This window comes from Lynx rufus, unplaced genomic scaffold (assembly GCF_022079265.1).
Source record: "Lynx rufus isolate CCGP_SWC_20201006 ecotype Redwood Valley unplaced genomic scaffold, mLynRuf1.p SCAF_3, whole genome shotgun sequence".
In the NCBI taxonomy this organism is placed as follows: domain Eukaryota; kingdom Metazoa; phylum Chordata; class Mammalia; order Carnivora; family Felidae; genus Lynx; species Lynx rufus.
Genome location: NW_025814845.1, coordinates 188,602,443 through 188,673,670, shown reverse-complemented (window position 1 = coordinate 188,673,670; position 71,228 = coordinate 188,602,443). Strand labels below are relative to the sequence as shown.

At 49.2% G+C, this 71,228-nt stretch overlaps 1 protein-coding gene across 2 annotated transcripts; it reads right to left on the bottom strand.

The window, feature by feature from the left end:
* Nucleotides 1-28,080: 28,080 nt before the first annotated feature.
* DCTD (dCMP deaminase) lies at nucleotides 28,081-54,973 on the bottom strand. Of its 2 annotated transcripts, XM_047091716.1 has the most exons (7): nucleotides 54,905-54,973; nucleotides 53,307-53,421; nucleotides 52,777-52,912; nucleotides 32,228-32,344; nucleotides 30,856-30,952; nucleotides 29,449-29,523; nucleotides 28,081-28,750 (listed from the first exon to the last, which is right to left on the bottom strand). In XM_047091716.1, exons 2-7 carry the CDS (start codon nucleotides 53,412-53,414, stop codon nucleotides 28,537-28,539), a joined length of 747 nt encoding a protein of 248 aa, XP_046947672.1. In that variant the 5' UTR covers nucleotides 53,415-53,421; nucleotides 54,905-54,973; the 3' UTR covers nucleotides 28,081-28,536. The 2 variants fall into 2 exon arrangements, with proteins under 2 accessions (XP_046947672.1, XP_046947673.1); XM_047091717.1 differs by having other exon boundaries at nucleotides 28,658-29,523.
* Between the last annotated feature and the right edge of the window lie 16,255 nt (nucleotides 54,974-71,228).

Here is a 71,228-nt window from a genome sequence, read left to right as displayed (position 1 = left end):
CCAAGTTGGGGAAAGAAAAGCAAACGCAAGAACAAAAGCGCCAGGCTGCAGCTGCCTGGGCCGATAGGCAGGTGGCCGGCCACAGGCTCTCGGTGGTGGCCGAGCTGCACCTGGTAAGTATGAGGCAGGACCTGGGAAGGCGGTGAGAACGTGCGGCTCCCGTCGCCCAAGAGGCAGAAACCCAGGGCGCCCTGACGCCCTCAGTCGGAACTCCTCTGGGACAGACCGCATTTGATCGGACTCTGCCTCTCCCCCTCTCTGCACTGGGGACAATTCTACCTTGCACTCCTGCATCTTTAAAGGCTTCGTTAATTGACGGTGATTTAAACGCCTTGAAATCAAACCCAGCTCGAATAAATAAGCACCTCTCACTTAGGGAGGTCACGGGTCCGGCCCTCCAGCTCGGACGTGGGGATCGTAATTCAAGACTTGCCACTAATTTTAGCACGTGGCCTCGGTATTGCCGCTTCCCTCCGGTGCAGGCCGCTGACTGTGCCTCATGAGTCCCCGCCCTCTGTCTGGCGGGGCCCGATCCTGGCACCCCACGTCGCTGTTCGCTCTCGGATCCCTTGCCCACGCTGGTTCCCCCACCCGCGGTGCGCCCTTCCCCGCTCTCGTACCCCCATCTCCTCCTCTCTTCTGGTCTGCTCATCCTGCGCTTCGGGTCTCAGCATGGACACTATCTCCCTGGGAAGCCGCCCCTGGCCCCCACCCCGCACACCCTGCCTCCAGCCTGACTGAGCTCCTCTGCCCCGGGCTCCCTGTCCTTCCCACAGGAAGGGCTCCTCTCGTGGGCTCTACAGGCAGGGCAGAAACCGTCCCTCGGTTTCTCCCAACCGCCACAACAGTGCTGGCACACAGTGGGTTCGCCACGATCTCTCGAGAAGCGCAAAGCATCGTGATCACTTTGTGTAAAGACGTTGATCAACGCAGGACTGAGCCCTTCCCTTACTTTATGAGTCTTCAAGGAAACCAAAGCCCGCCAAGTCTTTCAGTGGCCATCGACTGCTTGAAGGGAGTCCATTTCCAGGTTCTTCCGAAACTTCCGAAACTTGATGGGCCCCAGACTGTGCTCACCTTAGGTGGGGTTTCCCCCACTGCTTCCCCTCAACAATTGTCCTTTCTGTGAACAAAAGTAAGGCCTTCCTCTCACTTCTTCTGGGTTGCTCTGGAGTGTAAACACCTCTACTCTAGGGCACCAAAAGAGAGGACAATTGTAGAATGCACTGTTCCCGAGGATACCCTGAGGGCATGGCAAGGACAGCTGTAGACATGAAGGGAGCAGCTCTCCCCGGGTGAGGACACCTGACCCTCCCCCTCCCCCCCGCCCCCACACAGCCTCACCCTTCCACCCACAATCCTTCTCCACCTACCGTCTCTACTCTTCACCTCTCTCTCCGTCTGAGCCCTGGCCGTGTCAGGATTCAAATTCAGAATTGAGATGGTCATCAACAATAATAATAATAGGGGCGCCTGCGTGGCTCAGTCGGTTAAGCATCTGACTTCCGCTCACGGCAGGTTCTCAGGGTTCCGGAGTTCGAGCCCCGCCTCGGGCTCTGTGCTGACAGCTCGGAGCCTGGAACCTGCTTCGGATTCCGTGTCTCCCTCTCTCTCTGCCCCTCTCAAAAATAAATAAACATTAAGAAAATTAAAACAAATTTTTTTTTAAGGAAAGGTGTTCAAAAGACTGAGGAAAGATTTCTGAGGCTGCACGGAGAATGAACAAGAGAAATGAAAGTAATCGGGAACAGTAATACTCAGTTTTTTCCCTAAAAATTCTTGAGTGGAAAAGAGCTGGGCTTTCCCATTGCTGAGAGGAGGTCTGTGAATTCAGGGGGACCCCACAACCCAGGTAGGAAAATAATTACATCTTCATTGTCACTAACCTCCAGCTGAAACATAGCATTTCCTTTCCCCACTTGCTGTGGTTCGTTCCCCACCCCCCCCAGATATCATATGGTCATATTCCATTGCGAGTTGCTACGCATATCTTGAAACATTATTTATCCTTATCACAACTTCAAAATTATGGTATTAAACCTGTGTGAGATCTTATCTAACTCATTCATTTAAAAAAAAAACAGTATTTACTCTATCACAAATGAGTTTTTAAAAAAATTTTGATAACTGTATAACCGTATAATGGGTTTCCCCCGCAATCCTGTGTATTTTATTTTATGCATTTAAAAATATTATTCTGAGGGCACCTGGGTGGCTCGGTCGGTTAAGCGCCAGACTCTTGAGGTCGGTTCAGGTCATGATCTCATGATTCGTCAGATCGAGCCCTGCGTCGGGGCTGACGGTGAAAAGCCTGCTTGCAATTCTCTCCCTCTCTTTCTGCCCCTCCACTGCTCGTGCGTGCCTTCTCTCTCTCTCAAAATTAAATAAATAAATAGATAAAAATAAATTTTTAAAATGAAAGTATATATAATTCTGAGAAAGGGTCCACAGACTGCCGGAGGGGTGCCTTGGCCCCTCCAAAATGTTTAAGAACCCCTGCTTTAAAACCACACCAAAAAAAACGTTTTGAAATGTTTACGGTGACAGCAGGCCGCAGTGGCTCAGGGGGAAAAAAAAAAAGCACCCACACTGGAGAAGTGGCGTGAGGGCAGGCTGAGGACCGTAGACACCCCAAGAGACCTGCTGGTCACACTCTGGGTCTCAGCGAATGAGAAGCCTTTCCTACATTGAGCAAATGGACCAGCTCAAACCTGGTGACTAAGCACACAGCGCTCTAGGTTCTTCTAACATGGACTCAAGTCCTAGAAAAGTCGCTGGAGTCAACTGATCTCATTGTCCCTGGTTTCCCACAAAAATCTTGAGTTCCGCAGGGCGTTTCATCCCAGCAAGGACCGTAGGGTGGCAACAGTTGAGGTTGAATTCCGTTCCACAGCCTCCCTCCAGTTTTTGCTGGGTTCCGTGTCTGAGGTCACCACAGAAGATAGATACCAACCTTCCCCCTAGCTCGCACCAGAAGATAAGCCATGGGTATGAGTTCCGAAAGCCAGAATGCCTGAGGCGGAGGAAATGGATTAAAACAATTCAGTGCAGGGCACCTGGGTGGCCCAGTCAGAAGAACGTGCGACTCTTGATCTAGGGGTGTGAGTTTGAGTCCCACGTTGGGTGTACAGATTACTAAAAAATAAGTAGGTAAACTTTGAAAAATAATAATTCAGGAGCGTCTGGATGGCTGAGTCAGTTAAGCGGCCGGCTCTCGATCTCAGCTCCGCTCGTGATCTCACAGTTCGTGGGTTCGAGCCCCACGTCAGGCTCTGCACTGATGGCACGGAGCCTGCTTGGGCTTCTGTCTCTCCTTCTCTCTGCCCTTCCCCTGCTTGTGTGCTCTCTCTCTTTCTCTCTCTCCTTCTCTAAATAAATAAATAAACTTAAAATATTTCTCTCTGACTGAGTTTTTAAAACTCGATAAAAAATCAATAAATAAGAATTCAGGGCAGCCAGGAGCATGGACTAACCACCTGTTAGAACATAGGAATTTTATTCCCACCGTTCCCCATCCAGAGGAAACAAGGAAACTCATTTTTCCTGGACAAGGGGGACAAGGGGAAGCCATTGTGGGGAGGGTTGGAAAGACAATGAACTTGGAGCTGCGTTTGACTTGGGGCTGGGGAGAGCTAATAAACATCCCATGTCCCCAGTCTCCTCATCTATAAAATAATGCTGATGGGAAGGCCCATCAGTCTTGTGCTCTTTCCTTCTTTCATAATACAGTAGAGGAATTCTTCCCCAAGAAAGACAGCAAGAAGTGTTTCCTCCAGAGAAAAGACTACAAAACGAATAAAATCGTGTGCTTTTTGGAACAAAGCCGGTCTTTCTTCTCTTCGCCAAACTTGAACTTCCCGATCGGTGCTGCGTGCCTCCCTCGTCTGGCAGAAATCTTTCAGGTTTCCTTGTCTACAATCCGTCAGAGTCTGGCGACCACCTGAAGACTTCTGAAACCACAGAGCAGAAAATCTTAGAGGCTCCTGGGTGGCTCAGTCGGTTGAGCATCAGACTTCGGCTCAAGTTCATGAGTTCAAGCCCCACATCAGCCTTGCTGCCCTCGGTCTGTCAGAGCAGAGCCCGCTTTGGACCCTCTGTCCCCCTCTCTCTGCCCCTCCCCTGTCTGCTCTCTCCCTCTCAAAAAAATAAATGAAACTTAAAAAAGAAAATCTCCCTCTTTTCTTAAAATGTTTATTTATTTTTGAGACAGAGAGAGACAGAGCATGAGCAGGGGAGGGGCAGAGAGAGAGGGAGACACAGAATCTGAAACGGGCTCCAGGCTCTGCTCTGAGCTATCAGCATAGAGCCCGACGCGGGGCTTGAACCCACGAACTGTGAGATCATGAGCCGAGCTGAAGTTGGACTTTTAACCGACTGAGCCGCCCAAGCCCCCCCCCCCCCCCGCAAAAAGAAAATCTCTTAAACAATCTCGACTTAAGCAGGGTTCCCCCCTGAGCTTCAGAAACCAGGGCGGGCAGGCTGTCCGGGAGGGAGGCCGAGGCTCAGGGCTCCAAGCGTGCCTGAGAGTGGAGGGCTTACGGGTCCCTGATTTGTGGACCGGGGCGAGCAGGGTTCCCCCCCAGACTGAAGCACCACAGTTTTGCCAGGTTTTGATCTCTGCTGGCAAACAATGTTATGTTTCTAATAGGTCATTACGGATTCCGTCTTCTGCCTTTCCGTTCAAAGTACAAATTCCCGGTCAAATACTTGAAAAGCCTCCTGCTTCCTTTTCTTTGTTTATTTCTCCCTTTCCATTCAAATGACAATAATTTTCACACCTCCCGGTGACAGCTCACATCGCAGAGCACTTTATGCTTTTCAGAATGGTTTTGCGTCCAGAGCCTCTGACGGGCGTCTGACCTGCCCGCGGCTCAACTGTCCCTAACCCGGTTACACACTTCTGCGAGCCAACGTTTGGTTTCATCATGGCCTCCTTGTGTGGTTAATTCCCTAGGTTTCCCTCTTTTTGCAAAAATAAGAGCTTCAGTGAGAAGGAGTCACCTACCGTGCAACCCGCCTATTTAAAGTGTGCAATTCAGTATGGCTATTCACAGAGAGGTGCAAACCTCACCACCATCAGTTTTGGAACATTTTCATCACGGTCTCATTACTCCAAAAAGAGCTCCCCGCCCATTAGCGGTCGCTCTCCCATTTCCTCCCCACCTAACCCCCCGCACCCCGCACCCCCACCCCCGGCACCCGCTGATCCAATTCTGTCTGTAGATTTGTCTATTTTTGGACGTTCCTATCAACGGACTCGTCCAATATGTGGTCTTCTGTAACTGGCTTCTCTCACTCAGCATAGTGTTTTCAAGGTTTATGCATACCATAGCATGGATCAATACTTAATTTCTTTTTACTGCCGAACGGTACTATATGGAGAGGCCACATTTTATTTATCCATTCGTCAGTTGACGGGCACCGGGTTGTTTCCACTTTGGGGCTATTACGTATGATGCTTCTGTGAACCTACGGACCCGAATTTTTGCGTGAATATATGTTTTTGTCTCTCTGGGGTACTTACCTAGAAGTCGAATTACTGGATTATTTCCAGTGTGTTTAAGAATCATGCTATTCTAGGGGCGCCTGGGTGGCGCAGTCGGTTAAGCGTCTGACTTCAGCCAGGTCACGATCTCGCGGTCCGTGAGTTCGAGCCCCGCGTCGGGCCCTGGGCTGATGGCTCAGAGCCTGGAGCCTGTTTCAGATTCTGTGTCTCCCTCTCTCTCTGCCCCTCCCCCGTTCATGCTCTGTCTCTCTCTGTCCCAAAAATAAATAAAACGTTGAAAAAAAAATTAAAAAAAAAAAAAAGAATCATGCTATTCTTGGGGCTCCTGGGTGGCTCAGTCGGTTAAGCGTCTGACTTCACTCGGGTCGGGAACTCTCGGTCCGTGAGTTCGAGCCTCGCGTCAGGCTCTGTGCTGAGAGCTCAGAGCCTGGACCCTGCTTCGGATTCTGTGTCTCTTTCTCTCTCTGCCCTTCCCCACCCCCGCCTCAAGAGTAAATAAACTTTAAAAAAAAAAAAATTAAAAAAAAAAAAAAGAGCCATGCTCATTTCATTCTTCTCAGCCCTTTATGAAACAAGTATCCAGAGGTGTTTATGAGGTTGTTAATTAGCAGTAGTAAGAAACAAACCCCAGCGTTTCAACGGTGTTAACGTTCTCAACCTTTCCTTCTCACTCACGTAACACTCCCGTTCGTCAGCCAGCCTTCCCGTGTCCCGGGCTCCTTGTATCATGTGGCTCAAACATCCCCTCTGCTTCGAGCTAAAGAAAAGGGGTGGGGGGAGTGGAGAAGACACACCTTCTGCAACGACGCTGCTCCATAGTACCTAGCCGCACCCCGATTCAAGCGGGGCCGGGAGAAATGTCTGAAGGTGGGCAGATCCTTCTCCAAAGCAGCTCTGTAGCGTGACAGAGGGATCAGCTGACAGAATGCCAAATGGAGGTTCAGTAAAGGCTGTTAGTTGGCAGCCAAAGGGCACAGGGCAAAAGATTTTGAGCCAGGATCTCAACGAGGTCAAGAAGGAGCATTTCTCTCTCTCTCTCTCTCTCTCTCTCTCCTCTCCTCTCTGTCTTTCTCGCTCTCTTCCCAGCTGATCATCTTCTTAGGAGAGTTATCACTGTGTTCAATGAGACACTGAAACACGAGCAGGAGTTGGTAAGCATAGGAAGCAGAGTTCTGGTTGGTTCTGTCTCGCTGCCACAAAGGCACCCCCATACGGAGAGGCCGGCATGGATGCTTACGTGCTGGGCATTTCTTCAAATGGTCTGCTGCTGGGAACGCCATAGACCCCTCTCTCTTCTGGTAGGCTCTCCGTGAAGGGGGCCCTCTGCCTCTGGCCACAGGATAGACCGCTGGCCCAAAGTAGACCAGATTAACCTTGCTCCGTGGAACTGGAAACTTAATGGGACAGAAGAGCAGAGACACCCTGAGGGTGGGATCCCGAGGAGGTGCTGTCCATTCCTCTCTTCCTCGCGGATTCCTCAGTGGTGCTGGGATCCCAGCGTTTCCGGAGCCTCGTGCCTCAGCTCTGGCTCTGAGGTTGGCTCCATAGCCTTACGATAAGCCTTGCTAAGTAGATCAGAGTTGTTTCTTGTCCCAGGCACACAGAACCCCAACCGATACTCTAGCCGGGGCAGAAACCTGAGGATCGTCTTAACATCCTTTCAACCTTCTGCCTTCCAGTCCTTTTGATTCCACGTCCTACGCAGTGCTCAGATCTGTCCCCTTGCGCCTATAACCTCCGTGGCTACCGTTGACGTTCTTACCACTGTTTGCCTGAACTTCACAAGACCCCTTAACTACTGCCTTCCTGTCCCGTGGTAACTTTTCTAACATGCAAGTAAGGGCCTAAAAAAATTACAATGCCACCATCAGTGCCGTGAAATTTTGCACTCAAAAATTCCTAGTGGGGTTGTGATTTCTGTAACCTTTTTGAAAGGCCATCTGGCCATTTAAAAAAAATAATACCTGCTTTGATCCAACACTCACTTGTAAGAATCTTTTTCCTAAGGAAACAATCAGAGATGTATATAGATTTATGCAGGACAGTGTCCTGTGAATCATTCATCCATCCATTTATTCAACAAATATTTCATGCCCCCTATATGCCAGGCACGACTATTATTACTTTTAATAACAAATTGTTGGGGAAATAGGGGCGCCTGGGTGGCTCAGTCGGTTAAGCGCACGACTTCGGCTCAGGTCATGATCTCCCAGTTTGTGGGTTCGATCCCCGCGTGGGGCTCTGTGCTGACAGCTCGGAGCCTGGAGCCTGCTTCGGATTCCGTGTCTCTCCCTCTCTCTCTGTCCCTCCTCCGCTCTCACTGTGTCTCTCTCTCAGAAATAAATAAACATTAAAAAAAAAAATCAAGAGGTTAACCATGGTTGTCTCTAGGAAATGAGATTATGGGTGATTTTTATTTTTTTGTCCGTGTTTCTATGTGTCTCCAATTATTAACAATAAACAGGGAAGATTACTTCAAAAATTACTTAAAAAGCAATAAGCAAATACGATCGTGCTCTCATTCCATATAAAACCAATCACCGTTTCTTCCCTTGAGGGATAAATGCTGCAGAATTCGCTCCTCCAACATCTCCAAGCCCCCCACCTGTCCCATTTCAGCACACCCGCCATTGCAGAGCACATTTGACACCTCAGCCCCCCCCCCCCGCCCCCCGCCCCACAGTGGTCCCTCTCTTCCTGCACCGCCTCTGCGTCTTTGATCATTCAACAAACACTCAGTCCTCGGAGCTAGAAACACAATGGTGAAGACAGTAGACAAAGTCCCGTCCTCGTGGAGTTCATCTCCCAGTGGAAGCAGACGGGACCGGTTCTTTCTGGAGGCTCCAGGCGGGAGCCCATTTCCTTGCCTTTTTCAGCCTCCAGTGGTGACTGACGGCCTCTCGTATTCCAGTGGCTTCCGCCATTTCCAAAGTCAGCTTGGAAGCACCTTCTCTTCTCTTCGAACATCTGTGGATCTGCATTCGTCTTGCAAGGGCTTTTCTGAGCGCATCAGGCACACCCAGGTAATCCGGGATCATCCCCCCATCTCAAGATCCTTAACTTAACGCCTTCCGCAAAGTCTGTTTTGCCAGAGGAGCTCACGTGTGCGCGGCTTCCAAGCATTGGAACGTGGACATCTGGGGGGACCAGCCTATCGCGTGTGGTATGTCGTGTGTGTTGAATCCTGCGGAAAACAAAAAAATAAAAGAGGCTGAAAGTGCTGTGGACAGGGGTAGTGAGTTTGATCTTTATGGCGGGAGGGGGGTTCTGGGACACTGATAAGGTCCTGTAGGAGGGCAGACCCTCCACTCTTGCGATTCCTGTGGTTGTCCTGGCAAAAAGCATTCATTTTCCAAGAACGGGTTCAAGTATCCCCTCCTCTGGAAACACTCCCTCCATCTACCACCGACCTTGTGGGTTAGTGTGGCCACGGGTGCTTCCGTATATCCCACTCTCATATCGCCTGGCGTCCTGGGTGATAATTTTTGTGTACAAATGGGCTTTCCCTAATGGTTTATGGGCTTCTTTAGGGCAGGGTCAATGTACCGTGCACCCCCCTCCCTCCATTCAGCACGATGCCCGGCACAGACATCCAGTGAACTGTCAGGAAGCAGGTGAAGAAATGAGAGAGAACCGGGCTTAGGATCGAACGGGAACCCCAATTCCCCCTCTCCAACTGAGCGATCACATGACAATGGGCGGGTTGTGACACTTCCCCGAGGCTCCCTTCTCGTCTCTGAATGAGATGGTAATAGAGACACCTGCTTTCTAGGATTAATCCGTCGATCCCACGAGGCCAAAGTATGTGAAACTTGTAGCGACTGGCTCGAGGGAGTTCCACTGAATGACACAGAGCTGTGCTGTAATAGCGGAGGCGAAGAGCAGTTAATAGAAAAGTAAGTTGTGAAAACTTGTGACCAGTCCCTTGAACTTCAGCTGAGGATCCAAGCTGAGCTCAGGCAGATACTTCCCGCTCTGGCTCAGGCCTCTAGCCTGTTACCTGCGGGGACCTTGTCTCATGCTGTATCTCCCACGGGGCCTAGGACATATTTGCTTAGCTCAACAAGAGTGTCCTGAGTGCCTCCTGTGTGCCAGGAACTGTGATAGATGCCAAGGGTACACAACTGACCGGAGAAACCCATTTCCTGGCCTCACAAACAGGACACACACTCCATGGAATAGAAGAGCCGGCCTCCGAGGCCGATTGGACTCACGGGGCCGTGTCCCGATGTCATTTGCTAATGCACAATTAGAACAGAAGTTCTAATGCATCGTAAGGCATTTTATGACATCCGTACAGCCCTGTGAAAGAACATGCTCACAACCGGGAGAATGAACAGCGAGCCAGGAACAGAGCAGCGCGGGCTCTCGGGAAATTTCCATCTTCTCCTCACTTAGCGCCGTGAACCAGCATGCTGGGTGTTCCCTGAGGCCACAACGGATTCTGAGAGAATCCGTGCTTCCCCGCGCAGCTCTCTCTCGGCTCTGACGTGGATGCTGACAGAAGCCAAGTTTCTCTGCCCTTCCGACAAGGTAGGGAGCTCCAGGGTGCCTCCTGCCTCCCTCCCTTGGCAAAGGTAGAGCGAGCCCTCTCTGGCTGCCTGTGCGTGGGTGCTGTCCTCCTGGGTAGTCGTGTTCCAAGATCGTTGTGTCACTGGCCCTCCTGCCCCAGGAGGCCGATGAAAGACCACTGGCAAAGCACCTTGCAGGTCACTGCAGAGGGGACCCCAGCGGCTCTCCAGTCCCGGCACTGGTCAAGCGGCCGTGGCAGTGAAGGAGGGTGCGGGGACACACTGACAAAGCCACGCACTAGGACATCCCTGGTCTTGCCCAGAACGCGCTGGGGATACCTTTCCAGCTGCCCGACGCACCTGAGCTCCGATCTGTGTCTAACCCGCTGCCCTCTGGCCTCCCGTGTGATGCGTCTTCTTTGCTTGCAATCGGCGTCTTTTCTGAGATACTGCTTAGATTTGCTTTCCCGCCTGTGTATATTGGACACTGGCCAGAGTTCAAGAACGATAGGAAAGGGCAAATGGCCACGGGGTCCGTGAGGACCAGTGTGGCTTATTTCAAAATTTAAATTTGGTTTCAAGTCATAAAAGGACTATAAAACCTTACACTAAATAAGGAAAACTATCCCGTTCGGGGGCCTTATTCCTGCCCCGTTCTGCTTGGCTTCTCTCTCTCATTACGCTTGTATAATACAGTATGGTTTCTATTGAGTCTTTCCTTCCTGTTTTTATACTTATTCTTGCTTCACTGACTTTATTATCGGCAGAATTTTGCAGCATTTTTTTTTAACACAGCCATAAATACTATTCAATTCAACAAATGCATACAAATGGTTTCCATTAGAATTTTAATCTACTCTCAAAATGAAAGAAAAGCTTAATATAAATCTTTTTAAATTACCAGAACATAAATTCAGACAGGGACGGCTCCACCTAGACTACACACAAGGGGTCACATCCTGCTGTCCTCGCTCATAAATTAATTGAGGTCTCTCGCCGCCGTAAACGAACAGCGCATCCCGGAAAAGATCATATCTGTCGAGATTGCAGATTGGTTTCCCTCAGACTTTGTAAAAGTCACAGCTTACAATACCTTCATTATGCCGATGAGAATGGCTGTCTCCCCAACTGGAAAGAAATAGGTGTTTTGTTCTGTTGGACCAAGATTTACAGAAAGCAATTTTCCTCCATGCAGGAGATACGACAAACCCACTGGAAAAAAAAAAAAAATGTCATTTCACAACTTCTTCCATTTCAGCACCTTTTTTACTGCTCGGTGTAGATCCTCTCCCCCGTGCCAACGGGCGGCAGTGACATTTAATGGCTAAGTGAGGGGGCCGCCGGTGAGGGGAGGCCCCTTTCTGAGGGGCGAAGCCGCAGAGTCAGGGTTCCCTCCTCTCTCCCCACCCACGGGCTGTCTGGACGTGTCCCAAGCATCCCCCGGCCCCAGGGAGTGGAAAACCCGAGCGCCTCGAGCCCTCGGACCAACTTGACCGTGAGAACCCACGCGAAGTCTTGACAGGCTTTTGCAGACGGCCAAGTTGGCTCAGTTTTCCTGCGGTTTGCACCCACCCCTCCGTCCTCGGCTCTCTCTCAGGAGGACACCTGAAGGGCAGAGATTGGCCTTGGGCTTTTTTTCCATTTCCTCGTGTCATGACCTAACGCTGTTCTAGCAGAACTTGTGCATATTAAATTGCCTTTTAGCCGCCGGGAAGGGGGTGGCTTGATCTGTGGAGAAAAAGGCCCCTCATGTAAATGGATGACGGCTGACACCACCCCACGGAGGAGAGAGGGCCAGATCGGCTTGGAGCCCCGGGGGTCAGCACCCCCCTGGGAAACGTCACTCTTTACCGCCACTTGGCCCTCCTGGAGTCAAGAGCCGCTGTCCTGGGCTTCTCGCCCCCAGCAGCCCCGCCCCAGGCCTGTCACTGCCTTGTCCTCCCGGCCGTGGCTGGCGACAGGGCTGAGGAGGTCTGAGGGGGAAGCGTCGGGAAATGTTTTGGGTTCCGAGAGCTTCTCTGCGGTTCGGGTACCGGAGAGAAAGCAAAGGCAAGTTCCCCATCTGTCTCCTGCGGCGGACGAGCGCCTGGACCTCGGGCAAAATCAGGCTGCAAATGAGGTTCCCACGGCCACTCAGCCGCTCCGGGCCGGGAGGGGGGCCACGAGAAAGCCTAGTGGGGCGCCGTCTCTGTGGGCTGGCGAGGTGTTTTGCAAATCTTTCCACGAATGATGATCTCTATCCGCATAAAGTAGCATAATAGCCTCTTCGCTTTACCGAGCGGGGCTGGCTGTTCAAGTGCTTATTTCTTGATTCTTCGCCCATTTGCTTTCCATTAGCAGTAATTTCAAGCCCGCAAAACTCCAATTACTAAGTGATAATAGAAATGCGGTTCTGCCTCGAATTCTCTAGAGCATGGGGTCCAGAGCCGACCCGGGTTCCGTGCACAGCCACATTGCAATTATATTTATGCCACGAGAGCAGGACATCTGGCCAAGCCCTGGGTGGAAGGCCCAGGGGGAACGCTCACAGCAGGTGTCTGCGCGGCAGGGTCCTAAGGAAGCTGGGTGAGACGGGAAAGGTGCCCCTGACACGGTCCAGGGCACTCAGGCAGGGCCGTGGCATCTGGGGGAACCGAGGCATAGAGCAGGATGCTGAATGTGTGCTTCTCGGAATTCTCGACTCGGGGGCCAGGATGCTGGGGAGGGAGCGATTATAGAGACAGACAGAGCAGGGCGGGGGGTGGGGTGGGTAAAGTCAAGGGGGCAGTTCGGAACCTCACCCAAACTCAGGAGACAATTCACCATCCCTGTCACCCCCTGGTGACCACACGTGGCAGGTGGGGGGGGGGGCAGCTGGTTTTAGTTTTGTTCTTTGTTGTGTTAAAACACCCGTAACATGAACTTAACCATCCTAATCATTTCTAAGTATACAATTCAGTAGTACATTCACATCAGTGAACCCAATCTGTAGCACTCTCTCATCTTGTGAGACCGAAACTGTGTCCACTTAACAACTCCTCTTTCTCCCCCGTCCGCCCCGTCCGCTTTCTGCCTGTGTGAATTTTAACGACTCCAGATACTTTGTCTAAGGGCCATGATACAGTATTTGTCTCTTAGGGACTGGCTCACTTCGCTTAGCAAAATACGTCCGCATTGTAACACGTATCAGGATTTCCTTCCTTTTTAGGGCTGAATAATATTCCATTGTGTATCTCTTCTACATTTTGTTTATTCGTTGATGGACTCTGGGGTCGCTTCCGTTTCTCGACTATTGGGACTCGCGCACGGGTCTCCTTTATGGAGGATACGTCAGTCATCATAACGGCACACGGGGGGTCCGTCGACCTGACCCACCTGGCTCCTCCTGAAAAAGTCTGGCCACTCTCTTCCCCTAAGGTTTCCCGCCCTCGACACCAAGTTCCCTACGTCCCGATCAGTGCTGTCTGGCCTCTTTCTTTCCGAGGCTCCCATCCCTCCAAATGTCTCCATTTCCCCGTTTCTGGCCTTCGTGAATAACTATCGGTTTTTTTCCCCCCATTTCCTCCTCAGCCTTAAAACCTACTCACCATTCTTAGCTTGTTTCACTTCCAAGCCCTTCTGCTGAACTTCACCAAGCCCTGGCCTTTCCTCTTCCAAATTTTTCTTCAAGTGTTCTCAACTGCAAAATCTCGTCCTAAACACACTAGAAAGGTAGCCTTAGGTATACGTACAGGCAAACAGACGATAGAATTTCTGGTGATCCGTATTTATTTTGATGAGTTTCGGTTTTTTGGCTCAGACACATGTATACCCGTCCCCCTTGGAGGACTCCTAATTCACGACTGCCATCCTGCAAAACCGTGAAGGCTTTGTCACCTGCGCCAAGTTCGTCCCAACGGTGTGTCCTCCCTCACACTGAAAAGTAGCAAAAAAAACCAAAAAACCCCAAAACGATGAAGTGCGTGGGGTCTCTTTCCGGCCCCTTTGAGCTTTTCTGAGATGCTTCTCACTCAGATTGCTCATTGTGGCACCAGCCGCTTTTTTTTTTCTCTCCAGATATTTAAAAAAAAAAAAAAAAATGAACAGACGCTCTTCTGGGGGGCAGTTTTAGGTTTACAAAAAGTATAGAAAGTTCCCATATTAGCCCCTCAATTCTCTACCCCACACCCCCCAGAGATTCTCCCGTTATTAACATCTTGGGTTAGGGTGGCACATTTGTTATAAGTGATGATACAATATTGATACATTATTATGAATGGAAGCCTATAGTTCGGGCTTCACTCTGTGTTGTACATTCCGTGGGTTTCGATACATACATATATATATATATATATGTATATATATATGTATATATATGTGTGTGTATATATACGTATATATATATATATATGTATATATATATGTATATATATGTGTGTGTATATATACGTATATATATGTGTATATATATGTGTATATATATATACGTATATATATGTGTATATATATGTGTATATATATATATACGTATATATATGTGTATATATATACGTATATATACATGACGACACGTATCCCACATTATCACACGAAATAGTTTTGCTGCCCTAAAAATCCCGTTTTCCCTCTATTCATCCCTTCCCTCCCCTTGAGCCCCTGGCACCAGCCATATTTAAAATCACTTTGGACCAATTTTCATGAGACTTGCTACTGATCGTCTCTGGTGCGTCTGGCCTCGTGCGTCCTTGCTCAAATCCAAAGGAAGGGAGGGAGCGCTGATAGGAAGGAGTGAACTTCATTTCTGCCAGGGTTCCTGCCCGAGAGGCCATACACCAGGAGATTGGAGCAGAAAGCTGACTTACAAATCCTTTCTTCTGTGTCACTGCGTAAAAATTGTTAATTGAGAGAGAGAGGGAGAAAGGGAGAGAGAGAGAGAGAGAGAGAAAGGCGGTATGTATTCTTCTGACACACCATCCAAAACAGTGTAATGACATAAATGTTCGTGAAGTGGAAAATGGTCGTATGTAATTTCTTAGACGATCAGATTTTTTTCCGCCTCCATACGGTTCTCAGTTGTGACGCCTTCCTGGGCCTGGGTCCTGAGTCCGAGCCCTTCTGGTTTGCTTCCCCTGACACGCTGGCAGGTTTCTCTACCCTGCGGTCTTAGGACCAGTCCCAGCTCTGGGCCCCGACAAGTTCGGGTCACACCCTGCCCGTTCCCAGTCCCGGCACTCCCAGGCACACTGCCTGATGACCCAGCCCCTGAGGTGGCCCTGCCTTGCTCCGGCAGATCCCCTCTCCAGGTCCTGCCCCAGGGGCTGGGTCCCCATCAGCTGCTGACGAACCTGCCCCCACTGCCCATTCAGACGTCCCACTCCCGGACACCCTCACTGGCTCCTCTCGGCCTCCAGCCATCCTCACTCCGGGCTCGTCCCCTCGAGCGCCCACTCCCTCTTGGACCATCGATGGCTCTCCTTCCCACCTATCATCACTGGACCCAGTTCCTGGAAGTCCACACCCAGCACTCGATTCCGAGTCTGGGGCTGGCCCTGTCTCCAAAGCTGCAGCTGGCCTGTCCCCCCAGCTGCCCCGCTCCAGGAAAGGATGTGAGGCCAGGGTCCAGAACCTCAGTCTGCCTCTGCTGTAACCGGCCTGACCACCATCAGCCCTAGGACAACGTGGCGAGGGTGGCGTCATAAATGCCACTCTGGGAAGCACGTTGCGAATGAGAGACAGAATCCATTTACATCACCCCTCCCTCTGCAACGTCTGTCCTCCGACCTTAGAGGCGGGAAAGAGACCTGCCTGAATTACAGAGAGCATTTCTGACCAAACTTCCAGAGAGAAGCTCATCTGCTCACTCGGTCAGTCATTTCATACCTATTTTTTTTCAGAACTGCTCCCCACCCAGGCCCTGCTCTAGGCACTGGGGAGTCAACAGATAATAAGACAGACGTGGCCTCTGCTGTCTTGGGGGGGGGCAAGTAGAAAACAACACAAAAAGCGGACGAAAGAAGGACGATGGAAGGAAGTCAGGTGCTGTAGAAGCTGGGGGATGGGGCTGCTGGGAGGGCAGGTGGTCAGGGGAGGCCTCTCTGAGGAGTAAGGCCTCAGCGAGTGCGCACATGGGACTTTCTGGGGCGGGGGCGGGGCAGCTCCAGTCCAGGAAGGAGAAATAAATAGCCAGTGCGGCAGCCTTGCCTCGGACCGGGCGTTCAAGAGACGAAACAGACGCCAGCAAGGCCAGAGCATGGAGAAGACGAGGGCGGGCAGAAGGCCGGAGACCCAGCCACGGTGGAAAGCCAGCGAGCGTGGGTGCCCTCCTGCCCTCGTGGGGCCGCGGACCCGGCTTCACCCCGGGTCACTTAGCCCGCGATCGCAGCCAGGCCTCAGCGTTGGGCAGCCTGTGTCCTCACCCCGGGGCTGCGTCTCCAGCTGCGGGAGCCTGGCTGGGCCCTTCCCTGCGCGCCCCTTCTCCACAAAGAGGGAGCGCCGGCCCACAGAGTGTGAACGCTCCGCTTCTCCGATGACAACGGTGCCCCGCTGCTCGCCCACCACGGCGGACTGGCGGGAGCATCAGGACTCCGAGGGTCAAGGCGCCAGGCGGGCCTGGGATCCTCCGCGCGCAAACCCGGCGCCGCTCCTGGGAGAGTGGGAACCTGCCAGGCGCAGCCCAGGGCCGCTAACAGCTCACTTGGCCGCCGAGCGATGTCACCGCCGCGTCCAAGGGAGGACAGGCGGGAGGAGAGAGCAAACAGGCAGGAAGCCCACTCCCAGACAATGAGCGTCTTCAGCGTCCTGACGGAGCAGGACTCTAAATTGAAACATCAAGCCGGGTCGGCGGACTGATTGCACTAAAAGCAAGCTGGCAAAGCGTCAGACCAGCAGGTAACGCGGCGGCCCGCGCGGCGGTTCCAGCTGACTTCCTAACGGGGCCAGAGCGCCCCGAGCTTCGGATGCACGAGTGCACCGGCCGGGCCACCGGGCCGAAGCAGCTCATCCTCGTCTCAATGAAACGGGGCTTCCGAGGCGGCACGCTGCCCTCCCCGGAGGGTCCTGGGACTGACTGTTCTCATCTGCCCTGGCCTTGAGACCCACATCCAGGCTGCAAACCTCGGGAGCCTGGGGCTCACGCCCAGGCCTCTGCACCCGCCTGGCCTGGGCACTCTGCACCCCCCCCCCACCTCCCTCCCACACCCCGGCAGACAGGCCTTAGCCCGGGAGGCATGCTCCACACTGAGTCCTTTCTGCAGCCACACGCCCATCACTGGGGAAGAATGTGCCCCGTGCTTTGAAATCAGGGTGCTGGTGCCCTTTGAGAACCCCGTCTCGGGGTGCCTGGGGACACACGTGTCACAGTGCCGCTGGGTACTTCTTTCCTCTATTGCACAAGCTGGAAGTGCGTTTCCAGGGAGGACAGACGCTCATACTGGGCAGCGAAGGGCCGGATTTGTGTGCGTGTGTCTTTTCATCAGGCACGTTTCATAAGGCAGCCTGCACCTTCCTCCCAAAGGCCCTGGGTGTGATGTGGGGCCGGCCTGCCTCGGGGCAGCACCCCAGACACGTGCTGAAGGGAGGTGAGCCGAACCGGCGACGTGGTGGTCGGTGTCCCTCCGTGAAATCTGGGGGCTAAGGGAGGGCTGCACTGTGTCCCCTCCCCAAACCCCTGCTTCCCTCTCCGAAGCCAGGGCTACGGCGGGGTGGGCACTGGATCAGCTCCCTGCTCCCCTCCATTCCTGACTCCTCCACAGCACGAAGGAATCAAGGTCACAAAACATGCGGAGAACAGGCTCACAGTATGGAGTTGCTTCTAAGCAATACTCTTCTGATTCATTTCATTAAGAAATTAAATAGTTGGTCCATTTGAACTCTCATTAATAGATATTAAATGCTGCTCGTTATAAAAATGCTAATAAATCATTAGGTTTTTTAAAAATTAACCACCAAATGGCTAACAAATTAAATTTGAATAATTAAGTCTGATATTCCTAGAGAGGGATCACAGGGGGTGGTACATTAGAGAACCTGTTTTTTTATTTTGTTTGGATTTAAACAAAAGGAGCCCGTGCTGACTGCTGGCTCGGGCCTCCCCGGCCCCCTTCCAGAAGGCCAGGAGCATCTGCGAGGCAGCTGCCTGGGCGGAGGCTGCCGTTTGGAGGGTGGCCGGGCTACCTGGGCTGCGGGGCCGCGTCCGTGACCTTGGCCTCATTAGTCCTCGCTCTAAGCAGCCGCGCTAATCAGCGCCGACATGTGTTGTTCAAGTGCTGATGGCTCTGTTGCTTATCGCCTCTTCTCCGCCTGCCGCGGGTAATTAAAAGCTCTAATTCTACCACAAGGATGGCCAATCAGCCTCGTCTGGAGTTAGAAGAACTATGGTCCCCACTCCAGGAAAAAGAAGCAGGAAAGAGGAAGGGCCCAGTACGGGGACAGTTTTCCTTAGAACTCAGAGCAGCCTTTCCAGCAGCCCGCCTGGGTGGCTGATAGACTAGAGCCGAACACGGCTTCCTCTTGAAATACAAGGCTGCCGCCTGATTCAATTCACTGTCTTTTATTAACATTTGGACACAGGGGCATTAAATAAGAAGAGAGTCGGTGATGTTCTAATTTGCAAACCATTACGGACGGCTTCATGTGTTCAACTGCAGCATACCATGCGAGCCTGGTATCTATCAAGGTTGGGTCTGTTTTTTCTTCTCTTAAAGTGAAGATATTAATCAGACCTTGCATGCTCGCTGTAGTACGAGAGGAGATAAAATTCCAGGGGAGGGGGAAATGATCGAGTCTTTAATACAAAAAACCTCAGGCGAGGTCACCCAGGCCGAGAAATGCATAGAGAGAAAGGGGCAAAGCCAACAGTGGACAGACATCCAAGTGTCCGTCAGGCTGCTGCCACACTGTCATCAGAGCGGTTGGGTCTCAAAGCACGGTCCTGCAGTCTTTTCCGGGGTTTCGCATTGTCAAAACTATTTTCTTGTCTTTTTTTAAAAAAAAATGTTTTAGTGCTCATTTATTTTTGAGAGAGAGAGAGAGAGAAACAAAGTGTGAGAGTCGGAGGAGCAGAGAGAGAGGGAGACACAGAATCCGAAGCAGGCTCCAGGCTCCGAGCTGTCAGCACAGAGCCCGATGTGGGGCTCGAACGCACGAACTGCGAGATCATGACTTCAGCCGAAGTCAGACACAACTGACTGAGCCACCCAGGCGCCCCAAAACTATTTTCGTTACGTTACTGAGATTTGCCCTTTTCACTGTGTTGCTATTTGCACGGATGAGACAGAAGCAGTGGTGGGTAAAGTGCTGGTGAATGCGTCAAGGCAACGGCACCAACTTGGGCAAGTACCGTGACACTACACGCTGGGGGAAGGAAAGAAGAAAGAAAGGAGAGAAAAGGCCCGTTTCGCTTAAGAATGTCCTTGATGAAGCCCGGGAAAGGTATGACTTGTACTAAATCTTTGCCCTTGAGTCTCTCCATCCCTCCCCGCATACCCAAGAGCCTCGATCGTCTCCAGGAAAAGTGCTCATTCGGTTGCTAGGTTGCTTGAGTTGCAAGCCAACCCAGCCTCTCGGCTCACGGAACACGTTTACTGGAAAGACAGACGGACAGACTGTGGTTAATCAGCTGTGGGTATATGGCAAACGTTTTCTTGAAAATGAACGAAGTAAGCCTATCGCTTCAAGGAAAATGAAATGACAAAACTCCAGCTTTCGAGATAAAATTAAATTAGAGTTTTGGAGAACTTGATATCTGGCCCTGAGCTTGATAGTTTCCCAATACTTAAAAGACTTTTCTAATGAGATCAGCTGTGATATTTGTAAAGAAGTGATTTGGGGATACTGTAGAATGAAATGAGTCAACACACGGAAGATCTCTCTAAGTGAACCAGCATTTTCCAAATGACCAATGTTAATGTCATGGATGGGTAAAACATCAATTCGATGTACTAGACAGACCAATGGATTTTAATGTAAGGTACTAGGAAATGTTCACTGATATCATTTCAGATTTTACGTAGCAAGTCATTTTTTTCTTAATGTTGCTTTATTTTTGAGAGAGAGAGACAGACAGACAGAATGTGAGTGGGGGAAGGGAAGAGAGAGGAAGACACAGAATCCGAAGCAGGCTCCAGGTTCTAAGCTGTCAGCACAGAGCCCAAGGCGGGGCTTGAACCCATGAATTGTGAGATCATGACCTGAGCTGAAGTCGGACACTTAACCGACTGAGCCACCCAGGCGCCCCCACATAGCAACTCATCTTAAAGAAAGTACCATTTATCAAGTTGCGATGTGAAGACTATACTTTCGGGGATCATTTCTATAGTTCGTTATCAAGTTGTGTTTTACAATTTTCTGAAAAGGCTAGTAAAATGCTCCTCCCTTTTCCAGCCACGTATCTGCATGTAGCGGGATTTTCCTCACATACTACAACTAAAATATTGCCACGGACAGCAAGCACTCACAGAAACGAGAATCTGTTTTCTATTAAAACTCATTTAAAAAAGGCAATGGAAGCCAACGCTACTCTTTTCACTAAGTAGCTTTTATTGTTCTGGAAAATAGGTATTTCTCATAGAAGTGTGTTAACATGTAAAGGGTTTATTATTGTTATTTGAAATGAATGAAAACATTTTTAAAATTTGTTTTAATCTCTAACATGGTACATATCAGTAGCTATAACCCACATAAACAAAAGTGTTTTAGGGTCAATTATCTTTTTTAAGGAGGAATGTGTTAATTTTCTTCCCTTCCGATGAGAACTCTTCGGATTTAGTCTCTTAGCAACTTTCCTGTATATCATACAGCAGCACTCCCTAGTCACCGCGCTGCCCATTAGAGCCCTCCTACTTCTTTATCTTGCTCAATAATTTTTAAGAGTGAAGAGGGACCCTGAGACCATAAAGTTTGAAAACTGCTGCTTCTAAGGAATCTAGTGGAAGGCAACAGGAGAAAGGGGCTCTCTTAAAATAAGCAGTGCCACTGCGGGAATGTTCCAGATCAAAGGAGCTAATGAGACACCACCACTAAATGCAACTCCAACCCCTAGATTGCATCCTGTACTTTCATACCGTAAAGAAAATTATGAAGTCAACTAACGAAAGTGGAGTAGGAATGGTAAAGTATCGTTAACAGTGTTAAATGTACTGAAGTCAATAAATATGCTGTGGTTATAGATGAAGATATCCCTGTCCTCGGGAAAGACACACAGCATTTAGGGGATGGTATAACTTACCCTCAAACGGGGTGTGTGTGTGTGTGTGTGTGTGCGCGCGCGCGCACACACACATGTACATGTGCTCGTGTGTATTTCATTTTTATAGTTCTGCCCCAGCTGAGAAATGAAGATATTTTTTACACAGTTTGAAAGCCGGCTCAAAGGTCCACAAAATTCCCAGGGAGCAGATATCCCCGCCCAACTCAACAAACATTTTAACCCCCGATACGTGAAAACCAGCTGCGTAAATTGCGTAATTAGGCAACTTCCCAAGCAAGGCGTACGACGTGGCCCACGTCGTTACCGACAGCCACCGCTAACGCCCGTCCCCCTCTCGGCCTCCACTGCAGACCCTGGGACGCAAGTGCCCGCAAGGGGGCAGCCTCCCTTGCAGCCCAGGGCCGTCACGTGATGCGCGTGTGACCAACGAGGACAGAAGCGCATGCGTGCTGAGGCTGCTTCTGGGAAAGCTGCTTTCCGGGTGGAAGGAACGCGCCCGCCCCACCTCCCGTCCCCTCGTTCTTGTGCTTAGTGAGGACCCTCGGCGCTTGATCACACAAACCGGAGGACGCAATGCCAGAGATAACCAAGTGAAAAGAAGAAGCCCACATCTCTGCTGACCCGCTCTACCAAACGCGTGCCTTGTATTTCCTGCTCCTTGCGGGAACCGTGTGCTAGGTGTGGAAGCCACTGAGAGTCAGGTGTCTGTTAGGTACAGCCGCGTAGACTCCTGATGCCTGCCTGTTCGCTAGAAAACGGGGAAGAGACCGGGGAATACAAAGGGAAGGGCCGTATACGCCATGCACGACTGTCTAGAGGAAGCAGCCCCGGAACGAAACGCCCAAGAAAAACGTGGACCAAGTGGCATTTTTAACAATACCAGAGACGTAACAGTTTTCATGCGCGAAAGTTAAAATCCAGAACCCCTGCTCAACAGTAAGCATTCTCTGGTGATTTAAGACCTGGAAAGGTCAAGACAGCCCCTAATCAGATGGGTTTAAATGGAAACAACATCTGTGGGTGTTCTGACAAGAGTGTATATTATTGCCAGATTCCTAATTCAAAACCGTATGTAAGAATGCTTCATCTGAAACACTGAAGTTAAAAATACACATTTAAATAGCAATCTCCCTTCTCTCTCAAAAGATAAATGTGCCCATTAACCCTGCATGCTAACAGGAAGATTTCTTACATTCTCTTTGACCATTTTTTTCCCCAAGACACTCAAGAGGAAGTCAGTACAGAAAAAATAATTTAGAAAGTGGGCTCCTGAGCAGCGACTTCACTGAATTAAAGTGCAATCAGGTTCATAACTTTTAAACAGAGATATTAAACATGGGGCCCCTGGGCGGCTCAGTTGGTTCAGTGTCCGACTTGGGCTCAGGCCATGATCTCCCAGTTCACAAGTCTGAGCCCTGGGTCCTGCTGTGTGCTGACAGCTCGGAGCCTGGAGTCTGCTTCGGATTCTGTGTCTCCTCTCTCTGCCCCTCCACCTCTTGCGCTCTGCCTCTCTCTCTCAAAAAATAAACATTAAAAAATAAATAAATAGTAAACGTGTACATCATAGCCCTCTGTGTAAGGTACCTACCGAGCAAACACGTGCGTGGGTTGGGAGGCAATGGGCACAAACGTACACAAGGCACAACACCTGCTCTTGTGGAGTTAATCATCTAGTTAGAGCAGGAAGAGAGCAACATGAAAAGTGAAATGAAGTGTTTCAATAACAGTTCTAGACAGTAGAAGAGATGTCATAAAACCGTGCACGATTCATTGCCAAAAAGATTGTTGCTGACAGTAACTGCTATAGGATTTCGGAGAAGAAAAAGGTCATTTTGAGCCGAGAAAGGCCTGGGGAGACTTTAGAGCAGGCAGGATCTCAGCTCAATCTGAAAGATGTATAGGAGTCTGTGGGTGGGCAAAGGAAGTGTCTTATTAAGAGCCTCTCAGAGAGGCTGTTTTTAAATCTCTCTCTCTCTCTCTCTCTCTCTCTCTCTGAGCTCCTTCAGGATGTTTGGGTGACTAGTGTAGGAAGGGAGGCGCCCAGGGACTCAGGCGGGTGATGCCAAGTTGTAAAGAAACATTAACACGTTCAAAAGAAAACGCGGCCGAAGGCTGGAAACAACCCAAGCGTCCACCAACAAATGAATGGAGAAACAAAACATGGCGCACAATGGAATAGTATTCAGCCCTCAAAAGGAAGGAAGTTTTGACACATGTTACAAAGACAGATAAACCTTGAAGGCGTTATTGGCTGAGTGAAAGGAGCCAGTCACAAAGAGAATTCCGTACGATTCCACTTACGTGGCATACCTAAGTAATCGGATTCACAGAGACACCAAGCAGAAGGGGGGGTGGCCAGGGGCTGAGAGGAAAGGGGAAGGGAGACTTCGTTATTTAATGGGGACAGAACTTCAGTGCTGCAAGCTGGAAGGAATTCTGGGGATGGATCCTCGTAATGGTTGCACGATACGAATGTACTTAATACCACTGAACGATACGCTTTAAAATGGCGAAGATGGTAAATCTTGTGTGCATTACACCACATTAAAACATGTATTTAAAAGTGGAGAGAGGGGCGCCTGGGTGGCTCAGTCGGTTGAGCGTCCGACTTCGGCTCGGGTCACGATCTCGCGGTCCGTGAGTTCGAGCCCCGCGTCGGTCTCTGGGCTGACGGCTCAGAGCCTGGAGCCTGTTTCAGATTCTGTGTCTCCCTCTCTCTCTCTCTGACCCTCCCCCGTTCATGCTCTGTCTCTCTCTGTCTCAAAAATAAATAAACATTAAAATAAATAAATAAAAAGTAAAAGTGGAGAGAGAGTTGGGGTGCCTGGGTGACTCAGTCGGTTGAGCGTCCGACTCTTGATTTGGGCTCGGGTCACGATCCCAGGGTCGTGGGATCGAGCCCTGCATCAGGCTCCACACTCAGCGTGGCGCCTGTTTAGGATTTTCTCTCTCTCCGGGGTGCCTGAGTGGCTCCGTCAGTTGGGCATCAGACTTCCGCTCAGCTCACGATCTCACGGTCCGTGAGTTCGAGCCCCGCGTCGGGCTCTGTGCTGACAGCTCAGAGACTGGAGCCTGCTTCGAATTGTGTCTCCTTCTATCTCTGCTCCTCCCCTGCTCATGCTCTCTCTCCCTCTCAAAAATAAAGACTAAAAAAAAATTTTTTTAAGATTATCTCTCCCTCTGCCCCTCCCCTTCTCCTGCACACGCGTGAGCACATGCTCTCTCTCGCTCTCTCTCTAATACATACATACATACAAACAGAGAGAGAGTAGCAGCAGGTGAGTGTTAGTAGGTCCTGGGGATCAAGGAGAATGGGGCTGGAGGGAAGAGATTTGGAGGCCAAGGGCAATAAGGGCTGTGACAGCCCTGGGCCCCACCCACTAATTCCACTACTGGGTGGGGAGCAGGTGGTAGAGAGAACCCCTCTCCCGATTTTCTTTGGAAACACGGAACTCAATTTAATTAAGGACCTTGAAAATCTTTTTAAAGCTTTGACCTTGGAGAGGGGGTAAGAGCCAGACACCTGCAAGCATTCACTTCTGCCCCCTGCCCGTTCCCCACTGGCCTTACTCACAGGATGTGGACCCTAAAAGTAGACAACTCGACCCCAGAGAACGTGCAGGTCACAGGCACGTTGACAGCATTTTTGGTTGTTTGTTTTAAATACTCACTTACTTAAGTAACCTCTACCTCCAGCATGGGACTGGAACTCACGACCCCGAGGTCAAGAGTCACACACTCTTCCCATTGAGCCCGCCAGGTGCCCACCACCCCCCCCTTTTCTCTTAGTATTTGGGTAGCGTTTTATCCGGCTTAGCAAAGAGGTCGGCAGAGCCAACCCATCGGGACGGCGCCATCCACATTGTCGCACCCGTTCAGGCGCTGGCCCGCCAGCCCCTGAGGGGCTCCTCAGGGAGGGCAAAGCTCTGTGCTTGAGAGCCACCGCGTGACAAACCCGGCTGGCGGAAAGTTGGGCCGACGCTGGGTCCCTGCATCTCCTTGTCGCTCCATCCCATCCAATAACCTACTGAAAAAGTTTTAGAGTGTGAAAGAGATGGGCTGGAATAAACTTTGCAAGTACCAACACGGTGTTCTCCATACAGTGATTATTAGCGGTCCCGTTGGATCCACCAATCTGTTGAGTTCAACGACAGGGAAAGGTTGAATGTGAAGGTAGGCCACCATTTTACACGAAAAAATAAAAACATTTTTGTTCTCTTCAGATTGTCTGTCCCGTGACGGGGTGTAGAAAACGTCCACTCTGAGGCTCATTATTGGATGCATTTCGGTGTGGAAGTTACCATCTGGTAACAGAGTCAGTGGAAATTAAGGACACAGCGGTAAGAAAACTTGTTAAGGAGATAAATTCTTTAAATCACTGCTTAGGAATTTACTCCTATATCAACTTGGAAAAAAATTTTTTTGAAAGGGAACGCACGTGCGCGGGTAAGGGGAAGAGACAGAGAGAGCGTCTTAAGCAGTCTCCATGCTTAGCACCGAGCCTAACTCGGGATTCGATCTTGTGACCCTGAGATCATGACCTCAGCCAAAATCATGAGTCGGACGATTAACCTACTGAACCACCCAGGTGCTCCAACTTTTAAATTTTTTTAAATTGTTTAAAAACATTTATTTATTTTTGAGAGATAAAGAGAGCGCAAGCAGGGGAGGGGCAGAGAGAGAGGAAGACACAGAACTGGAAGTCGGCTCCAGGCTCTGAGCTGTCAGCACAGAGCCTGACGTGGGGTTTGAACCCACGGACTGGAGCTCATGACCTGAGTGGAAGTCGAAGGCTTAACGGACTGAGCCACCCAGGCGTCCTCCAACTTTTAATTTCTAATCAAAATAGTCTTTAGTGGATCAGAGTGTAGAACTACTTTATTATTCAAAATACAAATGAGCATTTCTTCTAGAGGAGGAGCCACTTTGGTAAGTCAGAAAGTAAACAATGAATCCTAGTACCAGGAAAAAAAAAAAACAAAAAACGTTGGCCAAGTTGGGCTTCATCAAGCGAGCAATTCTATTCTTGTACTACCCAGCCATCTAGGCCATCTCTAACTGTAAATAGGAGTCACCAGAGAATCCACCTGATGGCAGGTGGGTTAGAACTCTCTAATTTCTTAGAGATGCATATACTCTCACGGCGAAATGGCTTTGGATCCCTCCAGCAGTTATAAGGGAAAACTAGGGCTAGCTTTAGGTCTTTTCAGAATTCTTGGGCACCCCTCAATGGGTAGGAACGTGTTAAGCTTTTTCCTCTGAATGTGATCCTGGATCCCAAAAGTCCTGGGCTCAGGGTTATTCTGCCCTGCCTCCGCCAACCATCAGGGGGCGCCAGCCATCAGGGGGCGCTGGGCCCTTGAGCTCGGCTCTGCCCACTGAGTCTTCGGCAAGGCTTCCTGGCTAAGGACTTGCTAAAACTGCTCATTTTTTCAGTGGCCTTACGTTAAAAAACAAAAACAACCGAATCAGGACTATTAAAGCTTCTTACCAGTGTTGCAAATAGACCTGCCTTCTCTGCATCCTTGGGCCCTCCTGCAACAACCTATCCTTCGACCGAAATATTTTTGACCCTCAGGTGGATGAGGACATCGGCAGATCAGAAATTATGCCCGGCACACCGGAAGTTTAGATCACTGGTGGTAGAAGCCTACGTTTTTATTCAAGCTCCTCTCAGTTTTCCTTTATACGCTTGTTCCTCATTTGCAATTTAGGAAAAGATGGCTAATACATTATATCACTTTCGTTGCTGGGTCTTGTTGGGCTTCGGAAGTCTTTAAGGACAGACTCGTTAAAAAAAAAAAAAAAAGAAGAAAAGCATAAAATGTGTCAGGGAAATGGAGTTCCTATAATTTCACTCACAAATTTTGCCTTTTAAATGTAGTTCTCCTGCCGACAGTTCAGCGAAAGATGGTTTCCTTATTGTCATTTATTAGCCGTGACAGGTAGCAACACTGCTCTCAGATATAGTCTCCCTTTGCCACAATTATCTAGTAATGCCCGCAAGGCAGAAGACTGCTCAACCCTCCTTCCTTCTGGAATGCTTTTCCCAAAGGCAACAGTTCAAAGCAAACCTCTATTAACTGGAACACCGACATCTGCAGAATTCTCTGGACAGGAAGATCCCACTACTCCTATAGTGATACCAGACACGAAGTCATACTTGCACTCCAGTCGTCAGGAAATCAAGGTCAGCAACCAGTCTATATGTGAAGCCTTACATACCCACACGGAGAGGATCACCACCACATAAACCACCCAACCACACTGGATAGACGTACTTCCTTCTCAGCAAGGATCTTTCCTTGTTAAACCCGTCCCAACAGGGGAAAAAAAATTTTTCCCCTGCTAAAATTCAATGTAACCAATGGGGACAAGATACAGTATCGAAACGAAATAAATTAGATGCAGTACTGGCTTATTAGTCTGCAGACATATTTACGGATGTGACATAAAAATTACACTCTTTGCTAACAGGGCTCACAACTCATAATGTACAGCCACCTACAAATCTAATATATTTTCTACCTTTAAGTATCTTCACTGATTTCTTTCTTCTACATACCTTTTGTTTTGTGCATTTTGGAGCCGAAGGCAAGTGGTTTGGGAGAGATAAGAGAAAAAAATGGAGGAGAGAAAAGAAGAGAGATTTAGAGAATAAGGTGAAGAAGACAGCAGGAGAAGGAGAGTGGGAAACAGAGGTGTCATGGGAGGGGGAAGCCTGGGGCCCATCGGATGGCCTGCGTGAGACGAGGGCACAGAGAGAGGTAAGTGAGCCTTTCTTAACACCTTCAACTTGGTCCATAAGGAAGGGTGTGTTTCACAGACAACACAGAAATGACAGAAACGGAGAGCTAAGGACACGATTACACTATAAAAACGAACATACTTCAGTGTGGTGGATTTTAATAAGATTTTAATAATATTGGTAAGGAGCCAAGTTACAAAGACGTCCTGGAATACAGAGTACAAAACCTCAGAGACAAAACAAAAACTCATGAGAACACAAGAGCGCTTGAAAACGGTAATAATCTCCAGGATAAAGAACCCATTTTTCTCAACAAAGCTACCAAGTGTGTTTAATAAAATCTAAAGCAGAGTAAAGACAAGGGGCACAGCCACGCCCCCAAGGCCAGCCACGCCCCCAAGGCCAGCCGCGCCCCCAAGGCCAGCCGCGCCCCCAAGGCCAGCCGCGCCCCCGAGTCTGGGAAGACACTGGGGAGGTGTGCTGCTGGAGGCGTGGCGGCCAGGAGCCAGGAGCACAGAGGAGCTCCCGTTACCAGCAGATCTGGACTATAAACCGACTGGAGGCAGGCTGGATTTCCTCCCATCTCACTTACAGGGTGGGAATTCATTTATTCCCCGGTTGGAGAGCAGCCTTGGCCATGAACCGTGTTGGCACGTGGGGGCGCAGCGACTCTTCCCACACGATGAAGGAAGCTGGTGCCCGCACCACCTCGGTCCCCGCAACCCTGATGCCCCAGCAGGCGCGGTCTCGGGGGCGAAGAGGGGAGACAGGCGGTCTCCTCCAGGAACAACTCGTTATTCAGAGAAGCTAATGTCAGAGCGCTGCGTGATGAACACACTGAAATTAAGAAACAAGAACAGGGGTCCCCACCCCCCCAAGAAGAATGTGCCATTACACTGCGGGCTGCAGGACAGCAGAAGCGGAGGAAGTGTCCCCCGCTCAGGTGTGCTCAGCATTTCTCAGGACAGATGTGCTATCCTGCCTAGGGTTTTTGGGTGGGTGGAGGGGGTTTCAACTCCCTGAAGCAAATCTTCCGCATTAGCTACCGTCATGTGGGTCCTATTTTTGTCTTTTTTTTTTTTTTTTTTCCCAAGGGCACTACATGTTCTGCTTCATTGGGGCCAGATGTTCAAGTCAGTGTGTCTGATCATCCTACCAGGAACACGACAACAATTATTTATTTGTCCTTCCAGCACCTGTAGCGGCGAGGACCAGCTGTGAAATGCAGGGGAGCCACCCGCGTCCTAAGCAAACCAGGACACGGAGCGGGAGGCCACTCCTGCCCTGTGCGACAGGCCATCTACATCTTTACTTTAAACCCTAAGTCAATAGTTGAAACAGATGCAGATTCCACGTGACAAGAGAGACAGGAAGATTTGAGGCTTTATATACTTTAGATGTCTACTTTTGCTGTACTGACCATTAAAAAGTTATGTGTAACTTCAAGATGAAAGGCATTAGCAGCTTCTTAGGAGAGGATAATCCCAATCTTTTGGAGATTTAATGAGATGTAACTCACTGAAGCTTCTGGCTCGGTCTGCTGTTAATTGAATCAAAGTCAATGACAATCTTGCTGCACTTTGGTGTGAATTTCCTAAACATAAGAAACAAAATATATAGAGATATTATCCAGTGAGTAGTTTAAAGCAATTTGTTTACTTTGGCTTAACCTACATTTTCTGTGGGGAGGAAAAAATTTCCCGGGATTTCACTTGATATCTTATCTCTATAGGAGCCAATTATAGTGCACCATACTGAGAGGGACACGAACCAGAAAAGACTAAGACAAAAAAAGGAATACATGGGGTGGCTCGGTCTGTGTGTTCTCCAGCCAGCGGAGTTCATGAATTATCAGGGAGTCAAAGGATTTCTAACAAGTTAGCTGCACAACATGACACCCGATTACTAGTTTTCCCACCAGATTTATCTTCCTTCCTAGGAAATTTCTGCAGCCAAGCTGGAATCGCTCAAAAGCAAAAAAAAACAAAACAAAACAAAAAAAAAGAGCAAATTTTCCTTTGCCTCTTGTACACAGCAAAAAACCCAGCCAGCTTTAGTGTGGAGTAATTTTTAAAGTCACATTTTAAAAATGCAGAAGTAAAATAAACCCGCTATATATTTTTACTCATTGATGTACCTTCTTAAAACAAACAGTTAACAGGACAGTATTTGCGGACTGGCTGTATTCTTTTAAAAACCAGTAAACAGTGAATATCTAATTATCATTATTATGCAAACAATCTGCATGTAAAGCCTCATAAGGCAAAGCAATTCAAGAGATCCGTCACATCTAACCTCTATCCCTGGTGATGAACAGAAGTACGTTACTAATTACAGCACCCCACTGCTGACCACCAATACTGCAAAGGAATTGCTTTGAAAGCTTTCAGTCTCAAACGAAGTTTCTTACCATGAATCGAAGGTGGTAGAACTTACCTGCAAGTAAACATACCTCCCAATCTTTGCCCAGCAAAGATAAGCATAAAGGTCGAAATAACTTCAAATCTCCATTTAAAATGTTGTTGTAAAAAGCATTTTTACATGGTGTTTCAACCTAGCGGGTTACTTGCGTCCTAAATTTTCAATGCCAGAGTTGTTACATTTGCAAACTTCACAGAAGTTTAACGTTAATATGGTAAAACTTGTGAAGTTAAATTTTCTCCCTACTAGGATAATTTTAGTCCAAACCCCAGAAAGCTACTAATATTTAAGGGCAAGATCATTCCTCAGATCATCGTCAGATACTTCTGTCACTGCTCTTAAAAATCTACCCCTAAAATAACGTTGGGATCCTTGGCCCATCGCACGTAAAACGAGGCTTCCAAGTGTGGAAGTCAGGCATCACAAGTAGAAATGAAACATCAGCGAGCTCAAATGTTTCTTCAGTAGGCCTTCGACGACCTTTACCCCAAGCCCTTCTGCTTACCTGAAGGCCACCCCAGCCATATCAAACAGGAGCCTCGCGGCTGTGGTCTCATCGCTATCGTGGTACTTATCAGATATGAAAATAACTTCTTTGATACCTTTGACACCGAAAGAAGCCCCATTAGTATATGCACAAATAGATACGGCAACAGAACGCAGACATATACCGAGCCCTGTCGTGTCTATGATTAATCACCTTTTCCCAGTGTGCTTACACACGGTGTCCAGTTACTGAAATACATATCGGCCACTTTCCAATACGGCAGACGATGTTATCTTTAACCTGCCCTCCAGTCTTTATAGATTTTTTTTTTTTTTTAACACGTGCAAAGTAAAAACACGTCAGGTAGTCGAGCCTTGATCCGATTAACAAAGTTTCTTTACTGCGGGCAAATACTCTTCAGGCGAAAGACAACTTCTGTCCGCTCAGGAGGCTGATGCAGGGGAGTGGACACGTTGGCGAAAATCAGAGGCAAGTGCCATCGTGGTTCCCAGAATGGTTCTGCAGACCAATTCCAGCCAGCTCCATGGACAGCAGATTTGTTTTCTTTTCCTGTCCCGCAGGGCAGGGCTAACTGGAGGGCACCTGATACACCACCCTGCTCCTCCTCCAGCCCCTGAAGGGACCCTGGGTACACGCTGGCGGAGGAAAACTCCACGACGTTCTTTAACAGGGGCCGGCCTCTGAGTCTGATATCACCAGACCTCTTCTCCTCAGAGACCCCCGGGCTCATGATGAACGGCCCCTTTAAACCACACATCTGGCTAACATGATAAGTCTTTAAATCTCAAGCTGAGAGCTTTATGGAGATAAAGTGTGGCTGAATCTTAGATGTGACAGTATGAAAAAGGTGAACTATTCAGAATACAATGGTGTAGATTTATGGTAACTGTAGCGTAAGGAAAACTTAAAGTAGTACCGTTCGAGTCTTATGACATTTATATGCGAAGATACGTTTAGGTCCTAAAACATCTACCATATATTAATACAAATTAAAATTGCATATGCAGCCTCCCAGCTGACCTTGCTTCTGACAGAAGTTCATTCCTCTCCCTCCCCCTAATCTATGCACAATATGTCAGAGAACGGTAAATTGACGGTAATTATATGCAACGCCGGTGTGGTTTTTTAGCAGCTTGCAGTTCAGGTTGCAAACTAAATTAAAAACATGCTAAGAATCGCAGAGGATACAATTAGTCTTAGAATACCTGGCACCGTTCAAAACCAAAACACAGGAAATACCTTGCAAAGTTGATAGTGCAATTAATTTCGGTCCAAACAATAACAAGTTAAGACCAAGCACTTTTGCAATGAGCCGCCGATGAGCGGGCAGCGACGCTAATGTGACAAATGGAACCCGCCCAGCTCCTACCTGCCTGGATGATGAGCTTAGCACATTCATTACAGGGAAACAAGGCAACGTACATAGTACAGCCTTTCACGTCGGCCGAGTTTTTGTTCATGATGGCATTCAGCTCGGCGTGGCACACTGCGGGTTCGAAAGAGAAAGAAAAGAAAAACAGCATAACTCACGAGGAACGTACCGACGCTGCCGAAGCATTCCACGCGCCCCTCTGAAGAAGACACATGGAACAGACTCGATTTTTAAAAAAGTGATTAGAAACGGAAAGTACCGAGAATACCAAATGAGGGCCGCGTGGTCTAACAGGTTGGCTTTTAGCAGTAAAACCGTTCAGGGGGAGCTGCAGCCCTGGGTCTGTAAGCACCTGGCGCGGCCAGGAGGGGCCAAGGTCAAGTATCTCCACCCACCCTAAGCACGGCAATAGCTCATGGCTCCACAAGACCCTGGGGTATGGAACTGCGCACATAAAACGGCTCATTTGTGCGTTGCTACTCACATGCAAGGATATTCGCGGTGGCCGTTAGGAGGGCAGGGTGCGATTTTAAGAGCAAGAGAACCAGGAAGTGAAGCTGAGTATTTCTATCCCGAGGGATCCGCTTCACCCCATGGATCTCGGCCCACATACACACAAGAAAAATGCCGGCAGACAACCAGCGGCTTTTCGTTTAGAAGGAAACATTCATCCACTTAATGAAACGTCAAGTTCTTGCCACACTGGCCCGTTCCGGCAGCGATCCCCAAACAGCGATCCCCACACGGGCCTGAGTTCAAGGGTGAAGGGAGCACCGCCTCTCCTCTCCCACACCTGGAAGCCCACCCATCTTCCCCAGCCGTTGGCCAGGTGCTCCCACCTCCTAAGCTTCAAGGTGCCCTCTCCTCAGGGGAGCTCTACTCCCAGCCCTGATTCTGTTTAGAATCCCCTGCCCGCTCAGTGAGGTGGCCGCTTTGCCCTCTTCTGTCGTTATTCAAGTTTCTGGGTGCATCGCTCAAAACTGTATCATAATCTGCAAACTCGTCGGCACTCGTCTGGGGTGTGTCCTGCCTGGGATGTGGATTTCTAAGAGAATCGCCCTCATGATTCTCATGTGCAGACACGTTTCAGAAACACTGCGTTGCAGAACCCTCTGGTAACTCCAAGGGGACTTAACACACACTAAGCACACAAGCGGTAAAATAAATGTCTGTTGAACAAATTAACGACAATCTGGCCGTGGTCCAAATCCTACAAAACTGCCAGAATTATAAATGTGGGGGCCCTCCAGGGGGGCCCCCACCTTCTCCAACCCACCAACCTTCTACACTTAACACCCTCTTCTGGGAGTACTGAAGCTTTAGATGAACAGCAGCCTAAGCTCGTGGCTCTTGTCCGCATTAGCTGTGACACACTCGGTCCCCGAATCGGTATTAATATGGCTCAGCCATATTAATTATTCTGGCTCAGCCAGGATACAGCCCCTGGCCCACCTTCCGCCCCGGGACCGCCCGCTTTTCAGGTACCGGTAGAATTGCAATGCCTGCCTGTGTCCCTGTGCTGCCACGACTCTGAATGCCACGACTGAGGGGGTCTTGGTCATATGTGTGGAAATGAACAGTTGCCGGGCATTGTAAGAAATTCTAAAAAAAAAAAACAAACTGCGCTTGATCAGATCACAGCCCATTGGAGAATAATCCCCGCCGGCCACAGAGGGACCTGGGCCACCATCCCCGAGATGCCACGAGAGAGAAAAGAAAGGCTCCCAGGCTCAGTGGCTATGAGGACACTGGCCTCAGAGAGTCCCCTTTTGGCCCCCATTTCCATCCCTGGTGACCGGGTCGTTCCCAGGCTGGGATTAACAACGGCTCCCTGTAAAAAACAATTAGATGTAATTGTTTCTTTTATTTCCCCCTCGAGGGCAGAGACCAGTCTTCTAGGTTCTTTGTAACTCCCCCAGAGTCCAATGCGGTGCCATGAACGTAATGGGTGTTAAATATTTACTGAATGAATAAAGGAGGAAATGCAGATTCCAATTATTGACAGTGACATTGGGAAATGCAGGAAGTCCTCTTAAATTCAAATATCAAAACTATGCTTTCCCATCTAATAAATATTTTTTGATGGTGCTGGTATTAATATTCAGAACTACAGAGTTTCCGAGTCTGTTAGGAAACACTATTCTAGTGCTTTCGTTTGAATCCCTAAAAATGGTCACAGTGACTCCAACTGTCTTCCTCTAATTCATCTGAGGCAGTTTGGGGACAAAATTTAACATCGTGTGGTCTGGATTCGTTAATGAAAATTACCATAGGAAACAGGTTCTCGGGGGCGGCCTCCGACATCCCCGTATAAAGGGTGGTCTACAGAAAGAATACACGGGGTCACAAACAGACTTCCTTTCTCTCAGCTACAAAATCACAAGAAGCGACATACAAAGCTTCTTGTTTGTTGGAGAGATGTGAGGTCTACTGGGCACTGTGACACTGAGGAGGCCCCCGAAAAGGGACCATCCCAAGTCCCCAAACCCGCGGATCCAAAACTGGACAAGACGAACGCAGAGCTCCAGTGTTCCATCCACACTTGACTTCTCTCGCTCATCCCTGTGCCCCCTCAACTTCGGTCCTGACAAATGCCCCCTCCAGCCTTCCCCCCAGAACCCCTGGCCCGCCAAACCTATCTGGTGAACACCAGCTTCCCAGGCTGAGGAGGGAAACCCCAGCCCAACCCTGCCCGGTGATTTGCAAACTCCTCACGTCTGTCTGTCTGAGACGCTTCTGGCCTGGCACTGGCCTCTGAGGTCCGCGCTCCACACGACCCCTGCGGCTCTGACGCTTGGCCTCCCGTCCAAAAGCGCCCTGCGTTTCCCTGCAAGACTGACCCATCGACGAGGCACCATCTGGCCAGGCCTCGGGCCCCCACCGCGTCCTCACTGAGGAACGGGCAGACTCACGTGACTGTCCGTCGGATTCGTTTACAGTAGGCCGGTCAGAGTGGGGTCTGAGGACTCCTTTCACCACCAAATGCCAGGTGACCCCCAAATCTGCCTCGGGCCACAAAGAGCAAGCTGGCCTGTGAAGGGCTGGCCCCAGGGCTCTGGCCAGCCTGACTGCAGGCTGAGAACCTTCCCTCTACTCTCCACCTCCCAGGCAGGGGTGGAGGAAGCGGGAGCTTTGCGGTCAGCACCAGGGTCAAGGCCCAGCTGCCCCTTGAAGCTGTGTGACCCTCACCGAGGCATGTGCGTGCCTTTGGCTGGCAGGAGGTCGCGACGCCGAGAAAGCGAACTGCCGAGGAACTAAATAAAAGCGAGTTTTGCAACACCAGGTAATCTAATTTTTGGCCGTTTGCTCTTGTGTCCAGTTTCCTCCCTCCATCCACTAGAACGGCTGGTTCTTCTCCAAGACAGGCTCTCGATGGCAAATCACGAGGCCCCGCTCCTGAGGCCCAACGGCCTCGTCCCCGCGCCGCGTCTCTCCGTTACAGCCGTGGCCTCGGTCTCCACTCTGACCGGGCCATCTTCTCAGCATTTTCCTTTCGAGATGAAACTGTCCTGTCTACAAGCACTAGGCTAATTCATTTTTAAAATTATCAGCTCTTGGGGTGGCTGGGTGGCTCAGTCGGTCAGGCATCCGACTGCGGCTCAGGTCATGATCTCGTGGTTTGTGAGTTCAAGACCCACATCGTGCTCTCTGCTGTCAGCACAGAGGCCGCTTCGGATCCCCTGTCCCCCCCCTTCTCTGCCCTTCCCCTGCTCTCGTGTGCACTCTCTCTTTCAAAATAAATAAACGTAAAAAAAATAATAATAAATAAAATAATCATCTCTTCACCCAGTAATGAACATAAGCTCGAGTTTGCACTAAATCAATCCTTTTCAAACTGTAGGTCAAGAAATAAGTTTACTGAGTTACAAACAGCTTTTTCATCCCTCTTTTTTTTTTTTAATTTTTTTTTTAATTTTTTTTTTAATGTTTATTTATTTTGGGGACAGAGAGAGACAGAGCATGAACGGGGGAGGGGCAGAGAGAGAGGGAGACACAGAATTGGAAACAGGCTCCAGGCTCCGAGCCGTCAGCCCAGAGCCTGACGCGGGGCTCGAACTCCCGGACCGCGAGATCGTGACCTGGCTGAAGTCGGACGCTTAACCGACTGAGCCACCCAGGCGCCCCTTCATCCCTCTTTTTAGTGAAATGTTTGAAAGCAGAAGAGATCTGAATGTGTCCATATGACAGAGGTTAAGTGCTGTTCCTAAAAACTGTTTCAGGTGTGTGTGTGTGTGTGTGTGTGTGTGTGTTTCAAGTGTGAGCTATGTGTGCTGGGTTGCCATGTAAAAAGTATGTAACTATGGAAACCTGCTGACCTCTGTAATATGTTAGTAACATTTACAATCATGGGGGGGGGGCGGTGGGAGCGGGAAAGGCCCTGATTTATAGAATCTGCTGATTTCGGGGGTGTGAATACTCCCACGTGGCCAATTTCAAGCTCCCGACAGACAGACAGTTGGGAAGATAGAGCGCTCAGATGAGCAGGGGAAGAGCCAGCTCCCACATACGCCCCCTGGACGGCCTTATCTTCACCAAAATGCAGTCTCCCTCTGGTTGCCATCTCCGGATGGGCCTGCTCGCCAGGCCCATGCTTACGGCCAGCTCTCCACTCGAAACCCCCTCGGGTGCGCACCAGGCCCTGTGGAGTCTCTTATGTTTCTGTGGGTCCTTTTCTTTCTCTTGTCTTTTGGGGCCTTTCCCAAGGTCCGGTCTTGCTCTTGGATTTTTTTCCTGTGGTCACTAAGAATCCATGCATTTGCAGATTCTCAGAGGGCGGATCTATCGGTTAATAGCCTAGAATCTGCATTTCCAACCCACCTTCTCTCGGGCCTTTGCCTCAGGTGTTCTGAGACTTCTCCGTAACTCTTCTCACTATGATAAACACTCCACAGATATCTGACAGCAATAAATGAAAGAATAAATCGATCTTTTCCCAGTGCCAGCATTTTTATTGTGTTGCCTGGGAATAACGACGTCAAGAGTTGCAGAGAGGTAAGAGCAAAAACCAACCAACCGGGAGAGGTTCTGTTCGTGACCTTGAGATGAACGTAGTTTTTATACTCATAGCAGGAATAGGACCAAGTATCCCAAACATACACAGGCACTAGGAGGTATTCCTAAGATAGCTCAATTGTCCAAAAAAAAAAAAAAAAAGGGGACAAATTTTCCAACTCTCTACCCAGAATTACTCATCTCTGACTCAGTTATAAGCAGAAGAAACCTCCAAGTACAAGTATATTTGATAAGCACAGAGGATGACACACAACCTTTCAATTATTCTCAACATTGTTGAAAAGGAAAAGAATCAAATGCTGGAAAATATCAGATTAATGCTTATAAAGTTCTTGATTGCCAGAAAGAGAACCTCTATTTCAGGTAATTATAAGACAATTCATATGCTGTGGTCTTTTTTTTTTTTTTTCTTTTCTATTACTAACTGTCAGAATTCAGAACTGCATTAACCTTGGACCACTGAGAAGAGATTGTATAATTAGAAAACTGTATTTTTCAAATTCCCTCTTCCTAGGGCTTGATTAATCCTCACTGTCTCATGTAGGCGGTTCTCTAGAAGTTTGACAAATTAACAGGATATATTCCATCCTGGCTCGATGTGAGAGACTCACCATTTTATAGATTTGACTTTCATCTCATGTGAGACTAAGACAATATCTGTTTTAGATGGCAGTATTATTAAGGTTACTTAAATAAGTGTAAAAAAAACCCCCACAAATAATGCTAACCAAAGGCTAACTGCTGCACAAACAGTTTAGCAGCACTAGTGTGGCCCTGGCCTCAGCTGCTCTCCGTGTGCTAGCAGGGCGTGAGGGGAAACGCTGGGCTGGACAGAGGTGGGAGTCGGGAAAACCAAGGTTCTCTTCCTGCTGAAGAAAGTCTCCAGGTTGGTTAAAACTCCTCATTTTCAGTGGTCCAGGTTGAAGCAGATGACTTGGTCGGGCCTGAAGGGTACTCTGGCAAGGCTGACCTAGAACGTGGGCTCCAGTAGGGGCGGGTCGGAGGTTCACACCGGGAACACCTGCTGCCCCTCGGCAGGTGCCCGTGGTGCCTTCCGCTGATGCTCTCCAGCATGCAATGCACGAGCCTCAGAAAGTCTCTGGGGAGCAGGGTGGGGGGGTGGGCGGGTCTGCCTCTGCCCTGACTGGGAGGGTGCTCGGGCGAGGCGGCCACTCACAGGACAAGCATGGGGCAGTTCGCTCACTGCCAGGACACAGGGTCAGGACTCAAGTGCCAAGACGCGTCTGCACGTGGCCTTCCAGGCTGAAAAGGTGGCAGGCTTCACCCTGCAATTAATAATTGACATAGGGGCACTGGGGCTGAGCGTCCGACCTTGGCTCAGGTCATGATCTTGCAGTTCGTGAGTTTGAGCCCCACGTCGTGCTCGCCGCTGTCAGCGCAGGGCCCGCTTCAGATCCTCTGTCCCCCGTTCTCTGCACCTCCCCCGCTAGCACGCTCTCAAAACTAAATAATAAACATTAAAAAAAAAAAAAATCATTGACATGAAATGGGGCACCCGAGTTCAAAGTTGACCTATGCGTTTTAAAAAATAACTCAATGTTGGGGCGCCTGGGTGCAGTCGGTTAAGCGTCCGACTTCAGCCAGGTCACGATCTCGCGGTCCGGGAGTTCGAGCCCCGCGTCAGGCTCTGGGCTGATGGCTCAGAGCCTGGAGCCTGTTTCCGATTCTGTGTCTCCCTCTCTCTTTGCCCCTCCCCCGTTCATGCTCTGTCTCTCTCTGTCCCAAAAATAAATAAACGTTGAAAAAAAAAAATTAAAAAAATAAATAAATAAATAACTCAATGTTAATTTTTACAAGATATTCCATTTCCATCCTGATGATGAAGCTGTCGTTATTTCTTGGGGCACCCAGGTGGCCCGGTCGGTTAAGCGTCCGACTTCGGTCATTTCACCGTTCGTGGGTTCGAGCCCCGCGTCGGGCTCTATGTGGACAGCTCGGAGCCTGGAGCCCGCTTCGGATTCTGTGTCTCCCTCTCTCTCTGCACCTCCCCCACTCGTGCTCTGTCTCTCTCTCAGGAATGAGTAAACATTAAAAAAAAATTTCTTTAAATCCTTTCTTGAAATGATGGTCTAAGTGTTTTTATTTCAGGGGTCCTATAGCTATCAGAGTCACTGAACCCCGGCACATCTCTCTGTCGGGGCTCAGGCGCCCTCTTCCCTGTGCTTGAAGCCCCACAGCTTTGAAAAGTCCACCGAGGGGTGTGGCATGTACATCCTCCTCTAACAGATCCATTTAGGGAACTGGGGCTTCTGGAGCTAAAATGGAATTTCAACTACTTATTTCTTAATTATTGAAAGATACCCTGACAGGGCCTCATACATCACTGCCAGCCTCCAAAGGACCCATCCTTCACATCAATAATTTAACAACAGAGTAGCCTCTACATTTAAGTACCCCCCCCAACCCACCCCCACCCCTACAATATCGCCCCCGAACGTTATCAAATGCTCACTATTACGGCTACCCCGAGATCCAAAGCGAGCATCCCAAGAATTTCGTGCCCAGGCAAGGTCAACTCTCTACCTTATCTCCCCTCCGTCAAGTTTCCACACCTGAAAAGTAGCGACCAGACTCAGTACGAGAGTGCCCGATGGACTGGGGACAGAGGTGGGGTGAGGAAGAGGGAGAAGCGAGTTAGAAGGCAGTTCATCAGTGCCTGAAGCCAGCCCCAACCACCCAGGCCCACCCACCGCTGGCCCACAGCCTTTCTGGTGAGTTCCGAAGCCCAGCTCGCTCTTCGGCCTCTCAGCCAGAACGCGGCCACCCCCAGCCGACGGAGCCTCCCTTTGTACCGGGAGGAAACAGTTTTAATCTGAAACCATGTGGTGTATGCATGTCGCGATGAGTTCTGGTCGCGGGCAGGGCACCCACGGGGCAGGGCACCCAGCCCCGGCCCCTGCGGAGCTCAGGCCCGGCCCGGCGGGGGACACCCAAGACACATACCCGAGCACCCAGCAAAAGGCTGCAGGCGCCACGGAAGGCGCACCGAAGAGGTCAAGTGGTGGGAACGGCCGGGAAACGAGGGGTTAAACCTGCAGGCTGGTCGGTAGACGGGGAACTGAATCTGCGGGGAACAGTGTTCCGTGGGGAAAAGTACCTGGCTTACGAATGGCATTTCAGAACAGAGTGGGTCTAAACCCTGGGACTGGCCTACACGGGTGGGTGTTCCAGTCCCGGCGTCGCTCAAGGACAAACAGGAGTAACAGTGGCCTCCTCCCGGTCTCCCAGGGTTACAACTAGACCCACGTGAGGAGAGCGGCAGGGAAAAGCTTTGGGAACTAAAAAGAGCGCTGCAAGCGAAGCCATGTGCCCCAGAGGCAGAACTGGGCCTGTTTCCTGAGGAGGGACGGCCTCAACCCTGGCTGGTCCCCACTGATGAAGATGCGTGGGCGTCAGGTCCCCGGAGGAGGGTCTTCCGGAGCGGAGGTGACAGGTGATGGGTGACAGGTGACAGCCCGCGTGCCTCACCTGACCACGCCCCAGCTGTTCCACTCCGTGTGCTTAGACGCAAACACCACTGCCCCCTGCACCCCCCCTCCCCCCGCCGCGCAGTGGAACGGGGCCTCACAACCTTCTGGCTTTGAGGGACACACGATTCGAGCAGAGAGACGTTCATTATTCCAGCGTGAAGTCTGAGGGTGGGAAAAGGGCAGGTAACAGCGACAGCCCCGAGCCTGGAAAACGTCCCGAGTCTGTTCTGCTAGGCCCGTGCCCAGAGGAGGTCTCGGCCAGAGGAAAGGAATTCTGGCCGAGAAGACGGACGTCAGTCACTCACTTAGAAGGTGGCCAAGTCCTCGGGCGTCCGGTGTCCCGGTCCTAGAGCCGTGTTTACACCCATCCCCGCCGGCACACCTCCTGGGGCTGGACCCGAGGCACCCGGTTCTTGGAGCCGTCGGCAGCCTCTGCCGTCCCCTCGCCTCCTCCCTGCACGTCCCCTCGGCCACTCCTCACGCGCTGCCTCCCCCACCTGCTCGTTCTGGGTCCCTACACCTCTTGTGGAGCCTCAGCCTCCCGGCCTGTGAAATGGACAGCAAAAGGCCCGGCATCGCAAGGACGAGCGTCTGTGAAGAGCACAGCACAGAACCTCTCCGTCCCCGGGCTGCTCAGCTCGGAGATGGAGAACGGACGTTCCTCCCTCTCTGTCTCTCCTACTCTGATCCCCATCCCCTGCCTCCGTCCTCGTCCTCGCTGCCTCTCGCCAAGGCTGTTGGCAGCAACTCATGGCACCCAGGGGAGCCACTTAGCCCCAACGGTAGTGCTTAGGGCTAAAGAGAGTTCTGACTGTGGTGTTTCCATTATTGACAATAAAGCCCCCAGAACTCTAATTACATCGCTTCCCCATGTGCTAAGGGCACACAATCAGGTCAGAGGGAGGAGGGTGTGGAAATGCTGCAGTCCATCGGTGGGTAAGCCAGGCCAGCTCCCTTCCTGCGGTTCATGCGAAATACATGTTTGAGGCCTAAAAGCTACTGAAGAACATGAATAGGAACAGACCGCTAATCGCTGCTTGACAGCTTTGTAATGCAAATACGCGCCGCGAAAATCCAAAGCCTCCCTCTTGCATTAATGGCTTTCAAAGGGTAAACCGGGACTGAGCAATGAGCACTGGAATAGGAGTCAGGATGTGTGTGTTCTAATTAATTCCAGCTCTACAAGGCCCGCCTCAGGCAACTCACTGATGCTGTTTCGGCGTGCAGAAAATGGGGCTGAGCCGACCTGACTCAGGCTTCTGAGATGAGACACGAGCTGGAGACCCTGCCCTACTTTCCCTACTCTGCGCTCCGCACCGCATTCTTTTCCCTCTCCCCCCAGCGTCCAAGCCCGAACCCGCTCACCCCTCTCCTCCCTCCTTGCGGCTGATAACCTTGCCGCGTCCTTCACGGAGCTGGGACTGATCACACTGCCACCTGCCACCCACGGACCTCTGTCAGCTGCCCCGCTCGGTGTCCCTCTTCTGTCGCTCATCAGTGTGCCCGCAATCTCTCTCGGCTGAACCAGCCCACGTGCGTGCTGCAAAAACTAACAAGACCCAGGCCCTCCCCTCGTAGAAACCCTTCTCTTGGCCCCATCTCCCATGCGGCTGCCACTCTAACGTCTTTTTTTTATGTTCTTATTTATTTATTGTGAGAGAGAGAGAGAGAGAGAGGCAAGGAGGGGCAGAGAGAGATGGACAGAGAGAATCCTGCACTGACAGAGCGGAGCCCGACACGGGGCTCGATCCCACGAACCGTGAGATCATGACCTGAGCTGAAACCAAGAGTCGGATGCTTAACTGACCACTGAGCCACGCAGGCGTCCCAAACATCCTGCTTTCTTAACAACCATCCCAACCCCCTCTCCATACAGGGTCCTGCTTTCCTCACCTGCTTTTCTTCCTTCAACAGGCCGTCACCTCCCATCCCCACCACTCCGTCAGCACTGCTCTCTCCAATAAGACCTGTGTGTCGCCGACCCCCGAGGACGTTTGTTAGTCTTCAACGCACAGCTCCCTCCTCCTTAGCGGGGGGGCTCCGAGCGATCCCTGTGAGCAGGCTCCTTCCCCCACTCCTCCACCCACCCTCGTAGTGTTGCAGTTCTGAGACCAGCCCCGGGTCCAGCCTCTGCACACGCTCCCTACGTGTGCTCACGCATTTCCATGGCACAGTGTCACCCGAATGCCACACATGCCCACACTGACGTCTCGGACCGAGACCTCCGTCCCCACTCACACCCCCAACTGACACTTCTACTGGGAGGTCTCACAGACACCTCAAACTTCAGGGGCCAAAGCTTCCCCCAAACCTAGGCGCTCAGGCTAGGACTGCCCGGGGGAGTCAGACTCCCTCTCTGAGCCCCGTGTCACCCAGCCCTCTTGATGCTGCCTCCATTTCTCTCCATCTCCTATCCCCCGGACCACCCACAGGTCCCCCCCACACCAGCTTCATCTTGTAAGTCCAAACTCCTTACCTCCGCCCCCTGCCGGCCCCCAACCTCGCCTCCGTACTCCGTGTGGCCCAAATTCTTTCCCTCCCACAGAAAGTTCCAAGCGCCCTCCTGCCCTCTCGCAGCGAATGTCCTTCCCAGCCCCAAACACTGACCAGCCAACCCTGACCTCCGGGAACCCATCGAATCCTTCAGCTCTCAGCCTAAAGGTCACTTCCTCAGAAAGGAATAAGCAACAGCATCTGTTTATTTCATTAACGTCTACCTCCAGGCAACTCCTTGAAAGTCTGCCAAGTCCTTGAAAACAGACCTTGTACGTTTTTATTTGCTAGCGCGGGGTGCTGGCATGGAATGTGCGGAGAGGATGCCGGGCCACAGGTCAACGTCCTCTGAAAAATGTATTGTGATATAAAATATACTCGTGACTTTTGGGCGCCTGGGTGGCTCGGTCGAGTGAGCGTCCGACTTCGTCTCAGGTTCATGATCTCACGGTTTGTGGGTTCGAGCCCCACATGGAGCTCGCTGCTGTCAGCACAGATCCTCTGCCCCCCTCTCTTTCTGCCCCTTCCCTGCTCGTGCACTCTCTATCAAAAATAAATGTTTAGAAAAATAAATAAAATATAGTCATGATTTTTAAAACGGAAACAAGTGACTGGAGAACTCCCCCATCACCAACAGACAACTCAAACCAACAGAAGAATGGATGATTCCTTAGTATTTATTTCAGCTCCTAGAAAGTTGTAACTCGCTCGCATAAGGAAGAAGGACAGTGAGAGATTCTGCTTCCCTTTTCCACCTAAACCCAAAATTAATGGCATTCTGAACAAAGTCTTTTAATTGCAGAATTAAAAAATTCATGCTCAGTTATCATATTCAATATTTTAAATTTACTGTGGCATCTATCATTTGGAAGAAGCACAGAGACAAAATTCACACCTCCGCTAAGTGGCCGGGACGACCCTCCAGAGAGTGAGCTGAGGGGAGAGTGTGTAGGCCCTCCCGTCTCCACTGCCTTGCTCTCACCAAGACTCTGCATTTATCACGGGATTTCCCGATGCCAGGCAAGCACCCACGTTTCAGTAAACGTGGTCGCACAGACTCACAGAAGGACTTCTGAAGTCCTTCCCTTCCATCTGGTCTAAGACTAACCTCTTCTCTCCTACAGTTCTGTACCTGCCTCCTCTCTTCATCTATTTTCCTGCACTTCGATGTGGGGTCCTTTTCTTCACTGCTTATCTTCCAACCTTTCTTCATCCAATGTCTTTGAATCTCCAGGTTTGTGGGGTAACCTATACTCTTCGACTGCCCCCTCCTGCTTGTGCGTCCTGTCTTGTCCCATGTCGATTCATCTTAGGACTGGAGCAGATTTCCAATCGCTGGAGGGAGAGAGTGAATAAAGCCTGTTTCTCTCCTTATTAATTTGTCCCAACACATGATGTATATTCTCTCCATGTCACGGCCTCCAGAAGTGTTTTACACATCTGCAGCTTTCCCCCAGTATGGCTTCAGAACCCCCTGGGACCCCGTGAGCAGAGAAATGGCACTCTAATCCAATGTGATCCAAGCTGTATTGCTGAATTTTTCCTTAGAATTCTAGCACTGAAGGGGTCCTCAGTGATCATTTGTTTCATAAAGATACTGAGAAATAAACAGCAAATAATATAGTAACATCCCCACAATCACTGGGTATAAACATACCACACCTAGAACCTAAGTTCCAGAAGCCTTGTCCAGGATCCTTCCCCTTGAATCTGACAACTGCTGCTTTAAGCACAGTGGGGACTTTCTCAGCTAATATGCGTATTAAAGACAAATATAATTGGGGCGCCTGGGTGGCTCAGTTGGCTAAACTTCGGCTCAGCTCAGGTCATGATCTCACGGTTTGTGGGCTCGAGCCCCACGTCAGGCTCTGTGCTGACAGCTCGGAGCCTGGAGCCTGCTTCGGATTCTGTGCCTCCCTCTCTCTCTACCCCTCCCCACTGTCTCTCTCTCTCAAAAATAAACATTAAAAAAAAAAAATTGTAAAGACATATATCATCTCATCCAAATATAAAACAAAAGTCCTACAAAGTAAATGTGAAAAGCAATACAAATATCCGCAAAAAATCTCTAGGAACCAGGTTTTACTGCATATTTCATTTTGGTACCAGTATCAACAGGGTATAGGAAAGAGAGATTCTTGATGAAAAAAATTCAAAATAAAATAACACCTTAGTAATTCAGAGCGATTTCAGAGAAGATCAGCCCAAATCAGCAAAACAATAAAGAACAGATCAAGAGAATAAAGACTAAGGCAGCTCATCATTGTCAGGTCCCCCCTGGAACCCCACTGCATGGTGGCCCAAAGTTCTAGACAAAGACTTATCGGAATTAAAAAATTTGAAAAAGTTATATTTATCACAAGGAATAACGGCGGGGGCGGGGGGTGTGGGGGGGCGCCTGGGTGGCTCAGTCGGTTAAGCATCTGACGTCAGCCTGCAGTTTCTGAGTCTGAGTCCCGCATCCGGCTCTGTGCTGACAGCTCAGAGCCTGGAGCCTGCTTCAGATTCTGTGTCTCCCTCTCTCTCGGTACCCCCCCCCCACCCTGCCATTCATGCTCGTTGCTCTCTCAAAAATAAATAAACATTAAAAGAAAATTAAAAACAACAACAAAAAAGGAATATCCACTTGCACTCAATTAATGTGCCCACATATGTAAAAATCTAAAACAGATTGAAGGTGACCCTGAAATTTTATCGGTACTATTAAATTTCCCAACAAACCGTTTATTTTGAGCAACGGTACAAAGATAAAACTTCAGCCCACTTCCCGTTCGTTAACTTGGAAATCACTACCCTTGGATTATTTAAGGTTTGAATACAAATTTCCAGGAGGTAAACTGGTTCTTTGTAAAACGAAAGACAAACGCCGTGTATTTTTATGAGAAGGTTGGATGCCCAGAGATGAGCATTTTAGCTTTTCTTGCATATGCTTCTCAGGACTTAACCTCTTCTTATCTATACATGCTTTGTAGATATTCCTAGTGAAAATAATAATCTCGAGCTCTTCAAAAACAATTAGCCACGAATCTATAGATTAAAACACGCAGATAAATGGGCTTCCAGCTGGCTCAGTTGGAGCACACAACTCGATCTAGGGGTCGTGAGTGGGAGCCCCACATTGGGCGTAGAGATTACTTTAAAAAAAATAAATAAATAAAATACATAGACAAAAATCTAATAAACTAACCCCCCAAAATCATGATTTATTCTTAAGACCATTTATAAACAGCTACACCTGAACGTGAAATACGCTTCCATCAAGCTGATTAATTTCCAGGGGGAGCCTCCGACATTAGCCGTTATATTTCTACGATTTGTCTCAAGCATCACACAATGAAACCTGAGTTGGCCCCTTGATTCATAAAAACAATCTACTTTATTTCTTTCTGGGGTACAGTCGCTCAAAGGTTTCCCGTTGGCTATTCGTTATTTGGTACAAAAGGTCCTCCCGGAGCCCACCGTCAGGGCCACGGCTGCGAAAAGGCCGAGCAGGGGAGGGGCGGTGGAAAGCCGCGACGTGAAATTAGAATTCTGTAGGAAACGAAACAGCAACTCATCAAACCCACGGATCTGCCTAACAAAACCGGAGGGCGTTCAATTTCAGCCGGCTGAAGGAACAAATTTGATCTTAATTACGAAGAAGCTCTTACAAGTTTTGAGGAAGTCACAGCTTAAGAAGGATCAGCCGCCTAACTTCTTGATAAATTAGTTTCTCAGGACTAACCTTTTGGATGCCGAAGAAATACATCACACGCGTGGCAGTCAGGAAAATGTCAGTGTTCAAGGGGGTAAGGTAAATGGCTAAGTAATCACCGAAATGACATCTCTGCATGCTTAACAATATGCTAAATCTGAAAAGTAAAGACTAAATTTAAATATAAAATTTAAAGAAGCTCCACCATGCACTGGCAAAACCGATCAAAGTTGCCGTGCTGAACAATGCCTTTAATTAACTCCAGCATGATATCCTCTTCTGACAGCTCAGATATCCTCTTCTGAGTTTTCCTACGGAAATATGAATGGACCCTGGAAGGAGCCCCACGTCTCCCATTTCTGCCTGATGCACCTCGAGTGTGGCCACCACCCACTCTGGGCACATCCGAACCATGGTCGCCTCCATGATGAGCAAGTGGGATGCGGCAGGCAGAGCGATCCTGGCTTCTCGATCGATTGGGACAGAAGAGGCGGCCAGGCGGAGAGGCAATCTTACCCGCACACTCCTTACCAACAGGAAACGACATAACAGTAAAACACAGGCGAGCTGGATGAGCACTGGAACTACTATTGAAAATGGGAAGCCTGGTTTTTCTTTGAACTGTTTATTTATTTATTTTGAGAGAGAGAAACCCAGAGTGAGCAAGCGGGGAAGGGGCAGAGAGAGAGACAGACAGAGAATCCCAAGCAGGCTCTGCACCGTCAGCACAGAGCCCGATGTGGGGCTCAATCTCACGAACCACGAAAGCACAACACTCAACCAACTGAGCCCCCCGGGCGCCCCCCCAAACGGGAGGTTTTTAACAACGGCTCTCAAGGATGAAAGCTGTTGATTCCACTCTCTGGTCTGTAAACTGTCATCAAAATCCATTACGAAATCCCAAGGAAAGTGTGCTATCTGCATTACCATGGGTTATTTTACCTCCATTTTATAAAATTGGTATTTTGATCAAATGTGCTTGGTTCTAATGAATTTCACGAAGAGAAAGGAACTAAAAATGTCAGCTGAATACTTCATCCTAGGTTTAGCAACCACCCCCTCCTAAAAATAAAAATCTTCCAAAGCTTTTTTATATGGTTAAATTAGATAAATCTGCTGCTTCCCGGTTTTTTTAATTGTCACTCGTGCGAAAAGGTGTCCCTTTTCGCGCCGGCTTCTTCCTGCCGCTTAATGTTACTGACATCACACTACCTTTTGGGTTTTTCAGGAAAAGAATGAGATAAAAGCAGTTTCCGTGGCAGGGGGAATCTTCATTTTCCATATTAACACTACATTATAATCAAATAGTTTCGTGACGTTTTGATCCTGAGGTTGGAAGAACAAAAACACCCCTTAAAAATGCCTCTCCGGAGACACAGCCCGGAAAACGCTCCATCCTTCTGTTACAAGCATTCTGCTCTTCCCTCCTTTCCACAAAGGGTCAATCAAGACTAACGGCTTCTAAACTTCCAGAATTAATAAGGACAATTAAGTTGTATACATTCTTGGTCAACCCAAGCTCCCCTTCGGAGAAATGTTAAAGCAAACCATGTACCTTCTGCCTCATGCTAAGCGCAGGCCGCCACCACCTGAGCTCTCGATCTCTACTCGCCTGAGCCTCCGCGCACTCAAGTGCATAGTGAAAAGGAGAGAACGGGTGATCCACTGTGTTCTGACCGAAGCAACATTTCAGAAGAGCTGAATTCCTGGGCCCCACAGAAGAGACAGCTGGGTAGCAAAGAGCATTGACCTCAGGATGTCTCCCTGTCTGTGTGGCATTACAGAGGTGATTTACATTTCTGGGCCTTTCTTTTCCAATCCACACAAGACATTAGGTTTAGACTCTGTGGGCACAGGAGTCCAAAGCACTCCCCAGCTTCTGCAAAGGGTCCAAGTATGTTCCACAGACAGCAGAAACATCACATGTAGCACACACATACGCTTTTTCCAAACGCACACAAATGCTGTTTAATAAAGTACAGAGTAAGGCAAAGTGTTACTGGTATCGAGTAGCTTTTGTTATCCATGGATTTTCTTACCCAAAAGATGTTAATGATCTCACTTATGTGTGGAATCTTAAAAAAAAAAAAAAAAAAAAGCTCACCGATGCAGAGAACAGATTGGTGGTTGCCAAAGGTAGGAATGGATGAAACAGGTGAAGGGGGCGTGGTCAAAAGGTACAAATTCCAATTATAAAATAAGTAAGCCCTGGAAAATGTAATGTAGAGCATGGTGACTACAGTAACAGTGTGTTTCATATTTGAAGGTTGCCAGAAAGATCTTAAAAGTTCTCATCGCACACACAAATTTTTTGTAACGATGTAAGGCGATGGATGTTAATGGGACTTACTGTGGGAATTGCTCGGCCGTGCATACAATTATCAACAAATCATTGTATCGTGCACCTGAACTCTACTATAACGTTATACGTCAAATATGCCTCGGTAACAAAGAAAGATAGGGATAGTTTAACTAGCATTATACAGGGGTCCTGGAAGTTCTGTTGACATTTAAAACAGGGTCCTCATATATTGAAAAGAATTAGGAAATCACTGGTCTAGAACTTTGGATGATCTCTAAAGCTCCTTTACAGGAATTAGCACATAATCTATCTTTCTCAGAGAGCGGGTCAGCCACTATTAATAGTGGTGAGGAAAGAAAGGGTTAAGCCGACTAATTCCAGACATTGTCACTTGATTTCAAAATCAATTGAAGTCTTAAAACGGAAGGAAAGGGGCGCCTGGGTGGCGCAGTCGGTTAAGCGTCCGACTTCAGCCAGGTCACGATCTCGCGGTCCGTGAGTTCGAGCCCCGCGTCGGGCTCTGGGCTGATGGCTCAGAGCCTGGAGCCTGTTTCCGATTCTGTGTCTCCCTCTCTCTCTGCCCCTCCCCCGTTCATGCTCTGTCTCTCTCTGTCCCAAAAATAAAATAAAAAAACGTTGAAAAAAAAAAAAAAGGAAGGAAAAAAAAGAACTTGCGTTTTGGTCAATTATCACCAAACGTTTCTATTACACCCAAGGCTATCCAAACATGTATTTCTCTGAGGCCTGAAACCCCTTGAAAAAAAAACAAGTCTGAGCACCCAGTTCATAGCCAGCCAGCACTATTTAGACTTAAAGCCCATCTTTCCGTGTATTATGATGGTAGTAATACCAAATGCCTTTTAAAAACCATTTAATACCTTCTATGACTTTTACGGCACATCAAATTACAAGCCTACTCTTGTGAAAGGAAGTTGTCTACATCCTCGCATAACCACGTGTCAAATGAATAATTGAGAAACAAGGGCAAAGAGCTTTGAAAACCTAGAGGTATCATATGGATAGTAAAAAAAAATAATGCAGACAGACGACCTCCGCCCTGAAATTCAGCAACTATTCAATAAAAATTACAAAAGAAAAAAATCAGTGAAGTTGGACAAATCCCTATGTTGATTTTTTTTTTCATTCCTTCTAGAAAGGAGCTCTGAAAGGTACGGTCTCCAAGTTAGACAAAAGGCAGCGAGCGTCTAAGAACAAATACAATCGGCTACTTGAGAGGTTTCTGACCACTGGGAAGTGAGGGGCTGCAAACGTAGGCAAAGCTTTGGGCTTCTGGGTCACTGCCACAAATCTGCCGGGGCTCACAGGGACTCAAGAAGGCACAGGTCCTGAGGGAGAGCAGCTCAGGAACCAAGCAGGACCCGCCTACGCCTACGCCTACCCACCTTTCTACAAGCCACCTCCTTGCGACAGACTGACACCTAAGAATTCCCCCATTCTGGGGCACCTGGGTGGCTCAGTCGGTTAAATGTCCGACTTCGGTTCAGGTCATGATCTCGCGGTCCATGGGTTCGAGCCCCGCGTCGGGCTCTGTGCTGACCGCTCAGAGCCTGGAGCCTGCTTCGGATTCTGTGTCTCCCTCTCTCTCTGACCCTCCCCCGTTCATGCTCTGTCTCTCTGTGTCTCAAAAATAAATAAACGTTAAAAAAAAATTTTTTTTAAAAGAATTCCCCCATCCGGCAGGAGGACCGAGGCTTCACTGTGTGGACTGGGTGACATAGTCACTGTGCTCGTCATGTTTCAGCGCAGACCTTGAACACATAGACCTTTTTCACTTTTGCAGTTTTTTTAAATGTTTTTGTTTATTCATTTTTTTGAGAATGAGAGAGTGTGAGCAGGGAAGGGGCAGAGAGAGATGGAGACACAGAATCCAAAGCAGCTCCAGGCTCTGAGGTGTCAGCACAGAACCCGACGCGGGGCTCGAACCCACAGACTGTGAGATCATGACCTGAGCCGAAGTCGGCCGCTTAACCGACTGAGCCACCCCAGCGCCCCACAGTTTTACGGTTTTTACGTGGGACGTTGAACTGTACTCTGAAAAATTACCATCACGTGTTACCTACAAACAGCTGATCACTTCCCTTCTCTCTTACCATCGAAAGCTTACAGAACCAAAATCAGGATAACAAAAAGTTTCTCAAATACGTTAGCACATTTATCTTTTCACTAGAGCTCCACTCAGCTACAGAGCTAAGGCTGAGAAAACAGGTTTACTACCTTCCTGGGTCCGGGACCCTCCTCTCCTCCAGGGCTGGAGTGAGAAGGACAGACTGACTATAAATCCCCCAATCACTCAACTGTGTTTCATTCCTGGAAAACCCTGACTGCTTTGCAGCCCCCCACCCCCACCCTACCCTCATTCCTCTGTCCCTTCCCCACCTCCAGTCACATTCTTTCTTTTTCTTTGGAAAACAGAACAGTTGCCCTGAAGCAATTTAAAAAGAAACTCAGGGGGCTTATTTAACGTGACTCAGGTCCAGGAATATTCGTAAAAATATATAAATGAGGCTAATGTAGACTTAGAATTCTTCATGAGAAAACCCCAGAGGACAGCCTACTATGGACAAATCAACAAAGCAGAAAGGTCTTACATTATTCCTCGACGCGGGTTTCCTACAGGCACAAGCTTTCCCATTTGAATGGCCTGAGTCTACTTTCCTCCCAACCAAGGTGGTGGGTTCCCTTCCAGACATAAACACAGGTCCTCATATTACGAAAAATCAGCAACCAGCGTTCGCAGCCCGATTCGCCTCTCGTATAGCATTGGTTGTCCGGGGAATGAAAGGAAAAGCGAGTGAGGCTGTGGCCTGTTCCCGCCCCCCCCCCCCCCCAATCTCGAAAGTGGTTCTCCTTGGGGCTCAGATACGCAACAAATTACAAGAAGCACCCTTCCCTAATTGAAAGATGAACACCAGAGCTGGCCAGGCCATGTGGTTCCACACGTCTGGCCTGTGGTCCACCCTGGGAATATAAAGCCCCCAGAACAGGAAGAAGAGACGGCATCATCCATTTCCTGATGCCCCGCTCACAGTCATTTCCTACTTCCCAGAGATGAGCTTGAGGTTTCCTCCACAGGCAGAGGGGCTGAACGAACCTGCTTCTCCTCAGAGCAAAGCCCTCGCCAGACCTTGGTCAGGTGGCTTTGCTTCCAAGCAGCCAGGAAAGCATGGGCAGGGCCAGCGTGCACATCCCTCAGCTACCTCTCCCGGGGGCTGTGGCCCTCTGCAGAAGCCCACCATCCACGCTCGGGTGTCGCCCAGCCTGGCGGGCTGCCAGCGAAACATACCAGGCCGGCCACAGACAACAGATCCCTGGACCTCAGGGCCAGGCCGTGTACAGACCACTAACAGGCCCCCATGCACTGACTCTTTGGAACGTAAGGGTCGGGGGCAGGAAACGGAGGTGGTTCAACAGGATTCTTCTTCCGTCCAGCTGCTGATGACTGAAAAGAGATGATACTTTCTGACCAACTGTCTTAGCTGAGCACCACCAAGGCTATGGCACCAAACAGAAGGAAACCCAAGGCAGGCCTTACCGTAAGGGTACTTGGTATCCAGCTTTCTCTCTGCCGTCCTTCTCCAAGGCAACACGTCATCGCTGCACCCATTTGGCATTCCATTATACCCGATGCCGACAATCTTGTTCTCTGCGTTCACGATGCAGGCTCCGACCTACAGGGAAACGTGTCCAGACACTGGTGACGTCAAGTGGCCTGTCGGCCCCTGGACGGGCAGTAAATGAAACCACAAGCTTGCAGAGCTCCAAAGCGAGCATGCGGCTTCCGGCAGTGTGGTAAGAGCTCTCTCTATCTCCTTGCTCGCTTTCTCTGGAAGCTCCCATAAGCCCCAGGAAGCACCCCCTAACCCCAGAGTGGGCGCAAGAGGCGGTGAATGATGGAATGTGAAACATGAACGCACCCAGGGAGGCAGCACAGGAGACAGACTTCCTCTGCCTTTCAGGCGACAGGCATCCGTGGAGTCTTTCTTTTCCTTTCGTAATGTGTTCGATTTGCAGGGATCTCTGTGCCAGTGAGGGTCCAAACATTCTCCCAGAACACTCACTTACCTGCGAATTTGGATCTTTGCTTCTCTGTGCCGATAAGAAGGCCACTGCCATGAAATACTCAGGCCATTCCAGGTAGTCATCACGTTTCCTGCAGGGAACTTCACTCATGCTGGGTCTAGACGGAAAACAACAGTTGAGAAAAGCATTTTGGCAAATCTGCTTTCCAGTTCAACGCGACCACATTTAAACTTTGGGTCTGCAAAGTTAGACAATTTCAGTTACAATCAGAAATCACGGATCATGGGACCGCAGACAGTGTCGGGCCTTAAGAAAAAAATAAATTAGGTTACTATTTCGGAAGTTTGGATTCACGCCTAGTTTCACATTCCCAAATATTACACCTAGTCACTGCTTTCTCATAGGATCGTTTTCCACTTAGTACAAATGCCTGCCCCCACAACTTGTTCTCTCCCCGATGAAACAGAGCCAGCACAAGAGAATGGGAGGGAGAAAGGAGAACATTTATTGATCACCTAATATATTTCAAATACTGTGAAAGTCAGACACATCATCTTACTCACGCCTCATTCTAGCAAAGGCAGTAACATCCCATGTTACAGACAGGCAAGAGAACTTATCCTAAATCACATAGGATTATTATCCATGCCTGTCAAATCCCACGGGAGCTGTCCCAGCTCTGATATTAACCGGATTAATTCGTCCCTTTTCTTTTCCCTTGGTTTCCCCAGCTGAAACAGAAGTTATCAACCCTGAGTACCGAATCAAATGAGGAGAAACTGACAAGTGTCGAGCCCTATGACTAAGGCAAAGTTTTAGTAACAGGGGCTCTACTCAATCCGGGCCAGGCACAAGCTGTTCTCCAACAGGCCTCCAACAGGGGGCCTAAAACTTCCAGTAAGGGGTGGGGTGCTTTCAAGGGAGACCAAACAGGGCAAGGAAGGAGGGCAACTCAAGAAGTGAGAAGTCTTGAGCAAGCCTAGGCGTCTGGGCTGAAGGAAGCCGGGAATTTCCCTGTATCTGGGCGGGGCGGCGCGGCAGTGCCTAAGACTGGGAACCATGATTATCCCGATGATGTTGCCCAAATTCCGAGAAGGCTGTAAACCCTCTCGACACCGAGCGACGCTGGACCGCGCCGGTTTACCGCCGGCCTTAAGGGTTAGCATCCATAACCGCCGCAGGGTGGGTACCAGATCGGTGCCAGCCTAACAGGAGGTGGGAGGGGCAGCAGAGGCGAGGGACGGGAACGTAGTAGCCCCGGGCGCTTGCCCCGGGTCGGCTGTGACGCTCACTGGAGCCCCGGAATCCAGCTGCGGAAACACGAGGGACGCCACTCCAGGGCCGGGAGGAACTCCCGCTCCCCCGCGCACCACCACTCCCAGATTCCGTTCCCGGACGGAAAGCAGGCGCCCCCCACCCCCTCGCCATGTGGGCGCAGGAAGTGACTGCCAGTCTCGGCCTCCCAGTACCACCCTCCCTCGGTTTCCTGGAAGGAGAAAGCTGTCGAGCCCTCCCGGCCCGCACCCGCATGAGGTGCACCCGGGAGCCGGGATAACCTCAGGGCTCCCCGCCCCGAGCCCCGGCCGCGAGTCCCCCACCCCCGCGCCCCGGCCGCGCCGCGTGGCGCGCAGGCCGCGTACCCGCAGGGCTGCCCCCGCCGGTCCTCCGCTCCGGGTCCGCGAACGCAGGCCACCGCCGCCGCCGCCGCCACCGCCCAGCCGCGCGCCCCGGGAAAGGAAGTCGGGAGAAGAGGCGGGGCCGCCGCGGGGCCGGAAGGTGACAGCGGCCGGGCGGTCACGCGCTCCGGGGAGGGGGCCTGGCGGGCGCGCACCTGGCGGGGTGCTCCACGGCGGGATCGCCTCCGCTACCCTGTCCCGGCCCACGGTCTGGCCGTGCGACCTTCGGGACCCCGCGCCCTAAACACTCCTCCCGGGGCCGGCCGCCTCCCTTCGTCGAGGTGGATGCTTTGGGGTTTGCCCCTGACTTGGCGCCGGCTCCGGGATGCCCGAGAAGCCGCCCCGAGGCCGCTGGGCTGGGGGACCCGCGGGGTCGCCCCGCCGACCCGCGCCCCGTGCTCCCGGAGCCTCTCTGCCCGCGTTCGTGGGCCCCGGCTTGGGCCCCGCGAGGTCCCGGCTGCTCCCGGGGCTCCGACTGCATAATCTTTGCATTTTTTCAGATCTCTGATGCTGTGGGGTTGGGTCGTTTTCGTTGCGGATGGTGAGTTTGTTTTTACTCACCGGGCTCTACCGTCAACTTAAAAGCTCTCGCTGTAACTATATATTGTTTGTAAATCAAAGACGCCCCGAAAGAGCACGGAAGTGCAACGAAACTGAAAAGGGCAGGGACTAAGGAGACCTGGTTTTGGTCTCTGGAGTGGGCCTGCTGTGTCGCCGGGTCCTGGGGAAAAAAGGTAGAGCTTCACAGTTTCCTACGGGAGGGGTAGGGCGGGACGCTATGCCTCGAGGCACAAATGCCTCCAGGTTACATTTGCATTTGTGCTTTGCTTGGCCAGCTTAGGGTTTCCTCTCAAACGGTGTGGAAGGGCCAAGTGCGCTGAAGCCTGTTAGCCCTTCCCGCCCCACCGCGGGGCGCGCACGTCTCCGCCTTCCCCCACCGGGTTGGCCCGGTATAACCGTGCACACTGTGTTACAGCTGTTCAAAAAGTTCAGAGATACAGAGCATGGGTCAACAGGAAAGACGATCAGTGGCATTTATGAAGCTCCACGCCCCAAGGAAGTAAATCTGATTTTCTTGAACTTCATTATTCTATTCAAACGTGTAGCCTCTAATCCTGGAGGAACGTGGGTTCCAGCACAGAGAATGACAAAAGAACCCTTTCTGTTTTACACACAGAACCTGAGGATGTTGTCAGCACTCCATAAATAATAGCGACTGTAATAATCATGAGTTCTGATCGGCACATCCCAGATCTGAGCCACTAAGCCAAACAAAAGCTTGTTAACTTTATTAATTTACCCTAACGGGGCAAGAATGATGAGAACACACAGTTGGTTCTACCTAATTTCTCACTCCCGCAGACATACCGTTCTTCATCATCATGGGCCAGCCTGTAGATTCAATAATTAAATTATGTACGGCTTTTGGTGGATGCGGGGAAAGCAAAGAGAAAAATACTTCATGGTTAACTATAGATTTTTTTTTTTTTTTTTTTTTTTTTGCTTTGATAAGAGTCAGGCTTGAAAGAGCTACACAGATTAAGATGATGCTTTTTAATGTCAAGTTAACTTTACTTGGCTGGCTTGTTGCCACTAAAATGCATTCTATACGGAGCCCTTGGTTCCCCTCCCCCCTCCCAAATCCACTGCTTGGTCTTTGTCAGGCTCATCTATAGTCTTCGAGTCTTCGTGGATTCATTTCTCTTCTTAGCAATCTCCAGCCAATACATCACCAATTGCTGCTGGGCCTTCAACCACAATATCATTAAGCTTTCTTCCTTCCTCTGCTCTATAAAGACTGCCATACATAATTTAGTTACTTCTCATCATTCTCCATTTTGGTCAGCTCACACACTCCCCTCTGCAATAAATTCAGGACCCTGCTTGCTGCAAACACATTACCCTGAATGTTCCTGCCTTTCACAGCAAGTCTCTGGCCTTACAAGATGACATCATTCATAACACAGGAAACCCTCCTGATTCATAGTCTCAGAACTTGAAGTTTCAATTATTCTGCACCAACGGCCAACCCAGGCAGCCAAGGAGGAAGAAAAATGCATTCCTTGGTTTGTCTTGCTCATGAACACCTTGTAACTCCAAGCGTGACTGTAAGTGTTAAATCTCTCTTGCTAATACCTTGTGTTTTGGTTTCTAATTGAGGATCTTTCTCCGCCTACCACAGACCCAGAGGCTCACTCTGTTTTCGGCCACATCCAGAGCAAGGAGAGGGGGCTTCCCAGCGGGGTGAACACAGACGTTTGTTAAGGACTCCTGTCTCAGGCTTGGTGTGGCTCCTCTGTTTACGGGACTGTGGGTTATCCGTGCCCGATCTATAGTATAACCTGGAATATATTTCAGTACCTCAAACGTGGGGGATCTAGATTAAAAAGATAGAATTCAGGGCACCTGGGTGGCTCGGTCGGTGGAGTCCCCGACTTCGGCTCAGGTCATGATCTCGTCATTCGTGGGTTTGAGGACTCGAGGATATTGTCAGCACTCCGTAATTAGTGGAGACTGTAATAATCATGAGTTCTGATTCACCACCGTCAACGCAGAGCCCCCTTCGGATCCTCTGTCCCCTCTCTCTCGCTTCCTGCCCCGCTCATGCTCCTTCTCTCTCAAAAATAAATAAACATTCAAAAAAAAAAAAAAAAAAAGGAAGAAGAAGAAAAGAGAAGGTAGAAGTGAAGGCGAGATTCTTTGGGGGCTGCCTCAGATGGGGCTTTGATGGCATTCATGAATGTCTGCTCTATCAAGATACTGCTTACCACTTCCCCCCGCCCCCCACCTCTTCTTGCCCGAGAAAGGATGTGGCTTGCAACCCAGAAATAGAGAGTCTGGAAAACTGCCAGTGTGTGCATCAGGGTTATCATGGGAGAAGGGCACAGGCCTTGGACTCAGACCAGAGTCTGAACTGTAGTTCCACTTCTGATTACCCAAATGACTTTCAGAAGGGACTCCTGTTCTCGGAGTCTTTGTTTCCTCATCTGCAAATTCGGTAACATTCGATCATTCAATCTTTTTTTTTTTTTTCTTTTTTTTACTAATTGCGTGCTCAGTGTCGCGAACACCAACAATAAACAGGATCAGCCAGTCCTTGCCCTCACGGGGCTTACCCACTTGTCTCAGAGTGTCGTTGCTGGCTCAGTGAACACAATAAATGTTCTGATGAGGGGCAGCTGGGTGGCTCAGTCGGCTGAGCGGCTGACTTCGGCTCAGGTCATGATCTCGCAGTCTGTGAGTTCAAGCCCCCTGTTGGGCTCTGGGCTGACAGCTCAGCGCCCGGAGCCTGCTTAGGATTCTGTGTCTCCCTCTGTCTCTTCCCCTCTCCCACTCACGTTGTGTCTCTCTCCCTCTCCAAAATAAATAAACATTAAAAAAAAATTTCTTTTAATGTTCTCATGGAAGTTTCCTTTTGGGGTATCTTGGTTCTTAATTCAGTAGTCCTGAGGGTCAAAAATTGTTTTTCATAGCTCATCAGCTTAGATGCAAAGTGCCACAGTTCCTGTTTTTCAGAGGAATAATTGTTTATATTTCCATGAAGCAGTCCAAACTAGAGAGAACTGTTTAAACCTTGTGTAGGGGAATGACTGGAATATCTGCTAAACCAGAAAGGGAGTCAATGAAAATTCTAGAAAAGAATTAAATGTGTGTTCTTGTCAATATACACATTTTTATATGTGTGTTGGCACATGAGGTCGGGGGTGCCTGGGTGGCTCAGTCAGCTCAGACATGATCTCACGGGTTGAGGGCATGATCTCGCGGTTCGTGAGTTCGGGCCCCACCTCGGGCTCGCGGCTGTCAGCACAGAGCCCACTTTGGATCCTCTGTCCCCTCTCTCTGCCCTTCTCCTGCTTGTACTCTCTCAAAAACAAACGACCAAAAAAGAACATGAGGTCAGTCGTTCATGTTCAACGGAAGACACACAGACTGCAAACTGCTAGAATATTAATATCAAAAAAAGTCAGGATTCCCAAATAGGATTTTTGTTATGAGTTAATGCACCCAATTAGCTTTATCATCACACAGCTTCAAAATTATAATGAAGATCAATGAGGAAATGTTAACTTGGCATATGCCCAGAGCTGGGTGCTTTGCTATATTGTAGGTCAGTGAATGTTAGTTGACCAAATGGAGGAATAGACAATAATTGCTTTGTGCCAAAAATTTCAGAGCATCCAACACGTAAGGAGAAGCCTTCATCTGTAAACCCTACTCATACCTCTCTATCTGCTGCCTTTTTCTCCTTGCATTTAATGGACCTGAAAAGACATTGGATAAGTGAAGCCTTGAGGCTGGGGGATCAGGAACGAAGCGTGAACAGAATTGTTTCCAGGACACGTCATATCTCAGGATTAGGATTTTGGTCTTGGCCTGCAAAGAACCATCTCTAGAATCAGAACGAAAGGCGGCCCGGAAAGGCCGTCGGCTCTGTCCCGGTTCCGACGGTTCTCCCCACGACTTGCTTTTCCTCTACAAAGCTGAACTTGTAGCCTCTTTCATACATAACTGGTTGAAGTTGATGGAAATTACATGTCTTATCACTTCTGAAAAGAAAAAAAAAATAACAGAAAATGTAAATCTGAACGAAATGGGCAATTTTCTTGTACCACTTTATATTTCTGTGTAAGTTACCAAGTGCCAATCATTCTTACTTTTTAAAATTCAAATTTGTCAAGCAGCCTGTAAGCTTTCAGTGTTGTACAAGAAAAGATAATGCCTCGTGTGGAACAGTCACTTATGCTAGTTCTGCAAAAGTGCCTGCCAAAAGAGAATTTATCAGATTACTGGTTTTATAGAAATATTAACGACCTCATTAAGTTGTCCCTCTACTGGGGGGGTCACCGCGGAATCTACTGAAAGGTAATCAGCAAGGCGTTGTGGCCCTGGATATAGAATTCTTTATTGACGTCAAAGCCCCTGCTCCTTTCATAATGTGTATTCGAACTACGAGAATCATTGTAAATGAAAGCCCGTGTGAAACGGTTTTCAGAAGTTGATGGCTATCATAACCTGCTTGACATGTTGTGTCTTCCCTCAAGCTACCTGGCGAGCTCACAGGGGGTAAACTTCTAAAATGAGAAAGCAGGAATTAAATGAATATTTTAGCAACGTGGTTCCCCGTGTACGTGTGTATGAAAGGTAACATCTGTGGTCCTGCCGTGACAACAGTCGATGCCGTCAGGTGAAACGTCTGTCTTCTACAGAGCACGAACAAACAAAATAAGGAAGCAAGCCTATCTTACCTGCGTAAGTATTGACACTGTTCACAGCGAGAGATTTTACGATTCGGCGCGGGAGGCGTTGGGGAGCAGCGTGGCGGGAGCAAGGTCAGAGGCTTCCAAAAGTCTCATTTTTTTATCAACCCCTGTCTGCGACAGCATTTGATCGACAACCCGGAGGCAAGGAAGGTTTTTGAGACAGTTTGACGGCAATGCTATCTTCAAATTAGCCCTGGACCGAGTTAAATATCAAACGAAGGGAGTAGAACGACCCTCGCGAAGTCATCCTTCGGAGAGGGAGAGAGATTTAATAGTTTGGTGGTTACCGTAACTGCTGCCCTGCACGAAAAAATCAATACCTACACTGTGTTAGAATCACACCAACCACTCTTGGAGCCGAGCCATTTCACTGAAGAATAAACCCAGATTCGTTAAACCAGAAAGTCGGGATGTGGCGGAAGGTCAGACACAAACACACCCTGGGCTCTTTTGTCCGGAAACGCAAGAAGATGCTCTATTTTTTAAACACATGGAATTTACAGAGCTGCAAGTGACCTCAGCAATCAGGAGTCCAGCCCCTTCTTTTTACGGAGAAGGAAATAATGGCCCAGGAAGGCCATGTGGCCTGCTCCCATTCACACAGTTGACCTGCAGAGATTTCCTCCCTGCCACACTATTTGGGCCCAGCCTTGGAGCTCAGAATCAAACCACAAATGTTTACTAAGAGCCTCTGTGGAAGGCACTCTGCTAAGCCCTTCAGGAAGCCTAAGAAAAAGCCCAACCAACGTGGGCAGAGAGAAGGCAAAGCCACGTAACAGGTTAAGCAGCATTCAGTGGTCAAGCAGCAGTGAGAGACCGGAGAAGCGTGGGTTTCTTTCTAGAGCTGTGGCTCGGCCCACACAAGGAAGAGCGAGCGTCTTCTCTTTGCATTCACTAAATATTCCATGGTAATACGTCCCCAGCGTGATCAGAGCCCCCGAGAACCAAGGAGTTTCGGGCAAATGAAAATACATACGTGCACGCAAGACTGGGCTCTCTCTGCTTTGTCCCATGTAATTCAATCCTTGTTGACATCCCAGGGATAACATTACCTCTTAGATAGACTTCTACTATCTTCCACCCACACAAAAAGCATCGCATGAAATAAATAAATAAGTGTGTGCGGGAAGAAGACCCTCTAGGATTTGCAGAGCGAGGCGCCCGGACCTGGCGAAGAGACTGATAGCTCAACACTAAGTCTGGCTGCTGAAGGCCAACAGTATCTCCACAATAAGGCTCACACCCCCATGTAAACTCCTTATCTTTGCCTTCCACTCCTTTATATTTGCATGGCTCCTTTCATATTCATGGCTCCCCGTGAAACCCACAGGAGTCTATTTCTTGAAAGTCTTTGTTAATAGCCCATTCAAATGGTACGCGTTGGCAAAGGGTGAGATAGGATGTTTACATTTTAGGGGGCCATCTCCTTCCGAAGCCATCCATTTGTTGGTAACAGCCTGCCACAGTTGTAGCCAGATTCTATGAGCCAGGCACCCGGATCGCGGAGCAAAGCACCCCTTCTTGTAAAAAAAAAAAAAAACGGTGGCAAATTCTATTAGCGATTTCAGCGGCACATTATAAGCAGGTTATTATTAGACAGAACTGACATTTCACATGCAGAAATATTCATCACTTGAAAGTCAAGTGTCATTCAAAAGAGGGAGAAATTATTTGGAATTTTGAAAACATCAAAGAAGTCCCCCGCAAATCTCTCCTTATAAACACCTCCATGGGCTGAGGGAACAGGGCTAGAACCGAGGCCTTTGATTTCTCTTTGATGCAAACAATAATACCAGAATGAAACGGCTTTGCGAAACGCTCAGAAGCAGTGGTCAGGAAGGTAGATTCTTCTATCTCCACGGCCAGACCCCAGCACCGACAGGCCGAAAAGTCTGTATTATTCATTCACAATGCGCACCACAAAGTACTCCCCCCCCCCCCTCGCTTCCCCAAACAGAATCTCCTCCTTTTGCTGTAGAGACAGATACTGCAGTAGTAACTGAGATGCTTGAAGAGTTTTTCACTGCATATGCCTTTAGAGGTACACATTTGGCTCAGCGGAAGCTACACGTTTTTAAGAGCACAGTAAGAAATAGGCCAGAAAACATCAAAGCTTTATAGCTTTTTAGAAACCTTGATGGTCTTGCTGGTATAACTCCCTATGATATGGTTCAGTTGTAATAACAATGGAAAGTGTATCGGTGCAAACTGCTGATGAAACCTCAGAAAATGTAGCCAAGGGTCTTTTAAACACATTTAAGAACTGTTCTTTTGAACTGCGCCTCTTAGCCTTGGAAAACCTCTTCGAGATTTTAAACAGGGCGTCGGATGAACCGCAGAGGGAGAACCTGAAATTATCTCGTGCACTGGAATCAATATCAAGCAATATTCTCTCTTTGAGAGAAATTCAATCTGACAGAAAAGAGACCGAACAATAAGGAGACCGGGACCCTGGCTAAAACGCTCGCCTTAGAAACACGCGGCAAAGCAGTACAAATTAGGTGATGTCACCAGAGGCAGAAAACCAAAGTGACAGAATAAAATGTTAGCTGGGCTTCAGAATACTTCATTATCACTACCACAGGTCACTAAGCTTCACAAAATGCATCCATCAGCCTTGATAGCCATTTGTAAGCCACTGCTGTAGCTAGAAGGCGGGGTGACTGAACGCAGCCGGGAGCCTGGGGTTCAAAGGGAGGCCTGGGTGCCCAGACCAAGGTTTGTTAGTCTCAAAGTGCTCTCTAGTGGCCAGAGGGACATAAAACCCCCGACGCACAGGAGGTACTTTGGGAGAGGATTCAGAAGCACACGGTTGTCTTGGAAAGGCCAGGCAGACTCCTTCCGGAGCAAATGGCATCTCCCGGACCCGTGGGAACGTTTTACAAGCAAACGTGCCTTTTCCCACTGTTGTGTTGCCACCCGTACAACGGTTATAAATTATTAAACTCCGCTGTGTCATTTGTGTACCGTGTGTTAGAGGCTGATCAAATTAATGGGGAAGCCTTTAGGTTTGAATGAACCCTTGTGCGCTTCTGGGAGGTTCATTAATGAAAGGTATTTATTTCTACACGGAATACGAAGTACATTTTGTCTGTCCGTGCGTCTGGCTCTGCAAATGGTCTGTACCGGGCTTCGAAACCATCCTGACTGGAGGAGTCACTGTTTTTTTTTGGGGGGGGGGGTGAGATGAGATTAAAGGAACAGGTTGGTTGCAGGGAATTACTTCTCTAGCACCTGCATATTCCAGGCGCAGACCCATTTTTTATTTCTAGTGCCCATTTAATCCTCACACACAAAAATAACCCTCTGATGTAGGAATCATTATCCTTTTTTTCCCCCCCAGGTGAGGCAGAGGTTGACAAACTTTTTTATAAAGCGCCAGAGAGGAAATCCCATCTGTGTTCCCTGCACAACTCTGCTGTCGCAGAAGCGGTCACGGACAGTATGCAGACAAATGAGGGTGGCCGTGTTCCAACAGAACTGTATTTACGAGCACTGAAATGTGAATTTCATGTCATTCTCACAAGTCTTAAAATATTGGGTGTCTTTTTGTTGGGGGGGGGTGGTTCGTTTTAGCCGTTTGAAAATGTAAAAACTGGCGGCCATACGATAAAACGGGTAGTGAGCTGCGTTGTGCACCGGCCAGAAGATGCTGAGCCCTGCGATAGGGAAATTGAGTCTCAACCCACAAGTGTGTAAATGGCGGCATCAGCAGCCAAGCCAGCAGCCTGTCTGCGGTCTTGTGCTGAACGGGGATCAGCCGTTGTGCGTCCATTTCTACCGTATCAGACCTCTCCCTGCCAACAACACCAGAGTAAAACTTTCTGTGTGTGTGTGTGTGTTGAGAAAGAGAAGAACCAAAAGAAAACGTCTCCAGGAAATGCCAAGACAGAGACAGAAAAAGGAAGAATAAAACCAGTAAGGGAAGCCGATTAGGCATTAAGAAACAGGGACAGTGCCCTTTCAGGAAGACCGCTTTATAAATTTAATAACTCTGATGAAGTCAGGGAGTGTAATCTCTCACTGTGAAGTCGATTCAGATGAGATCCTGCATGTGGACATAATCTTAACAAAGAGAGATTGAAATAATGGAGACACCTAAAAAAATAAGACTTTATGGACATTTCTGACTCACACAGAAGGCACAGTTCTTGAATTCAAAACACTTGATAGCATATAGGGACCACATAAGAAATTCACGGGAACATAAATAAAAACTTGCAGGTGTATATCCAATCACCTTTACTGGTCAAGGACACGTAACAAGAGTTGCTTCTAGGGGCGCCTGGGTGGCTCAGTCGGTTACGCGTCCGACTTTGGCTCAGGTCACGATCTCGCGGTCCGTGAGTTCGAGCCCCGCGTCGGGCTCCAGGAGCCTGGAGCCTGCTTCGGATTCTGTGTCTCCCTCTCTCTCTGCCCCTCCCCCGTTCACGCTCTGTCACTTTCTGTCTCAAAAATAAATAAAACATTAAATCAATCAATCCATCAATAAATCAAGAGTTGCTTCTAGGAGAGGGACCTTGGGGAGCACAGGTCTCCTGTTTACAAAGGTGTCAGGCGTTAACTCATTTGTAGTCTGAACAACACTTTCAAGCCACAAAACCCGGGTGAATAAAACCAAAAGGTACACTTTCTGATTTTTCCAGAATTTAGAGTAAATTCTGTCCTGAGCTCTAACGCCGTCTAGTGAAAGAAATGCGGACTCGGTCACTGCAGGTTTAAAATCAGATCGGCATTTCCTGAGCTCTCTCCTGCCGTCTAGGAGGCGACAGTGCCCTCTAAGTGTTCGGTGGAAGGAACCTTTGTAGCCTCAGAGGGAAGGTGGGTGGCCCTCGGTGGGCGTTCCGTGGCCCCCTCCCGTCTCCAGTGGTGGGCATAGATCCCCGCTGGTCTCCACGGTGATGGTCTCCAGGAACCCTGTGACTTCCTCACGCCAGCGCAGAGGCTCTTCCTGGGTGGCCACCAGCCCCCCACCCTGCCAGCACTGTTCAGGCTTCCCTGCCCAGCCGTGCCATGCAGCCCCCCTTCCTCCCTGCGGCCCAACCCCGCCATGCCGCCGTGCCGGCCCTGTGCTGCGCGACCCGGGACCCCGCTCTCCTCCCTTCACTGCACCGGGACACAGGCAGAGACCCCGCTGTCCCCAGACCCCCAAACTTACGCATAAGCACACAGCTGGCGTAAGGTGCAGGAGACTGACACACAGCACCCGGGTCACTCACTTCCCCTCCAGCGCTCAACATGGAGCTCTCTGTAACCTCCCCCCAGCATCCACACCCCCCCCCAACCAGGATAACTTCAATTCACTCATCAGAAGTCTTCCCTATCTATTGTCAAGGTCAAGATCTTAGCTCCGGAAGCTTTAAATTTCCTTTCTTCCCCTCTCTGCATTGCCAGGAGCCCTGCCCTGACAATCTGAAGCCCAGTGTCTCCGGAGAAGAGGAATGTGACTTTTTAAAAAGGTGTATGTTTGGGTGGGGGGGAAGGGAATTACAGGAAGAGGCGCAAAGGAACATTTCACAGTACCGTCCTACCACACCGTCTAAAAAGTACGTATTAAGCGTCTATTATGTACTCAGCATCTGGTTAGGAAAAAGGACCGTCTCTGCCCATAAGGACATCCATCCTGGTGGGAGTGGGGGTGGGAGATGATGGGACAAGAAAGTAAGTTCATGTATCACCACGACCCAAGAGAAGAACTGTGAAGTGTGGGGAGAGTGTCCCCATCCATCAGGGGAAACACCTTCTAAAAACCCAGAGACTGGAGAGAGCTTGATATATATTCGGAATGAAACAAAAGGGTGCCCAGAGCGGCCGAAGCCGGGGTGACCAGGGGAGAAATACAATAAAGGCGGTGACATTGGAGAATAGGGGCAGTACTCAGATCGCTGCCGTGGGATCTGATTATTCTGAATGTGGTGGGAACCCAACAAAAGAATGGAAACCTAACTGCACAGAGAACAGGGTAGAGGGGGAGCAGACAGGTGGCCGTCACCGGAGTCCAACAGGACGTGACGGGATGGTGTGGGCTAGACGGCGGTGCGTGTGGAGGTGAAGGGACAGATCTTAGACTTTGTGGGGAAAAGTAAAGAACTGGGTACAGAGGTTAGGAGGATGAGGAATTAAGAATGACTCCCAGATTTCTGGCTGGGGCAACTTGGTGGGATGAAGTCATCATCTTCTGAGACAGGGAAACTGGCTGAGGCATGAGGGTGGTGGTCGTCGGGGAGTGTGGCCTTTGAGATGCCACCAAGACATGGAGAGGAGATTCCAGAAGAACACTCTCCGCCTGCCCCATGCTGCCCAGGGCCGCTACTCTGCATCTGTCACAGTAGGAGCGGTAGAAACCTCCGGGCGCCGAACAAGCATGGGTCCGCTCTGAACAAGCCAAAAGGTGAGTAAGGTGCCCACAAAGGGAGTTGCTGAGTGGAAAGGGGGGGCTTCACCAACATGCTTCGCAGGTAGAAAGATGCAAATAAGGGAAGGAAGAATGTACAAATTATGGGACATATTGCCAAGAGCATTTGTAACAAGCGTGTGGTGAGGAGGGCATCCACTCCGAGGGAGGGGCCCAGCATAGGTGCCAAAGTCCAAGCAGGCTGAGGAGGGTGGCAAGCGCGGTGGGTGCAGGTCGAGAGGAAGGGCGGCCTCAGGGCAGGTTGTCAGAGGGAAGGAGAGCCACCACCGTGGACAAGGGGGCACCTGGCATTGAGGGTCAGCCCAGGGGAGGGGAGGTGTGTGCATGGCCCAGCATAGGTGTTGAAACCCAGGTGCGGTGAGGAATGCACCCACGAGGAGGTGAAAGGGAACTGAGAGTGACACCAGGAGACTTGTTCTTTGCAGAAGGACTGATCAAATAAGTAAATATGCTAGAAATACTAGGAGCCTGGTTTTTCACCGTGAGACAAAGGAATTACAAACATGAGAGGGGAAACTGGATGAACTCTAGGGTACTGAATAGCAATTAAAGATACCACTGTGAGGGGCGCCTGTGTGGCTCAGTCGGTTACGCATTCAACTTCGGCTCAGGTCACAATCTCGCGGTTCATGAGTTCAAGCCCCGAGTCGAGCTCCATGCTGACAACTCAGCCTAGAGCCTGCTTCTGATTCTGTGTCTCCCTCTCTCTCTCTGCCCCTCCCCTGCTCGCGCTCCCTCTGTCTCTCAAAAAAATAAACACTAAAAATCATTTTTCAAGTAAAGATATCACTTTATTTTTAAGTAAAGATATCATTTTAAATATACAGATGTAGAGATTAGCACAAATAGAGCCCAGGGTTGTGCTATTGAGGTGTCCCTGCTCCCAGAACCTCCCAGATGACAAAGCTTGAGAATACACACACACACAGACATGCTATATTAATTTCTACATCCAATCAAATCAGGGATAATTTGACCATCAAAATAAGTAACAACAGTAACATAGTACAGACCATTGAGTGCAACAGAATACTATCAGTCCATATTGATCTAAATTCATTCATTTGTTCATTGAAAGCTTATAGAGATAGAAGGTATTCATATAATTTCAAAGTATCTTCTCCAAGAATATTTAATCCAAGGGAAAAAAATGTAACTTTACAGTGGAGAAGCCTGGTAGACGCCACCTTAATCAAGGGTTCAAAGTTAATATGACCCATAATGGCACAAATCAAATTCATGTACCACTTGAGAAGATTCGAGGAGAACACAGCATTACCACTGTGATAGTTCTGCCAAAGACATACGACCTGGGTCTAAAAGCGATCGAACATGAACAAACGCAGACTGGGGGGACTTTCTACAAAGTAAATGGCCTATAATCTTCAGAAAGTGTCAAGGGCAAAACATTCAAGGAAAGACTGAGAACTGTCCTAAATTGAGAGCGACTAAAGACACATATGCTGAATGCAGTATGTGCTTCTAGACTAAATCTTTGGGACAGCTAGAATGGAGTCTAAAGTTTAAATGGTAATACTGTGTCAGTGTTAACTTCCTGATTTTGATGGTTGATTTTACAGAGGAATATCTTTGTAGGAATCCACTGAAGTGTTCAGGGGTGATGGGGTGACCTACTCTCAAATGGTTTATAAAAGTTCTTTGTTCTGTGCTTGAAACTATTCTATGAGTTTGAGATTACAGTTTATTTATTTAGAGAGAGGCAGAGAGAGACAGAGAGAGGATCCTAAGCAGGCTCCACGCTGTCAGCTTGGAGCCAATATGGGGCTCCCTCTCACATCCCTGGGATCCTGACCTGAGCTGAAATCAAAAGTCGGATGCTCAACCAACTGAGCCCCCCAGGAGCCCCAAGATTAATTTAAATTAAAAAAAAATAATAAAATAAAAGTATGCCTGGAAATATAGAAGTTCAGGAATAGCCAAGACGTTGCTGAAGAAGAACAAGGTGAGAGAAGTTGCTTTCCCAGATGTCAAGATATATTTAAGCATGGGGGCGCCTGGGTGGCGCAGTCGGTTAAGCGTCCGACTTCAGCCAGGTCACGATCTCGCGGTCCGTGAGTTCGAGCCCCGCGTCAGGCTCTGGGCTGATGGCTCGGAGCCTGGAGCCTGTTTCCGATTCTGTGTCTCCCTCTCTCTCTGCCCCTCCCCCGTTCATGCTCTCTCTCTGTCCCAAAATAAATAAAAAACGTTGAAGAAAAAAAAAATTAAAAAAAAAAAGATATATTTAAGCATGGTAATTAAGATCACGTGGTACTTATCAGCACCAGGGTAGATAAATGGGCTAACGGAACAGAATAGAGAATCCGTAAACAGGCTCACCGATAAATAGAGACTTCATAAATTACCAAGTTAGCCACCGCAGAGCAGCAGCGGGGAAATAAATAATGCTGGATTCACTGGAGATCCATGTGGAAAAAATTAAAACTTAACACTACCAAACACATACACAAAGATTAATTCCAGGTGGATTGCAGAACCAAATGTGAAAAGGAAACAATACAATTTCTAGATCGGTGCTGTCCAATGGAACTTTCTATACTGTGCAATACATCAGCCACTAGCCACACGTGGCTATTGAGCACTTGCAATGTGACTAGTGCAACTGAGAAACTGTATTTTTAATTTAATTTGATGAAATAGTCATATACGGTCAGCGGCTGCTATATTAGCAGAGATCTAGAAGATAACTAGATAACACTTCATAACCCTGTGTTAGGAAAAACATTGTCTTAAATAAGACATGAAGAGTACCAACCATAAAGAGAAAATGATACATTGTACTTAATTAAAATTAAGAACTTCTGGGATGCCTCGCTAAGTGAGATGAGTCAGTCACAAAAGGACAAATACTGTATGATTCCATTCATATGAAGAATCTAAAGTCTCAAAACCACAGAAACAGGAGTAAGGTGGTTGCCAAGAGCTGGGTGGAAAGGGGAGGGAGGGTAGTATTTAGTGGATATAGAGTTTCAGTTTTACAAGATGAAAGCATTCTATTGCATAACAATGTGAATATACTTAATAATAATGAACTGGACACTTAAACATGCTGAAGATGGTGAATTTATTTTTTTTAAGTTTATTTATTTATTTTGAGGAGGGAGAGCAGAGAGGAAGAGAGAAAATCCTAAGCAGGCTCCATGCCATCAGTGCAAAGCGGGGCTCGATCTCACAAACTGTGAGATCATGACCTGAGCTGAAATTGAGGGTTGGACACTAAACCAACTGAGCCACCCAGGTGGCCCATGATGGTACATTTAATGGTATGTGGTTTTTACCATGGTGAAGAAGAAGAAGAAGAAGAAGAAGAAGAGGAGGAGGAGAGGGGGAAGGGGAAGGGGAAGAGGAAGAAGAAGAAGAAGAAGAAGAAGAAGAAGAAGAAGAAGAAGAAGGAGGAGGACTTTTGGTCTTCATTAACAGAGTGGGAAAGGTAAATTAAAGCCAAGGAAAAGCAAAGTATATAGTGGATAGAAGACTTATAATCGGTATGTAAAAAGAATTGCTATGAATCTACGAGAAAAAGATAGTCCAAAACCAAAATGTACGAGACAACTGAACAGACATTTCACAGAAGGTTATATCAAAACGGCTGGTAAATCTGTACATAATGTAGGCAACCTCATCAGTTATCAGGGAAATTTAGACCACATAGGGAGTTGCCCTGAATGCGCAGGAACTGGCAGCTCTCCTCCACTGGGTGGTGGGAGTGTCTGCTGGTAGAATCACTTTAGACGACTGTGTAGACTTATCCACTAAAGCGGAATATATGCATCCCCTGCGACCGGGCAATCCCTCTTGCAGGCATACACTCACAGAAGCCGGTACACATGTGCCCCCAAGAAACAGGTCTACAGTGTTCATTCTCAGTCTCATTTGTAGTAGTCAAAATATAGAACCCAGACATCCATCAACAAGATGATGGTCAATATATGGTGTGATCTATTCACGCAGCCGAATAAAAACCCCCGAGCCGTGGACGAGCCACTGACGCCCATCACATGGACGGATCACGCGAAGAGCATGTTGAGCTGGAGGGCCTCCGCCGGTTGTTTGGCGGTTGTCTTACAGCTTCAAGCCCCTCCTTCCGCTCTGGGCTTCCAGGGCTGGGGCTGGGACCCAGAAGCACAGTTGTGCTCAGCGAGCTGGCTCCCCGCCAGGTCCCGCCACCAGGGGGCGCTAGAGGCAGGCCGCAAGGCTGAAAGAGGAAAATGAACCTGCTCCCCGCTGCTGCGTCAAGTGTTTCCACTTTTTGGTTTTAAATGGTCGCGGAAGAAGCATCGCGCATTGCCTCGGACGTGGGAGCTTCGGTCCCCCGCACCCCGCCTCTTGGTCTGCCAAATGATAGCAATTCCGACTTGCTTTCTCTGCTCCCCTAGTCCTAGAGGTGGCAATCACATCCCGAGGTTGCCGCCTCCATGCCATCCTGGGGTGCCTTTTTGCCTTCTCAGTCCCCCAACGCCAGCAAATCTTAGATGCAACGAAATTACCCCTGTTGATACAGCCGGTGTGGTTTCTGTAATCGGACGCTACCAAACACAAAATAATAGTCTATGATTCAATGTGCATAAAGTGCAAAAAGAGGCAAAAACTAGCG

Coding starts and splice junctions, on each gene's coding strand:
- DCTD (XM_047091716.1), bottom strand. CDS start 53,414: ATGAGTGAAGTTCCCTGCAGGAAACGTGATGACTACCTGGAATGGCCT. Junction 32,345..52,776: donor GGATACCAAGTACCCTTACG/GTAAGGCCTGCC, acceptor TCGAACCCGCAG/TGTGCCACGCCGAGCTGAAT. Junction 29,524..30,855: donor ATGGCTGGGGTGGCCTTCAG/GTAAGCAGAAGG, acceptor TCTTATGTTTAG/GAAATTCACACCAAAGTGCA.